Genomic DNA, 57714 nt, shown 5'->3' with positions numbered 1-57714 from the left:
AGAAAAATAATAAAAACCGTTAAAATCAAGGCTCTAGTGTGAGATTTTCAAAATCTAAAGATCTGATGGTCAGAGTAGTGATTTCAAGACTACTTTGAGAAAAAACAGTCTCCGAAAACTCCTATAAAAATTTGAGCATGATCCAACAGTCAGATCAAAAGTTATGACTCTTTTAAGTTGTTATTTTGATCTAGCGCGACCAAACCTTCTCTTAAACCTAAACTTGTCCTACTGATTCATAAATATTTATGTTAGATTATTCATGTAATTTATTTAGAATAGATTTTTATTTAGTTGTAGTAAATTCATAACTCACTATTCAGAATCACCCGTTGAAAGAAGCATGATTACATCAATGCTTTGTAATTGTAACTAGTGCAAGTTATGTTTTTTCCCTTCTGTCACGCATTTACAGGCTTAGATCTGAAAACTATACTGATAAGTGTTTGAAGACGTCACATTTAACACGTTAGGATAATTATTTTTATTATCTTTCTATGGCAGCCCATTAATTCTGGAAATACTCTCGGTAACGCTATACTGTAAATGATATTACACATGCCCTAAGGCTAGAAGTATACAGGTTATACAATTGGAGGTGCATGAAAAGATTTCTGATAGCAGACAGTTTTCTTTGAACTTGATTCTATTGCCTCTCCTTCGCTTTTTTATTTTTTATTTTTTTACTGATTATCTTGAACGAAAAGGAACCTCGAATAAGGGTAAATGGATAAGGCCTAAAAGAAAGAAAGGCCAGTCTCTTCCACCAGAACAAAACAGCTCTTAAATTTTATTCTGTCTATAACCTTCTTGGTTAAATGTTTATCCATTTACATAGCGTATGATAAGTTGAAACTTTCGAAAGTATTCTTGTCCTTGATAAAAAGCTTTTTTGTACACCAGGATACTAAGATTTATTGATATATTCTTTCAGATTTTCACCAAATTCAGAAAAGTATCAGCAATAATTCTTAAAATAGTTCAAAATATAATAATATATACCAGTTTTGAGATCAAGCTAGCTAAATGGCTAGTAACTGACTCTCTAAAATCGGAACCAAAACCATCCCTGAAAATAAGAAATAGATAAAAAGCTTAACATGTGTTGAGCTAGTCTCAATGGATCAAAGTTCTTTGGAAGCTATTGTTCTCTACTCTTCTTTCTGTGGTCTCTGCATACACATACTCCAAAAACGTCCTTTGGAAAGAGGCCAATATGAAGCATTGACTGGCCAAAATACATTCGAAATCTCTGATTCTGATTGGTGAAAGGAGGCCAGTATGAGGCATGACTTCCCTTTGTAGCTAACTGCCACTGATCCTTGTGGTCATTTAATCAGGGGATCAAAATGACAGGATTGACATTTTTACGAGCTTCATTTTGGTTGATAAGAGTTTTACATATGTTTATTCTGGAGAAAGAATGAATTGGAAGTTTATTGATTATGATTTATTACAGGTGTCCAAGAAATATGCTTGCTTACAGCAGCATCCTTTCAGAAGTGGATGCTAAGGCTCTTCGCACCATGAAAACTTTGGCATTGTAGGAATATCGAATTTCCGTCAGCGTTTCTTGAAAAACTTCCAGGCAACCTCTGTTAGTTCGTAAAAATAAACCTTTGGGATATTAAGTGGCTATTGGGAAAAAAGACAATCTGTGGCACGAGACGGCCTCCAGTCACTTGTGCAACTCGAGTTTCCTTGCGAAGTTAACGAATGACGTGCATATTCAACAAAAATAAATAAATAAAGCAAAACCAGGTGAGTTCAATCGACAACCCACTGACAAACTGGGGATGGTGATCATCCTGATAAACAACAGTTTTTCATCATATTGAGATGCATTGAACTAGCATTCGTACTGACAAGACTCGGTACGTCAACAAAGAAATGAAATTCATATCTGCTTATAAGTAGTATCAAAGTCTAGTTACCAAGCTCTGTTCAACCAAAAAAAGAAGAAGAAATGGAAGCAAAAAGAAAGGAGAAAACCTAAATGCTTATATGTGTTTGGAGAAGCAATTATCAATTGTGCTTGCTTCTGTATCTGATCACTGCGTCTTATGTAATATCTTCTTACATCTAAGACTAGCAATATTTTGTGCAACTGACCTTGCTTGGTGTGGTTCTATTGTCATTTTATTCTGGAGCATTTCCTGGAACCCTAATATTTCATATTGAAAGTTTGCTCAACAAATTTTATGGCCCTTTTCTATGCATGAGACTGTACAACACAGTGATTATCAGGATGTAGCTCCTGTTAATTCTCTGAAAATGCTCCAAGATTTAAAAAAAAAAAAAAACATCAACTTGCAGTAGTAAATTTGCAATGGCACTTGGAATGGGAGTAGCTCGCAATTTGAATTGTCAAGTCAGTATTGGAACCATAAAAATACAGGTTGAAGAACATTCAATGTGAAAACACAGGTTTCTATCCCTCGAATGCAATGCCCATATGCATCGAGATGATCGAGTTACTTAGAATCATTAAAATATGATCGAGTAACTTAGAACCATAAGAATATCAGTAAGAAAGAATGAAAAAATTACGCCCTCGAATGCAATGCCCATATGCATCGAGATGATCGACTTAGAACCATTAAAATATGATCGAGTAACTTAGAACCATAAGAATATCAGTAAGAAAGAATGAAAAAATTACGCCCTCGAATGCAATGCCCATATGCATCGAGATGATCGAGTTACTTAGAACCATTAAAATATGATCGAGTAACTTAGAACCACAAGAATATCAGTAAGAAAGAATGAAAAAATTACGGTATTAACTCAATGAATATTTTTACAAGCATGGGAAATCTCGACAAGCCCCAACCATCTCAACCTCGGCACAAAATAAATAATAAATGACAGAATCAAAGCCAAATTGCAAAATTGTCAAATTAAAAAAACCCAAACAAGAGAGAAAACCCAATCAAGATAAGCCAGACAATATGAATCAAAAGAAGTGCTTGACCGGGAAGAGAAGCGCTGCCACCACTTCCAACCTCGCAAGCCCCTAATTTAGCAACACGAGTGCCACTGCACATAGCGTCAGCGCACCCACACCAGTAAGTAACACCATCAAAACCACACACAGGATCCGCACGGAAACAATTGATTGGGCATGAAGCGGGTGCTTTTAACCCTGCGCATGCTTCACCCTTTCCATCCTTGTTCGTGACTTCTTGAATTAATATTGCAGCGTCAGGCTCCGATCGCGCGATCTGGAAGCAGAGGCTGGATAAGAAAATGGCGATGCATAAGGTGGAAATTAATGAAAGTTTCGACATGGATTAATTTGTTTAGGATTTAGGGATCGGTGGGTCTAACCATAACCCTAACCCTAAAATATGGGAAAATACGGATACGGAGGCAAGGGGTAATGGGTTCTTGTTACAGACTATTGAATTTTGAAAGCAGAGGAATTCGTGGAAGAGAGGGAATTGGGCGATGCGATTGGTATGGTGAACAACAAGAAAAGGTATGCCTAGAGGAATGGAAAAGGAACAAAACAACGACAACGGTCTTGAGAGTCTTGACGCCATCCTGCCCATGGCCAGCTGGGGGTTCGGGTAGGGTAGGGTAGGTGACCGGCTTCAATTTGTGAGGAACTGTTAACGGGTGTCAATTAATAAATGTGACCGGCTCCAATTATATGTCTATTCATATTTTTAAAACTCGACCCGGATTGACCCGGATAGTGTCCGGATCCTGAGTTTTATCTGGGTTATATTAAATCACCCGGATTAATAACTAATTAAAGCTATTATGTGGAAAAAAAAAAAGGAAAGTTGAAACCAAACAGAAATTGAAAACCATACTTTGCTGTGTTTTCTTTTTCTCTTTCTACTTTTTTTTTTATTTTTATCAACAGTATACCCGTTTTCTTTCTTTTATCATCGTCAAAAGTTTAAAACCCCATTATATCAAAAAAGAAAAAAAAAACTCCGACACTTACGATCAAGATTGAATTATTTTTGAGTTTTATAAATTTTAGAATTATTAAAAATTTATATAATTATAAATTTTAAAATTTATAAAATTAATCAAAATACATGTAAACACAAACTTTTTTTAAAAAAAATTAAATTATTTCATTTCACCTGCAACACCACGTACCCCAAATCTCAAACAAAATCATCACCCAGGTTTCAAAGACACCATGACCTACAAATGCACAGGAAAAGTGATGAGTTCGTTGTCAAAGCACGTTAGCAATACAAAAAGTTCGTATTCTCTCCCGTTGAGAATTCTACAATCAATGTAATTTGATAAAATGTTTTGTATCCTATCTATCATAACTATAGATTATAAATAAACATAGAATTTAACAACTCACGAATTCAGTATTGAAATGAAAGACACGTCCTAAAACAAACTAATTAAAATAACAAAATAATAAATAATAAATAGTAAATAGATTAGAAAGTATTCAAGTCTCCTATTACTCATTTTTTGAAACCTTCCATGACTTGCACTCAAATTGCCTTATTTTCACGACTTGCACAACCTAAATACATAGGATTCTTCGGTCAGATCTTCGTGGCCTATGAAATTGATGCAAGGTGTTATGGAACTTATTGAGAAAAGATGAAGAAGTGTTTTTTTTATTATATTTTTTAAAAAAGATTTGGGTCTCACCTAGGTTACATGGAGGCATCTGGATTTTGAATTAACTTTATAAGTTATCTAAGTTTGATCGAGCCAATTAAAATTATATTTTTTTATCATATAAAACCCAACTAAAATCTCTGATCAACATAGTTTTAGGTTAATTTATCAGGTTTAGTTAGGTTTTAAAATATTAATGATAATAATTATTATATTATTGAACTTAAAAATAAAATATTAATTAATAAGTTTGAGAGAAAAAACTTGGGTATTGGAAACATGAATAAATTTTTTTATTACGTTTCATATATTTATATTGTTTCAATCTCAAAACTCTCGATAGATTTTCTAAAATTACGTAAAAATAACATCTTTATTTATTCGTCCATTCGGCCTTCGATTATTACACGATTACAAACACTGTTAACGATGGCAAAACCCCAGCTTCCACCTGAATCCCTTACAATAGAAAATGAAAGAAAACACAACACCAGTGAACTGAAAGAAATGAAATGGAAGGAGCCATGGAGCAGGTGCCGGCAGAGGCACATGGACCGAGAGAAGGGAAATATCGACCACCGATATGTGGGCACTTAACAAGCCCCTAACTTAACAACACGAACACGGGCACAGGCAGCCTCTGGACAACCACACCCGTAAGTGACCCCATTAGCGCCACAGACAGGGTCCGCGCGGAAGCAGTTGATTGGGCCGGTGCATGTCCCTCGAGAAGCGGATCCTGGACACAGATTAACACTACCACGCCGCGCTTGCACCATAGTTAAGCAAAGGCCCAGAACCAGGACCATAACGATACATAACTGGGCTACTCTTATGGATGTGGCCATGTTAGTAGGTTGGTTTCTTGCTGAAGTTCTGGCGGAGGAGGACGTCCGTGGTGACTTGTAGAGGAGGATGTTTAAATAAGAGAGGGAGAGGGAGAGGGAGAGAGTCCTCCAAATCCGATAGCAATATTTTTACATATTATGGATAGTCAAAGGATAAGGAAGGAACCCACAGAGTAGTGGATGTAGCGGTGGAAGCAGCAGAGTTAAAAATCTATTAGACCTGGATTCAAAGTTCGTGGACCGTCAATCAAATCGAGTAAGGTTGGGTTTTAATATTTATATTGTATTTATTTAGTGTTTTGAGATAGAATCAATAGATATAAAAAAATAAAAAATTATTTGATTGAAGAGATAAATATCAAATAAATTGTTTTCCTAATGTTTTTAAAAAATTCTTCTTTATTGAGTTTTAATTTTTAGATTGTATTTATTTAGTATTCTGGAATAGAATTGACAAATATAAAAATAATAAAAATTTATTTAATTAAAGAGATATAACCATCTTATAAATTTTCCAATTACTTTTTATATTTTCAAAATTCACCCATTTGTTTCTATTATCTCCATTTCCTTTATTTAGAAAAAGTAAACAATCGTTAGTTTAATTACATTTGACGGCATCCACATGTCTGTGGATCTGAGCGAAGGTCTAATTAATTGTCGTCGAAACAAAAAGTCAAATGATGAAAAAAGAGAGTCGCATTTATTGAACGGCACACATGTCCAATAGTCAACGGGGTTATGAGTTGTAGGCATGGACTCCCTTATTACAGTTACGAGGCAAAATTTTATTCTTTTTTAAAGTATTTTTTATTTAAAAATATATTAAAATAATATTCTTTATTTTTTAAAATTATTTTTAACATAACACATCAAAATAATATAAAAATACTAAAAAATATTAATTTTAAATAAAAAATAAAATTTTAAATTTTAAATTTTTAAAATAAAAAAATAAATAGATATTATTAGAATTGGAGAGTCACCACGCATGTTTTCATTTACTTATAAGCACAACTCAACCTTATAATTTAGTGTTTTTTTCTATTTTTAAATTTAGTTTTCCTCTCTTATCTAAAGTATCCGTTAATATTATTAAGAGATATTTGAGATTTGTGTTATCTGGTTTCAATATCTTATTTAAAAATACATTTAAACTAAGATGATATTGTTGGAATATTAAGAAACATATTGCAAACATTGTAGTTGTACAAATAAGAAACAATGAAGCCTTGAAAATAAATAATTTATCATTGACAATAACAAAAAATACATTACTTTAAATTGCTTCAACAAATAAGTATTTTTTTTAAATTTAAACATACATACAATTTTTTTATTACTAGTATACATGCTAGAACTTTAAATTAATATTATTACAAATTTAATTATATGCTTAGTATATATATTATAATTATTTTTATTATATTTATATTGAAAGCACATATTAGAAATATTATCTGAAAATGATATTTTTTTTATTTTTAAAAATAAAAATTATCCTTACAAAAGATTTTTAAAAAAATATAGATGAATAAGAAAAACTCTTAAAATTTAAATACATAACTAAAAAAATTATTATTAATTAAAATAGACTAACCAAACAAAATGGAAGAGAAAATGAATACTAATTTAAATATAAATTAAAACATTTAGAGAAAAATCATAAAAAGAATCATTAATTTAAAAAAAATTAGAAAGAAAAAAAAAGCAAAGGTAATGCAATTTTGTCAAGCCTCGTGATTGGACTACCTTGACAGGCCCACACTGAACTCTTTTTGTTTGTTAAGTTTTTCTTGGTAAGTTTAAATTTATATTCAATAAAATTTAATTTAGACTTTATTTTTAATAAGATTATTTTTTATCTTCAATTTTAATTGTTCATTTTCTTGTGAATTTTTATTTTTAGTATTGAATAATTGAATGAACGATAAATTCTTTAAAAAATTATTATATCCAAGCAAGTTATGTAATTCAAATCATAAATTTTATGGATTAACTAGGCTACTCGTTTCAATCCAGAAAATGCTATTCTTGATATTTTTAAAAAATAAGGTGGAATGACATTGTCTTGAAATATTTTGTTTAAGTTAAGGCAAGCCTTGAAATTATTTAATTGAAATTCATTTTAAGAAATTAATGAAAAATATATTTGGGATATAATTTAATAAAAATAAATCAATTTTTACTTTTTCTAAGTGAGATTATAACATATTTTTGTAATATTAACAAGCATTTCTTGTACAATCTTCATGTGATATATTTTTCTTTTTTAAAACATGTTTGAAACCTTCTAAATTAAAATTTTATTCAATCATTTTTATTTATGTATCTATTTTTGCTATCTATCATACAATTAAACAAAAATTTAATTTTAAAACATAAAATTATTAGATCCAACCGGGTCTATAATCCATGTGACTAATTCAAAAAGTTAATTCAAATTATTATATAATTAAATAAAAAAAATTTAATTAAAAAAAATTATTAATTCTAATTAAATCGTGCTTAACCCGGATCAATAAAAAAAAATGATGTTAAAACAAGGCGGCTTGAAATATTTATAAGATTAAAAAAAGAAAACCTTAGCAATGCGTACGTATTCCATTCTTTGACGTTAAAACTAATTTTTGATCTGGCCCCGCAGTAGTTCCTTTTTTCAGACATGATTGAGATTTCTTCCCACGTTCTTGCAGTCGAGGTTTGTCCCCCATGATCAACTGATCACAAAAGATCGATGGCCTGCATGTATAATCAATCACACGTATCCATTGCACTCCCTAGCAATCAATCACCACCTTCAAGATGTTAAGAGCTTTCATGAACAACATATCCCATCTTTATTCATCAATTTTAATTGTACTAATTAACACAACTGAATCTTATTCGGTACTTGCATAAAAGCATGGCACGACTAATGCCAAACTAACAACAACAGACAACCGATCCAAACTGCTTGGAATGATTTCAAGTAGTACTAAAACACGTTATTACTGAACTCTAGAAGACAACGGAGGCGGACGATGGGGCGGACATTAACACTTCATGGACACAAATGTACAGGCCTAGCATTTCCCTTTCTTGACAACATCAACACCATTGCAGAAAGCGTCTTTGCAACCACAAGTGTAGGTGACACCGTCAGTCCCACAAACATAGTCAGGAACGCTGCATCTAACTGCGCATCGAGGTGCTTCAGGATCGAATCCTTCACACACACCATAACTTTGAGATTTAACCATTGACAAGCAAAGACCGAAAACGAGGACCATCAAACATAAGGGTGCTAAGATCTTGGAGGTGGCCATTGGGCTGATATGCAGGAGAAAGATATATATACTAAAGCTGCTGGTTTTGTTAAACTCTGCAAGGTAAAGAGAAGAATTGGATGTGGGGTGTTGGATGATAGGAAGAGGGACTATATATATATAATGTGGGGTGTTGGATGATAGGAAGAGGGAATATATATATATATATATATATATATATATATATATATATATATATATAAGGGAAGCTACGTTAGGAAAGAGATGAAGCACATAGCTACAAGCAACTCGTGGATCGCAAAGTCAAAGAAGCCAAATATATAATGTGGTTTTCTTGACGAAAAGTCATCTTCAACAATTGAGGTTGAAAAGAAGAAGATGATAACAAAAGCCTATCAGCATTCTCGCTGTGGCTGCTCTATATATCTACCAGGACATGGTTATTGAGCCCATCTCCAAAGGAAGTACCTACTACCTAGCTGTTAGCCATCATTCAACTAAACAAAGTTAATCTACATTACTATCATTTCCACAGGCTAGCTGCTCCCATATTAATTAACAAATCAAAATATTTAATTGACAATGTGTTTCAGTCTTCCGTATCAAAGTTTGTTACATGGAAGAAGCAGGGAGGGAATTTAATAACATTAATATCTAGTTTCATTATCAAATTTCACATTAATTCGCTTCAAATTATTAATGAATGGACCGAACACTTTCATATGCTAATTCAGATATGTTTCCTTAAACATCTTAAGACCAAACAGGATATATACTAACTTTTTAGTTTTTTTTTTAAATTACCGTCGATGATTCCTCATCCATAACATAATACATCACATCATCATCTAAACAAAACTTGATAATTACCACAACCCTCGCTTCCAGCTCCGGTTAATATACATCATTCATTCCTTCACGATGCTTTTTATATAACGCCTTTACCATGCCCTGCTACACTAACATATCATTCACCTTACTCTATCATAATCCAAAATTATCAAATTCATTAAGCTTGACCATGTTAAATTTTGTAGAAAAAATCCCTGACATTGTAGTTAGGTTTAGATACCTACAAACAATAATGATGAATATTGCCAAAACAATAAATTAAGAAAGAAAACAGATGTGTTTAAGGTGGTTTGACAATGTATCTCCGTCCACGTAAACAAGGAGTTATATTTCATTATATATTAAATTAGAGTTATATAATGTGTATTCATAGTAAACTATCGTGATACAAGAGGTATTAGTAATTTTGCTCCCCTCACTGGCTCCTCTCCGCTCTACTCCCGCATCGATCTCTCTATTAACCATATACTACAACAATATGGTATCTCTCTATTCGGCATTGCTTGTTGATTCTGGTTCTTCTGTGGTGCAGAAGTCTCACGTCCTAACAACCGCAAGCAACTGATGAGTACTATTCAGATATCCTCGTAAGACTTGTTAGTGGTCAATAATGGAAGCATGGACCAGGTAAATTTTTCCATTTATTTAATTTCTCAAGTAAAATTTAACCTTGAGCTTTTTCAAAAGTCCAGTCATCTGCTCATAAATTCCTGGGGCTCAAATCGGATTCACAGGGGTGATTGCGGCTGAATATATTTGGTCTAACCCAGAAAGTTAAATAATCAGTTCATTCTCTAAACAGATGGCGTTATTTAATCTTTAGCTAGAAATGCTAATGCTGTATTCAATTTTTTCACGTTGTAGTCTTTGGCCTGTTAATTTGACCTTGGAAATCCTGCAAATGGGAAACGTTTCCTATGAATGCTACTGCGCATTCCCAAGATGAGTAAATAATTATTTAATCTATGTGTTTCTAGATAAATAATTAGTCAATGCCTTTGATTAAAAAAAATAAAAAATGAATCTCTATATTTTCATCATTGCTTATAATTTATTCCTTTTTCCATAACAATTTAATCATTTTTTTTATTAAAATACTCTTCATTTCTAACCAGTTTTTATCATAAATTAAATTTAAAATGCATTTGAAAAGAATAATTTCAAAATTCTTTATCGATGTATGCTCGTTACGTTTCGATGGAGTTCATTCTAGGATTCAAAGATGTCTTCTTAGCTGAAGATAAAGCCCGTACGTAGCATTCCAACATGACGGGATAGTTTTATTATCAACTTTTAATATTTTTCTAATTGAGTATATGATTTTTTTTTCTAATTAAGCGTGACAACTTTTAACAACAGCCAATCAAGTATTTTTCATTCAGCTTTTATTAATTGTTTTGTTATTTAAAAACAGCCAATCAAATAAATTTTGATGGGGAAATTTTATTATAAATTTTATTATCAACTCTTAATATTTTTCTAATTGAGAATGAGCAAGAAAAGGATGATAATGATAAAGATGAACCAAATGAAGATAACCAGGAGACTAATAATAAATCATCATAACGATAATGATACTAATATGAATTAATAAAAAAAATATATTCCATCAACGGATTTTGCATTATTGATAAATCAATAGTCATAAATCTATAAATGATATTTTTTATTTTTATTTTTATTTCCAACGACTTAAATAGGCGCTAATTATTTTAGTTTTTAGTGGTGATATATATTGATTTGTATGCACATAACGATTGAGTTTGGAATTTTAAAAGGATCCATTTGTTCCCATTTTTGTTGCGGCATCCTGTCGAGGATTGGATCACCTTGCACATGTATTTTAATTATATATTAATGTGCCGTTTTGAAAGTATAGTTGGATTGTATTTTTTTTTAGATTTATATTAATATATTTTTTAAAATAAAAAATATTTTTAAAAAACAAATTAAAAAATATCATGGATAACAATATAGACGAGAACAAAGTGCAAGTATGCACAGGATTTGATTTGCTCAAGATAGAGCTTGATTTTTGATACTTTAATTCATAAAAGACTGGACCAGAAGTATTTTTTTTCTTTTTCAATGATTTCCATCAATTAATTTGACAAATCGGGTGCACAAATACTTATAATTCCTATTTTCGGACATGATTGAGTTTTCTTCCCACATTCTTGCAGTTGGGGCTTGTCCCCATGAACTGATCACAAAAGATCGATGACCTGCATGTATATATAATCAATCACCACCTTCAAAATGTTAATTAAAAGTTTTCATGAACAACATATCCCATCTTTATTCATCAATTTTAATTGTACTAATTAACACAACTGAATCTTATTCGGTACTTCCATAAAAGCATGGCACGACTAATGCCAAACCAACAACAACAGACAACTGATCCAAACAGCTTGAAATGATTTCAAGTAGTGCTAAAACACGTTATTACTGAACTTTAGAAGACAACTGAGACGGACGATGTGGCGGACATTAACACTTCATGGACACAAGTGTCTAGGCCTAGCACTCCCCTTTCTTGACAACTTCAACACCATGGCAGAAAGCGTCATAGCAACCACAAGTGTAGGTGACACCGTCAGTCCCACAAACAGGGTCAGCAACCAAACAGTTAATTGTGCATGGAATTGTTTCTGGATCGGGGCGTGCGGCTCCTGTACACACACCGTAACTTTGAGATTTAACCATTGACAAGGAAAGACAGAAAACGAGGACCATCAAGCATAAGGGTGCTACGATTTTGGAGGTGGCCATTGGGGCTGGTATGTCGGAGAAAGATATATATATATATATATATATATATACTAAGCAGATGGTTAACTTTGTTAAACTCTGCAGGCTGAAGAGAGAATTGGATGTGGGGTGTTGGGTGAGAGGAAGATGGACGAATATATATATATATAAGGGAAGCTGCGTTAGGAAAGAGATGAAGCACATAGTAGTGGAACGCAGAGTCAAAGAAGGCCAATTATATAATGTGGTTTTCTTGACGAATTCATCTTGATCAACAAGGAAGCTGCAGTCCATTGTAAATATCCTGAATCCTGATCAAGATCAAAATTTGATTGAGGTTGGAAAGAAGAAGACGATAACAAAAGCCTAATTAACAGCGTTCGCTGCGTTCCCACTGTGGCTGCTCTATTTACAATTACATGGTTATCGAGTCCATCTAAAAAGGAAGATACCTGGCTCGTAACCATCATTCAACTAAACGAAGATAATCTATATTACTAGCATTTCCATAGGCATACTGCTATATTAATTGGCAAATCAAAATATTTGATCATATGTTTTCCATATTATGATCAATATGGTATCATCTTCTCTGTTAATCAGTTTTGAATTCTTACAGGCCGCAGCCCGTCAGCATTGCTTGTTGATTTTGGGGCTCCCGTGGTTACCAAGTCTCACATACTAACAAGCGCAAGCAACTGATGAGTATTCAATTAATATCCTCGTAAGCCTTGTTATTGGTCAAATATAGAAGCAAGGACCCGGGAAAATTCTCAATTTGTTTTCTTAATTAAAATCTAATCTTAGACTTTTTCCAAATTCTCATCATGAATTCTTGGGGGCCAAATCGAATTCATGTTAGCTGAACCTTTCTTGTTAATTGGTTTTCAAATTGTTATGTATTCACCCAATTTTATTTTATTTTTAAATGAACATCTCATGTTCGGGAATCAGAAATCTCACTATTTATATCAAATTTAATTATTTAATTGTTTATATTATATGAGAAGGAAAATATTAACTTTTTTTTGTTTTAACACCAACTATTATAAATGAAAGAAAAAAGTGAGCACGTACTCCATTTCACTTTAAAGTTAATGTTAAAGTGCAACAATAAAATATTCATTTACTTTGAATTTATTTAGACGGATTTAATAAGTATGATTAAATAAACATACATGATCTTAATCCTTAACTTTTCGTACATAATGTCATATTGATCTTAGGCTATGTCATTTATTCATTATTAAGCCCTTTTGTTTTAAATGCATAATTAAGTTATAAATACTATCAACATCCTAAACAAATAACATAGTCACGGGTTTCCCTAGCTATTCAAAAACGTTTTCTCACATGGAATGTTTTATATCTTTCCTTACTCTAGACATTTTTTTTTAAGTCTAGATTACTCTATGGTTTTCTTTTACATATTTAAATTTTTTTTCAAATATGATTCACATAACTACACATGCTCTTTTATAAGTTACCCAAAAGTTTTTACCCCTTTTTCTCATGTAAAAAAATTGAACAAATTTACTGTAACAAACAATTTTACAAGTTTTTTTTGGGACTCATGCAGGTCTCTTAATATTTTATATTGATCTAATGCATATTATTTTGAATGAAATACAACTTAAAATATCACATTAATTTATAGGGGTGCAATGATTCTTCAATCTCTCCTCTCCATAAAAGGACAAGACTCATGGGTTATAAATACTCCATGAATCTACCAAATTTAAGATTCACAATCTGTTTATTCTTAATATTTTTAGCACATATATTTTTAGGATTTATCTTTATAAAATATATATGTATTTTCTCTCTTTACAAAGTTATTGACTTAAGCATCTGATAGTTCTCACACTCATTAAAGAATATCTTTTGCAAGTACTTGACTTCTCATATCATGCTAATAAAGTTATCTTGACTTCTCATATTAAGCTAGCTATAAGTTACTAGTCATCTTTGTTAAGAAAAACAAATAAAAAATTAAAAATAAAATAATTATTCAATACATAAATCTTATTTCTAAATTACTTGAATTTCTTGGGTATCATTAAAGGTCAAGGTGCAACATACATATCCGGTCCAATTCATCTGTTGATTGGGTAGCCAATTTTACCTTAACCAGAAATCCTTTTCAAAAAAATCATGACTTTTATAGACTATCCAGTACATTTGTATACAATCTTATATTAGATCTTAATATAATTTTTGTGCCTCAGCCCCGATTATTACCAAAAAAAAAAAAAGAATCGATTGTACTAGGAGTCAACTCTACAACCTTTACAATATTAAATGCTTTCATGAATCATACTCATCCAACCTTTAATTCATCAATATTGTACTAATTAATAATACTGCTGCGTCCTTATTCCGTTACATAAATTTAGAATGGAAAAAATATTATTGCCAAAACTAATAACAACATATACAACTGATATTCCAAACAGCTTGAAATGATTTCAAGGAATACACATTATTACAGAATTTTAGAAGACAACCGGGAAGGACATGGGGCGGACATTAACATTTGATGGACACAAGCGCGTATGTCTTGGCCTAGCACTCCCCTTCCTTGACGACATCAACGCCATGGCAGAAAGCGTCCAGGCAACCACAACTATATGTGACACCGTCTGTTCCACAAACAGGGTCAGGAACAAAACAGTTAATTGTGCATGGAATTGTCTCTGGATCGGGGCGTTCGACTCCTGCACACACATCTTGAGATTGAGCCCTTGGCGAGCAAAGGCCGAAGACGAGAACCATCAAGCATAAGGGTGCTACTATCTTGGAGGTGGCCATTGGGCTGATATGTAGGAGAAGATGATGAAGCGGAGTGTTTGGCCAAGTTTAACCTAATTAAGAGAGAATTGGATGCGATGTGTTGGATCGATGATAGGAAGACGGCCGAATTTAAATAGAGGAAGGCAGGAAGAGATTAAGCACAAAGCAACACGTACGGAATTGGAACGCAGAGTCAACAAGGAGCAGGTTATATAATGTGGTTTTCTTGACCGAGTCGTGTTCAACGAGGCAGCTAGCTAGCATGCGGCCCTCTTTTTAATCATCCTGATGAAGATCAAATCTTGGCTGGGGTTGGAAAGGAGAAGGTGATGCCAAGAGCGATCCTAACAGCGTTCCCACTCTGGCTGCACAAGGTTCTAGCATACCCGTTTTTCTGTATATTTATTGCAACCGAAGTTGAATGCTTAATTAAAACTATCACAAGTCTTAGTTGAATCGTGTCAAACTATATATGTTATACTTGTTTTTGTGTTTTAAAGTTAATATTTTTTTAATATTTTTAAATTATTTTAATGCGTTGATATTAAAAATATTTTAAAAAAAATAAAAAAAATATTATTTTGATATATTTTTAAATAAAAAACACTTTTAAAAATAAGTACAACCACACTTCTAAACATATTCTAATAAATTATAGATAAAAAAATAGTTCCGTTCTCATTCCCTGCCCCTGTGAATTAAATTAAAAAAAAATTGTTGTGCATAAAAATATATTGGTATTGTTATTTTTTTTTGGCTGGCTTTAATCAGCCCGAATTGGATAAAATATAAAGAGAGTTATAAAAAGATTAAACATGAAATTTAAAACATGAAAAATTAATTTTACCTCTAACATCCTATAATTTAATTAAAATTGCACATATCAATCAAGTTCAAAAAAACATATAGTAAACTTTCGTTCCTACGTCACACTAACTTTACTTTCTGGACTTTCACACCCAAATAAACTCAATAAAAATTATTTAATTATTTATAAATTTACTATTGTTTTTTATTTAAATAATAAACTAATCATGAATCAAAAAATAATAAAAATAGTACTTATTTTTATTTTCTTCAAATAAAAACCAAAGTCAAAAACCAATTATTATTAAATTTATGGCTTTGAAAATCCCTCAAAAAAATTATTTTAAATTAATATTTTTTTAGTGATATGTTAATATTAAAAATAATTTTTAAAAAATAAAAAAATAATTTAAAAAACTACAGTTACTCCCGAACACCCATTCTTACTCCCAAACACTAATTCCCAAACACTAATTGTTTGACTTTCTCAGCTAGGGATTCATTTGTTACAGACAAAGAAGCATTTGTTAATAATTAATCCAAAAAAAAGTGGATTCGTCTTTATCTTTGATGACAGAACAAGTTGCACCTCACAACAAAGACCAAGCGTTTTTCTATTCTTTGTCGTCTCCTCCTTCCTCTTATCCATCAAGAACCAAACTCCAAGTCAAAAACGGCCCAACATCGTCATCATTCTCATCAGCTCTGTTTGGAGACACCACCACCACCACCACCACCACCTCTCCAGTACTTGAGCAATCTGAAAGTGAAAGCTTCCATTGTTGGGAGAACTACAGTATTGAAATCTTGAAATCAATTTTTTTTTCTCCATTAAATTGGCAAAGATTAAAAAATTAGGGTTCTTCATGAGTTTTAATTTGAAATTTTATCACCAGAGCTTTGCGGGAAGAGATAAATTCACATAAAAACTATTTGAATGAGAGAAAAATTAAAAACAATAATTTTTTTTGGATTGATTTTGGGTTTTGAAAGAGAGAAATATCGGGATAAGAGAGAAGCTGTCGGTAGAAGAGATGGAGGGGTTAGATATGTTGTTTGGAACGATTTTCATTATATATATATATAAAGATATTTTGGTTTTTTTTATCATATTTGAAATTTTCATTTGATTTGGAATGCAAACTTTAATTTTTCAAGACTCGGTAGAAAAGTAAGTGTAATTTTAATTAAATTATAGAATAGTTAAGATATTTCTTTTAAAAAAATATATCTTATTGTATTAACTAAGAGTTAACATGAAAAATTTATAATTTTAATCATGGATACAACTATAATAAAATAATATGGTTGAGCAATATACCTTTCTCTTTTCTCAACTTTTATTTTCTTTTAAAATAGGGTTTAGTTGAATAAGATAACTTTTAAAAATATAATTTAATTAACAAAATTTAAAATAATAATTTTTTTTGTAAATATTGAAACAAATATATATATATTGAGTCAATTTAGATCAATTCAGCTTAACTTGTCAAATAAATAACCCGGATTATAGGACTAAGATAACCCATAGAAAATAAATAAAAAAATAAAACACAATTCTCAATTAACTTACTGTTGACTGATGAAATTGAAAAAAATATTAAAAAAATAAGATAAAATAAATAAATAATTTGAGTCAACTTGGGTTAACCTGTCAAACCCACAACCCGAGTCATGTGTGACTAGGATAATTTTATAGAAATCAAATCAAAATAAATTATAAAGTTTAATTTTCAATCAACTGAATGTTAAAAGATGAAATTGAAAAACAAATCAATTAAAATAATACAAAAAAATAACTCGAGTCAACTTAAATTTTAATTTTTTTATGAAAAAAATCCAACTCTTAGAAAAGAAAACATTATTTAGCTAATTTTCATCATTAGTGATGACTTATCTAAAAAGCATTCTTTGTTAAAAAGAATTATATAAATTATATTTTAAGATTTTATTTAAAAATTTAAATTATTAGATGAGATGGTTATATTAATATGATATTAGAGTTTTATTGACCAAACTGTCATGAATTTGAATCTCATCACCCTTATTTTATTTGATAAAAATTAAAAATAAAATAATATATATTTGTGTAAATTTCAAACTAAAAAATCTTTCACTTCAAAAAATATGTTCATAAAATTATATAAATGATATCTTAAAAATCGTTATTTAAAAGCATAAGCCATAGCCAGTCAGCAATTGCTGGCTTGATAAGCCTCGCAAAATAGAGTGTGAACTTATCCTTTTGTTCTTGGTCAGTAATAGAAGCAAGGACCATGGATATTTCCTCCATTTAAATACTTAACTTTAGAATTCCATGCCCGAAACGTAGTCATCCACTCGTCAATAATTCAAACCGGATTCACAGTGGGAATTGCGTCTGAATTCAAACCCAGAAAGTTTGTTCATGATTTCATTTTCGAAACAGTTGACATTATATCATTCCTTGGCAGACAAGTTTATTTGTTTCAAAATCCGACGTGTAAAACGATGTGTTGCAAGTCTTGTGCACTTAGATATAATAAATTGATATGCGTTAGTTTTTGTAATATTTAATAAATATTTTATTTGAATTACAAGTTACAGGATTGTGAACTGTGTTTTTAAGTGGCGCAAGTTAAATGGTGTGTATATGATAGAGTTGCATGTATCGCTAAGGTGGCTTCTCCACCGAAGACATTTAGTCTTTTGATACCTTTTCCTTGACAATTTCCACACGATTCATAACATTTTCTATAGCATTTTTAATACATTCTAGAAAAACCTTGACATATTCCTCATGATTTATGATTGGATATCGCGGAAAAAGGACTGAATATTGCACATCTGCATGACTGCCTGTTTGAGCAGGATGACAGAATTTCAGCCATCCCTGTCGTGATACCTTCAATTTCGTTTTCAGTCAGAGGCATTGAAAAACTCCCACATCAGTAATGAAGAAACAATCCAAAAGCTCCATGATCCTTTGATTCCCAGATTCTTATGTGTGTCCAGCAGCTTACGTTATTCTGTTTGTTAAGAACCAAATACAAGATGCTCATTACATTTCGATTAATAAGTTGACTCCAGGACGGCAGGACTCAATATGTTGTTTGGTGTAATCAACCATATTGACTCAAGATACAGCCTGTTGGATCACAACATGCCAGATGCAATTGCACTCAACATCTCAGTGTGCAAGATACAGGCTATCGTATCTAGTAATCATATTTCCACAGACCATTAAATATTACATTTTATGATCAAATTCGTGAACCTTCCTCAAGCATGATTATCCATTTATTGCCTTTTGTAATTACCTCTTCCTTTTCATTTACTTCAAGGACATGTATATCAAAATCTATGAATAACGTAACAAAATATGTGAAACATTCCCACTTAAATTGATTCAAAACTTACTTCCTCGTGGTAAGCCATCTCATGTGCTCATCACTCAGCATCACCAACCTGCTTCTTTCTACGTACTCCTGTTCAAGCAAATGAAAAAATAGTAAACAAAGGGGGGAAGACATGAATCAGAATACAGGAATGCACCAGCTCCTACCCAATAAGAACATATGCAACAGTTACTGACACCTGAGAAACACAAAGCAACTGATGTAGAAGGAAGTTCCATAACTGGTGAAAAGGTGCCTCACTTTGGTAAGAAAGGAGATAGACTGGGGGAAACCTTGTTACAGGGATATACCTTTTCATAATCAAGTGAAAGGCCAAAAAGACAATGAAGCATGGTTTTTTTTCTTTTTGCAACATAAAGCAAAAGTGAACAACCTAGCACCACAGGCATTGCTAATGTCTTGTCTACTTTATTGCTAAACTACGAAACATCTGAAACAAAAGAAACAATTGTACGATTCATCGCAGGAAATGGATTAGGTAATGTAGACAGGTAATTGCAGCCTGAACTTTCAATGGGCGTCATTATATCTTTTCTTATGAAAGATTTTATATTGATGAGAATGTAGATCATGGTCATATCTAACTATGCTAAATTTTCTGTATTGATGAGCATGTAAATCATGGTAGTGACGATTAACTGCACAGTGCAATATGACAATTCAAGGATAGGAAGATGAAACTAATTAATATCAATTGAAAACTGGCAAGTGAATGAAGAACTTTTCAATAAAAAGATGAACACAAATTAGTATCGGCCAGCAGTACAAGTCATTGATCTTTAAGTAAATAAACTGGTTAATATTATTTGCCAGAACACAAGCAAGAAAGCACAAGGCACCAATATGCCAATATGCCAACATACAAAGACAAAACTTGCAATTTCTGTTTCCAGTATATTGCATTTCCTAATAGTTATTAGTCACATGCTCCACAACGATGCCCTTGAGAGACACTATCCGTTTGTCTGTCTTGTACAGTTTCAACATGTGCAAATGATTAATTAAGGGTTGTTAAGTAAGAACTTACCTGCACGACTCTTGCTCCAAAGGACCTGACCATCTATAGCAGTAAGGTGTTCATCATCAAGGCGCTTCCATGTTTTGATAGACTTGACAGCTCCCCAACCTCCTTTCTCTGTCTTTTCCAAGGATGCTACCACCACCCTTGCCCTCCTTGACCACCCCGCCTTCCCGTAGGCATGGTATCCAAAACCCCCAGCATAACAAAGTTGTATACCAGTAAGCTCACCACAGAAGTCATTGAGATGATCATGTCCTGTGAAAACAGCTTTCACGTCCCCAGCTTCTACCATGGTTGTGAAGAAACCCGAGTTCACAGAAGCAGAGCTGATGCCTTCTTGTCTCACCCCTGTGACGTTTGATGAATCAAAACTTGCAAATTCAGGCAATGGGATGTGAAAGTACACCAGCCCAGGTGCAGGTCCTTTTTGAGCCTCTGGCTGTCTCATGTAGGCTCTCTGAAGAGAAAAGGGAAAAATGGCTATTCAACAGATCACAATTAAGCTATTGCACTCATTTCAAGTTGAAACTATCTGCGTAATGTCTATTCTATTTGTGTGTAGACAAAGTAGTGGTCCTTTTTACTAATAAATGATAAAAGTAGCTCATAGAATGACCTACTGATTACTTCGACTGTAAAAAATAGTGGTAATTATTACCCGAAGCTTTGCAGAAGTGCGTTGGAACCAAAGCTGCTGAGAGGGCTTGATCCAACCATAGCCAGGGATTGCCGGAACGGTGGAATAGTCTCCGCTATCAAGGAAATAAAGATTAAGAGCTGATTTGTTTTCAAAACATGAATCTTTAACCCCGCCAATCTCCAGGTTATAGTTCCCAAAACCATCAATGATGTGAGCCCCAGCAGGGTTGACTTGAGAGAGAGTATTCTTAAGGCCAACAACATGTTTCATGACTCCTTCCCTTGACAAAGTAGAATCTTGATCATGGTTCCCCAAAACAGCAGCCCATGGGATGTTCGATTCAATTGCTGGCCAAAAGGCAGCATTCAGTGATTTTGCAGCATCGGTGGCATCAAAGCCAAAGATGTTATCCCCTATTGGCCACAGTGCAAATAATACTTCCATTAGCTTAGATTGTGAAAGGAACATACTTGTTAAAGCTTAGCCACTAAATGCCATATACTGTTAGCAAATTAGGAAACTTGCTGATGTAAACAAATTAACAACCGGGTTTTCTCCAAATTTCAAAATGAAATCATACATAGACAAAAAGAATCAGAACCAATAATATAAATTTGGAATCAGAAATAAAAAAAGTTACAGAGTGCAGATGGAAGTGTACCAGTGAAAACAATAAAATCGGGTTTCTCAGCTTGAATCATGCGCTCAACGAAGGCAGTAGTGTTGAGGTCGGAGCAAGAAGGCATTTGATTTGGGAACACGTCAAGGCAAGGCGTGGTCTTGCCATCTGCAAAGTGCATATCTGCCACTTGCAGTATTTTGAACTCACCATTTTTTCCAAAACGTAGCTCATGTTTCACACCCAAAACGGATTTTGGAACGAAGAAGAGAGAAAAAACCACTACCCCAACAAAGTGAGAAAGCGAAAGACTTGGTTTGTTCTTCTTCGCCATTGTTGTTCTCTACTCAGTCTGGTTTGCAAACCCCGATGCCCTTTTGCAGTTGCTTGCTGCTAGATACAGAGCGTGAGCCTAGCTTGGCTTATAGCCTAGAGCTGAGCTGATGTGCGCAAGTCAGAATCGCAATCAAGACAAACAAAGCTGAATTCGGATACTCATCACATGTCACAGGATGAATAAACAGAGATACAGAAAAGGTAGAAATTTATTTGATCATCAAAGATAATTTTTCTTTTTTTAATTCTTTTTATTTATAATGTTAACATATTAAGAATTTCTTAGAAATATCATTAAAATCATTAAGAAAATATTAATTTAATATTTCTTAAAATAATTATAATTTGAAAACGAATATAAAAATAAAAGAATCTATTCGCCATGTATCTCTCTCAAGGCACTTTTTGTCACGGTTTCTCATTGATTGCTGAAAGCAGTGCGACAGACAATCTTGGAATACATTATTTACATAAGAATATATATGCCCTCTGCGCCCCATCTCTATAACATAAGGTTTCATTTTCGTTTCCTTTGTCCCGATTTTAACAGCATCATCATCATTCATCATCCTTCAACAATCAACGTGATGCCCTTTTTCTTTTCTTTTTTTTTTAAACTCTAAGCCCTCTCTAAAAACAACAGATTGCTTCAACATCTAATGATTTTTTTAGCATTAATTACGATTTCAAATATAAATTCATTTCTTAATTGACATTTCCGAAATGGATTTTTAGTAATCACCTAGTACATCTAAAAAAAAGTTCGGAGTCAACTCATCTCTTTTATTATTGTTATTATTATTATTATTATTAACAGTGAAGGATGTCAGCTAGCTTCTTGTTTTCTTTTTCTTTTTTTTTTGTCATTTTCACTTTTTTTTTCTTTCATCTCTATCATTGTTTTTAAATTTTTTATTATTATAGTCTCAAATAAATACTCTAACATTTGATTTATACTCAATTTTAAAAGTGTTTATTTTATTACTGTGGAGTTCATTACTCAAATCATGAATTTAACAGTTAGGTCATTAAATAAAGATTTATCCAATATGTAATGTCTTAATATTAAAAAAAATTATCTTGAGTTATTTTTTTTAAATTCATACTATGATTTTTACTGGTTGTTCATATTACTTCTAGACTTATCAAGTCGACTGAGTCATGTTATGAAAACTTTTTTATAATTTAATTTTAAATCTAAATTAAGTAATGAGTTATATCATAAGATTTTAATATTGATTCATTTGATCAAGTTTAATAATAATATCAAATAATTTCTTATAATATGAATATTTTTTTATATTTAATTTTTTTTTATTTAAGTCACAAAATAACAGAATCTCGTAAATAAACTATCGACATACAATGTGATTTTAGTTGCATTTAGGGGACAAATGCCAAATACATTAAAAAAATAAGAGGCATTATTCATTTATTATGGCATGAGAGCTTTCACTATGGATTATGGATTCACACAGTGAAAGCTTTTTTTGTTTTTTTTTTGTCCCATGATTTTGCTTCTTTAATGTTGCTTTGATCTTAAATTGATTTTTATGATTTATTTTTATGATTTTGTTTAAGAAACTCTCGGTGTTGAGGAATGTTTATTATTTGATTGATGCTTAGTTTGACCAAATCAAATTCAATCTATTGATTTTAAAGATTTAGAGATTAAGGAACCGAAATTGAAGATAAAACAGATGTTTAGTCTCTTTTATTTGTTACTCAAACTTTTTTATTTAAGTCCTTTCAATACTTTAGGTGCTGAATTACGGATCCACTTCAATTTTCCAAGTACAAAACACAGGAAAGAGAAGACAAACATGAAGTTGGTGGTTCAGCTCTGAGGGGCAAAATCCGTTGCACTGACAATATCACATGAACTTGAAGGCTCTATCTCTTCACTCTTGATTTTCGTGCTGGAAATATTTACTTTTCGAATCAGATTTAAAACAGACCATTTATCCCTGAACTAGTATACCCACAGGAAACCGCGTGATATCCTTTAGAATTCAAAAACTGGATGATGATACGAGGGAGGAGACCGTTTACCGGCAGGATAAGCCTCCAAGGGTCTTTAAGGTTATACCAACAACAACACTATAGGACTCATAGCATTGGTGTGCCTTCGAGTAACACGACCAGACCTATCCAAATAGTTTCGGAACTAGAATGCTTCACAGAGATGACAATTGATAGACAGAACTAAAGAAAAGAGGAAAGACAGCTAAGTAATGTTTGTTATCTTCCTTGATAAAATCAAGTGTCTGCAATGCACAATTGAATGTCGTGCTCAAGAACATTTAAAAGGAAGGAGATAGCTGGTTGGCTTGGGCTGGAGGCTGGAGGTCGAATGTCTTATGGTTTGGTATGATTTAGCTCCGAAGTTTCATGGGCGGATAATAGCATGAGGATTTCTACCCCAAGACATCGTATAGCATTCCTTTGCTCCTGCGGCAATACTTTTTTATGCCATAAAATGTAGAAGGATACGATATCTCATTGGAAGGATGACCGCCATTTCTATTGAAGAAACACAATCCTGTCAGTTTCGATATAGAAATCTAATCTTTAAAGGGACTCAGCATACCGTGAAGCAATACCCAGGTTCAAAATTGTGCTAGTTGCCCATCACCCATCCTCGCGTTACAGCATTATAGAGATTCATCCATCAGGACCATCGCCATCCAAACCTCTGTCCTGTTGTGTTCCGATGCTGCATATTAGTTTCATTAATGAGGTACATGATAGGTTCACTGGCTCAAAATGTACATGGTAGGTTCACGGGTTTTAATTGAGTGGACCACAATTTTTGCAGGGTTTGACACGGCTCAAGCTCTTCATCATCTTCTCACAAAGCATTCAAACTCAGGCCACACCTAGTACCAGGCTATGTTGCCATAATAATGCGAGTCTCACACAGTACAGAACAGACTACACTTAGAGCAACAGCACCTTGTTTAAGAAGTCGGAAAGCTACTCTCCACAGTAATGGCATGTTAGAATAAAACAGCAAAAGAAATCATGAAAGCTCTAGAAGTAAAAGACAATATTTCAACATGTAATCCTTAAAAAAACAGAATATATAGGCCAAGAGCATTAACCTCTTCATAAATGACAATACCTGATCCATACCTTCATTCTAATGGATCCAAAACTCGTTATATCTCAACTTGAAGCCATCTACTTCTGTTCAGCCATTCTTCCATCAAATTGTCGGAACCGACAGTGATGAGCTCACAATTGATAAGGATAAGCACCAGCAAGCTTTCTGAATCATCTAACCCCTAAGGGTTCCAATATAACACAATTCTAGTCCATTGAAACAAATTCATGAGTTGATCTATAAAACATTCCCTTTTACATACGATGTGATCTGTTCATTGTCATATTTTCAAAATTTATCTGGCCTTCAATTCTATATCATAATTTATTTGGAAACCCTTAATTTAATGTTTGCTGAGTGAGACATCCACTCCTCTTGTTGACAGGTTCATGGAATAAAGCTTTTTATCCTATCAAACTAAAATGGTATCCAATACTCACGTTTCTGTTAATCCTATACGAAGTTCATTGTAGCAGCATCCCTACGTCCCAGGATTCAAAGGTTAAACCATCTCATGCTGTAGAATCAGGATCTCTTCTAATGTTTAATACATGACCTGCAAAACCACATCCACAGAAATCATCCAGAAACTTTGCTGGTTCCTAACATATGATCTTGAAGGATAGCCCCCCAAGCTAGAAGCAGAAAGATTTTTATGGAATGCTAATGAAAGAGCTGCTTGGTATTTCTGGTTGCAGGAATAGAGCTAGTGGCTTCATTGGGGTATGTTGAGGAGCAAGCAGCTCTTCTGACCGGGCTAAAGACGAGTAAACTTATTTGCACAGGGAGCTAACAATATAACATTCATGTTAGCTCTAGTTTCTTCTTCTTCCCTCTCATGAGGAATGCTTGTGCATACTGGCAAGCAATGGCATTCTCCTTAACGGCTCTATAGAGAGTATCTGCTTACTCTTATTATTTTGATACAACGTGTTTCATGACTTTACGGAAGAACCCAAAACACCTAATGGCCAAGGTTCACAATGACGCTAGAAGAACATCCAACATAAGTTAAGACAGTAGACACTTGAGACATTGTTAACAAACTTCAACAGCTCAGATGTGACAGTGACATAGGTGATCTGCACCAGCACAGCCCTTAGGAGGAAAAAAATTCTGAGCAGGCCAGTATTCATTTTCAGTTGAGACACCACTATAATAAAGCTAGATTTCTGCCCAATACATTTAAGAGCTACAATGGCATTGCAGCCAAATTTTGCTTCACCATTCACGTCATACAACAAACTACTGTGTTCAATTTTTTGCGAGAAGGAACCTGATGACAAAACGGGTAGCATGGGAAATCCAGAACTCAACATTCAGCATATGCTCAAAATTTCAGATGACATGGCAAACTTCAAAGAAAATGCAACGATAATTTATACATTTCCATACAGTGATCTATTAGCTACACAGACAATTTGAAATCAACAACAGAGAACATGAACAATTGCTGAAGAACAACAGATTATAAAGAACTACAGAAGCTGGGTACTGGGACCTGTATCAGTTCAAGTGTCCTTATCTTTTCTAGCAAAAGCAGATGACCTGAACCAAGGGATCCACACTGAAGTTGTCTTCTGATAAAGCCTGTATGCTTCAGCTCTGTACTCCTGTTTCAGCATCCGCTGTTCTACAAGCACGGTAACATATGCCAAGCACATACTATTAACAAAGGCCCCAACGAAAGCCCATCCATGTCCCAGGTTCCATGCAAATATCACCAGTCCCCACCACCACAGCTGCTCCCCAAAATAATTTGGATGCCGTGAGTAACCCCACAAGCCCCTATCAAGATTTGGCACCGTTGGTTTTCCAAGCTCTTTTAATTTGTCGTTTCTTGTCACAAATTCATGAAGTTGCGTATCAGCAAAGTATGCAATCACAATTCCACACAAGCATACAGCGACAGCAACAAAATCCCAGACATTCAATGGCTTATCAACTGAGTGAACAATATAGAATGGGAGACATATACCAACCAGAAACATCTGCAATATTAGAGATCACCAAATAAGAAAAGAATCTCCATTAAAGAGCTTGTGGCTGAGAAATTTCAACTTTCTGCAACAATTCATGGCAGACTAAACACACAAGACATCAACATAACAAGTAAAGCCAAAATACTTTGAAAAGCTTCCAGCTAGTGAAATCTCATTGTGGCAATTCGTCAAGCAGTTTTAACCAAATTTAGATCAGTCAATTATCCTCAATTAAGAACCAAATTATCAATAGAAATAAGCAAAGATACAATCATACATTACCTGCTGAGAGGCATAGACAGAAAAGAAGGAAATCCACCACCAATGCTTGCCATACTGGCCACGCATATCAGTGAACCTCCAATCCTCTCTGACACCCCATTGCCACTTTTCCCGCCTAAAGTAGTTGTGGGTAAGTCTCAAACTCCAAATCCATGTCAATGCTATCACAATTCTCGACCTCCACAAGTTATATTGGGCCAAAGGGTATGTTGCATAGTAATAAACGAGCAACATTGGTATCACAGTCCAATACAAATCTATCATCTGCAGCACCCACAAAACAAAATTCAATAAACGAATCCAAGAAAACGAAAGGAAACAAAACTTGATTGGAAAATGTAAAACTAATAATACGGTAACATACCCAGTGGCTCTTTTGGATTTGACTGATGATCCAGAAGAGAACATTGACATTGAAGAAAAAGAGGGCGTTGACCAATAGAAGAGGGTGGTCGACGCACCATGACCAGAAAGGAGAGAGTGTAGTGCCATCTACGGTGCTTGTTTTGTAATGGTTAATGAAGTAGAGATAGAAGAGAATTGAAGGAAGTGGAACCAAGAAAGAAACAGCTGCGTGCTTCAAATTACTAGCAGTGCCCATGATGTGTTTTATGCTCTGCTCTGGATACCTACCTATGTTAACACAGGAGGCCTAAATTTATAGCTATTTGTTCCGAAAGGTTCCAAGAGGAAAAGTGCTAGCTAGCTAGCATGGCATGGTGTTTTTTAGATTACTATTTCTATTTAAGATACCAGATTTGATTCTCTTTTATGCATGGTGGTGGCTGTGGTTTCCCACACTCAATCAAGCACTGGTGGCTGTTAATCATGATTATGCCCTACCTTCTGTTAAATGCCTGTTGCCAATTTGATGCATATTACGATGAGAATTTAATTATATCGTGTTTAAGATAGTTATATAAATGCTTTTTTAAATATTGTTTATTTAAAAATATATTCAAATAATTATATATATATATTTGTTATTAACACATCAAAATAGTAATAATAATGATGATAATAAAAAAAAACATTAATTTGAATTCTTTTTTAAAAAATTAAAAATTTTAAAAAATACAATCCACTCCCAAATAATATTTTAGTCATTAGTTAAAAAATTTCAGTACTAATGACATTTTCATCATAATTTCATCTATATCTATTCAAATTAAGAGTGGATGTTTTTATATATATAATTATTTTATTTGATAATTTATGAATATAGTATCAATATTAAATCCGATTCAAAATTAATCTGATATATATATACTCTCACACACACAGTTCAAGTATGTAAATTATTATTTTATTTTAAAATAAGTAACAAGTAATATCTAGATGACAAATACACATGCATATCCAAAACCCGATAACCTAAATGAAATATGCAAAGGATATAATAGAAACTCAGTACGTGGATACTCCATTACCATTCCTATTTGGGATCCGACTTTGGCCTAATTTTTCAGCATAAAAGTGATGCAAGTTTTTAATGATAGACTTAAACCACTAATTTGTCATGAGGGGTAAGAAAAAGGTAGTTCCACGTTATAAAATTGGCTGGCCATCTCCGATGAAGGACCTAGTGGGAGCGCCTTTCAATATTTTATCCGCGAATTGGGAGCCTTGGAGGTTGGAATGGACCTGATGGAAAGGATTGTGTAATTCTACAGCCATTTTGGATAAAAAGAGAAGGAGAAAAAAAAAAGATTGCCACTTGTTGTTTACTATTAAAATTGCCCGTTTATCCTTCGAACTAACCACTTCAGTATGAGGTTAGGACAGTAGACATTTTGGACTTGTCCCCATGTCAAACACAGGGCAAGTGTTGCTCATCTTTTTAGGAGAAGATCTGATTGTTTGTATGGATCATGTAATGGTGCAGACCGTCGATTGCATGCCTGGCATTACCCATGAACCGTAACATGATAAAAGTCCCAGCTAATCCAACCACAAGACAACTGCGCCTGTCGCCCTTCCAGCACGCTTGACACCAAATCACCGATTGCCAAGGGGCATCAGGCACACCGAAAAACTGCAACATAATCAGACCTCCAGCAATGGTGAGAATCCAAAAAGGTGACCGGGAGTATATATTTTGACTAGTTTTTGGCCGATTAAGAAGCCAGCAATGATTGTGAGGCGTGCAATGCAAATTCATGTGACACATAATATATATAATTATGAGATTTTTACTATGATTGTGGTGTCTTTAATGATGTTTACAGGCTATGGTGGTATGCTTTAATGATGGCATCCATTTTATAAAAACCTTCCCTGCTCTGGTCCCCCACTTCCGATCCTTTGGTTCCGCCTCCATCCATGAGTTCTTGCAAATACCCGCAATCTCCGCAGAAAGATGGCAAACAGCTTTAACTGTTGGCTGACACGCCGGGAGTGAAATAAACATAATCACAAGGTCGCGCCCAGTAGAAATTGCTCAAAACACTTTAATAGAACTTAAAGCAAACTACAGGGACCACATTTTAAAGAGGTAGTTTTAGTCTTAGCCCTGCATAGGTCGGCGAAATCGGATTCTCCTAGCATGTAGAGGTTGGTAGAGAGTAGCATCCGAGACCATGCTAACTCATTTGTGCTCACCGCACTATCGCCGCAAGGAATCAAAATGAGCAAAAGATAAAGAAACATATATAACCGATGCGCAATAACTTCGGCACCTCCACTTGCAAAGAAAGGGCACCCGAATACCTCTCTCTTCACAGGTAAACTCTATCATCTAAACGTGTAAAGGATAGAGGGAAATTTTTAAGTACTAAAAAGAACCAAATTAAATGGAAAAATTCATGAATGAAATTCAAATAAAAAATGCGGGGAAAAAATACATAAAACTGGAAAAGAAGACACTTAATTGAAGAGCAAGAGCCTCCTTTCACTCATATTCTGTCCCTAAAAAATGAACTCACAACACAAACACACAGGTACAGATTGACTAGATATTCAGAAATAGTGAAGATGCAAGGACATAAAAGGAAATGAATAGAAAAAGGTGGAGAAAGAAGGAAGAAGAGGCCATTAAAGAGCCACATAAGATCTTGCACCTGACTTGAGGGCAACCTAACAGTACTCAAATATACTTCCCCCCGTTCACAATATCTTTTTTTATTTCTCGTTGAATCCATTTCACAAGAAGCCACTGCAAGATTAAAAAACAGCAATGAATAACATCGATCATATGCACCAGTTCTACCACAAATAGAATACTTGATTTAGGTAAATTTTTACCTGGACCCCCAAGATAAGAGGAATAAATATCTTTCCCCTGTCATTTGACTCGGATCCATTAACTAACTTCTCGTCAACTAAAAGAGATTTCTTCCCATTTGTTGCAACCCCAACAATCTCTTTTACCAAGCTCGGAATCCAAGCATCCCCATTTGGGAGAATCTGCAACTCAAAATTATAAGGAATTTGCAACAAATCTTTTAAATGAATGAATAAATTATCAAAAATTCAGAGCATAAAGAGTAAACCTTTTCATCATTCTCATTTTTGTTGCATCTCCCACTGTTTTCAACCAAACCAACTGGAACAGCAGAGTCCTAGACACATCAAAAGCATGCAAATGATTGATTACATAAACAGAACACTAAGAACAAAAAAAAATTATCTTCCCTGTTTACAGATACCATAGAGATGGATGTGCATTTTACATCATTGTAGATAATCTTCAAATACAATTACAGGACACCAATATCCCATGAAGAACTGGAAAGCTAATTTAGTTTCTATTAACGCGTCCTCAAAACTATAGCAAAGATAATTCTCAAAAAGAAAGAAAAACGTTGAAGATGGTGGTTCTGCATTTTCATCGCTATAGTCGATTTCCAAATATGAATCCAGGGCATCATTCTCATCCCATGAAGAATCCCATTCACTAATGAACCACAAAATTAGTTTGGTTTCTGTAACACCCTCTCCAACTTCCAAGTTAATTAGCTGCTTAGACACCAAATGAGCATATCTCAATCTCATGCATCCAACACTGGAAAATACATTTTTTGATTATCCCATTTTTTTATTATCCCATGAAGAACTGAAGAGCTAATTTAGTTTCTACTAACGCCTCCTCAAAACTATAGCAAAGATAATTCTAAAAAGAAAGATAAAGGTTGAAGATGGTTCTGCATTTTCATCACTATAGTAGATTTCCAAATATGAATCCAGGGCATTATTCTCATCCCATGAAGAATCCCGTTCACTCATGAACCACAAAATTAGTTTAGTTTCTGTGAGACCCTCTCCAACTTCTAGGTTAATTAGCTGCTTGGACACCAAATATGCATATCTCAATCTCATGCATCCAACACTGGAAAATACATTTTTTGAAGTAAGAAATTTCCAATCAATTCACAGAACTCTGAAATAGAGATTATAAAACATCACAATATTTCAAGCACACTTTATAGCTTGAGTAGCATGACCCTTCCTTACAGACATCATAAATGATCTTCATTTACAAACTTCAGATCCAGGACGAGGGAATTATTTGAAAAGGCAAAGTCTTCCCTTCCCACTGATAATAACAGCGCATCTAATTTTCTAAACAGAAAAGTATTTTTTTTCTTTAAGTAATATCATACAGAAAATTTTTTCCTTTCCAACACAAATCTTTAATATTTGCCCAAACTCCACTGTAACTTGTGAAATGCCAAGTTTCAAACTTGAAAATATTTTGACAATTCAACAGATAAAGCTATGCAAAGCAATAAAAGGAAAAACTTTTCACCCTCAGGATATCTCATGATAATATTTTTAAAGCATTGCTTTTGAAGGATGCAGTGGAACTCCATAGACAATTGGGATGAAATTAAAGAAGACAAATCTGGACAGAGTAAAAAAGAAAGAAAGAAAGTCGAGAATTGCTTTGTGAATAAAAGGGAACAAGTAGTCATGGCATATCTGGCTCAAAAGGATACAAGAAATTGGGATGATTGGCAAGCGCTCCCAGACTGCACTATCGTGCTTTACCTTTTTCTAGTGGTCAAGGCAAAGAGCTCCAACCGACTTCCACAGTGACAATACAGAAATAAAGGGGGAAAGGGCTAAATTAACTGCATTACATAAGCCACCATCATGCCACTCTCCTTCCCACTAGTCGTGAACTTGATATTCATCTGAGATTCTCAATTTCCCTAGGAACCTCACCTCTTCCTTTGCTTTTAAAGCACCAGATAAAATTTATTTTGAACTCTCCATGATTTCCTCAAGCTACCGAATTAAATTGCCTTGTATACCAGCATAAGACATTCTACAACATCCAAGTAATCATATATGAGAAATTATTAGTAATCATCCTTACTTAGGAAGCCTATATCCCCAATGCTCTAGCTTCCTGGATTCTATCTTCCCCCAGAGGAAGTAGAATTGTTCTTGCTAAAGCATATCAAGAGACCACTTAGATGTAGTCACTTGTGACTTTTGTCAACAGGAACTAAGGTTGATTACTGCTTAAAATAAAGATATCATCTCCTTTCCTTTAACATCACGATCAAGAGCACTAGCATCAACATTTAACAGCCTCCTTTCTCTAATGCCTCATCCAGTCCTCTGTAATATGTACCAACTTCACCTACCATGGTAATCCTCAACATCCAGAATGAACATGGATGTCATGGTTGAAGAAAAAGAACTTGAAATTATTTTCTAAACAATTCACATGTTCGATATTAATGAGAATTGAAAATGGAAGATACTTTGAAAACATACTCAATAACTTAAAGATTATTTTACCATTTTGTTTATTCCTCTGATAATAAATGTTCATTTAAAGTATCTAAACCACATTTGTGGGTGTGCATGTTGCTAGAAGCAGTAAATAATTGGCAATGCAGGAAAAAGAATGAATTGGCTGAAGCAAAACAACAAATCTCCAACTTTAGCATTCCTTTGCATTTGTCAACAACCAAACATGTACATTTGAACTGGAGAAAGTTGCAAAGAACCTTGGTATAAGTTTTTAGTATCTTAGTGGATAGAAAAATGAAGGTATGATTCTCCATTAATTTTCTAACAAATGCAAGTAGAAATCTCTTGAACCATGGCATCACGAACCTCAAGTTTCTTAGAAGGTTATAAGATCTCGCACTTACTCACCAGCTAAGTAATTAATCACATTGCATGTCCTTTTTTTCCATGTTGAAAAAAAATGACAGCGAAAGAAAATGAAATGGTGGCTCCATCTATAGCATTGATCATTAGCGTAAGATGGTCTAATGCGCACCCATGAATACATGCATATGGGTCTCTGGGAGAGGGTGCGTATTTATTTTAGGAGAAATAGTGTATGGTAAGTAAAAAAAAACCAGCTCACTCTGCTAGTTGCAGTTTGCAACAGATTATCAACATGCATATGCAGCAAATTATGCACTTATCATTTGGAAACAAGTCAGCATATTGTTGCTTATCCGGAGTGCCAATGAGAAGCTGTTGCCCACTAAATTTAAAAAAAGAAAAAGAAAAGAAAGAACAAAAACAAGAGAAGTGGGTTTATAGACATTAAGAAAAACATGCACCTCAAAATCTCGTTTCCTAATCTGTGCTCCCATCCGAATAGTCTTCAAAACAGCCTCTGATCTTCGACCACAAAAGACATCATAACTGAGATCGTCTGGTGGGCAAAGCTGAGCATGAGTGAGGACAAGCAAACTTTTGTTCCATATTTCTTTTCCAAAACTATCAGTTATAGCACTAATAATCTGCTTATCCAAGTCATCCACTCTATACGCATCCAAGCGGTCAACATAGAGCAAAACATTTATAGTCTTATTCAATAGGAACCTACATAAGCAGACACATCAACACCCAAAGTAAAATCAATGTACGGTCACTACATCTTTAATCCAGGAATGTTAAAAAAAGGAACAACAGAAGTAATAATTTGGTAGGAATCCAAGTGAGCTCAAAACATAAGATTCTAGTAATACTAACCGTTTAATCAACTCCAGAGCTTGGTAGTTGACATAACCACCTTCCACAAGGCCTGGGGTGTCAATGATGTTCAACGTGAATCCAGCCCGGTCACGTGAGACCATGACTGGTCTGAATCCCTCTGACTGCAACGCAAGCATTGTTATTATCAACGATATACAAATATATAGAGCATGCAAAGACCACTAGCTGCCAAAATCACAGGAAATTGGCTACCTGGAAGGAGCTCACATTGACCACTCGCTCTCCGAGAAGAGAATTGACAGTGGACGACTTCCCAACTCCACCTTTGCCCATAACAAGTATGGTCATTTTATTAACACCCTGCAAAAACATATAGTCCACGACAATAAATAATTATGAAAACTGAAACAATTAATGAAGAAGTTGAACAAATAATTTGAATTAAGAGACTGATAAATGGAACCTCTTCCTTTAATTTGGCAAACAATTCAACAAGTTTGGACTGTGTGGCAGCAGGGAATTGGTGGAACCCTTGCCAGTCACGAAGTATAGACCCCATTGATGCCTACAAACGAAACACAACAACCCGATTAAAAGATGAAATTATTGTCAACGCTAACAGCTAAGGAACAGAAAAAGGAAACAAATTTGTGGAATAAACCCTAAACCCTAGAGAGTAATAATAAAAAGAAAGCAATGCAAGTCAAAACAAACGAATTAGAGAGAGTGAGAGAGTATGATGGCTACCGAGCTCTTGATAGCGTCGCTAAACTGCGCAGAGGCGGGAGAGAAGGGAAAGACGGAAAGACTTGAGGGGGATTGGGTTTTGCCTTTGCTCTGTATTTGGTGCAGTGTAATGGATTGATTACCTTATCAAGCCGAAGCCTTTTCTTTTTTCTTTTTTATTTTTTCTTTTTTCTTTTTTTTTTTGGGTTTGGTGCAGTGTATCTCCTTGGCTTTATGTTTGACTCAAGGTATACGATTCACCGCCCTAAAAAATGACGCACCTATTCCATGCAATGCAAAGTCTCTCTAATTCTATTTTTTTTTTTTTACATAGAAAAAGGAAAATTGTTTCAATAAATAAATAATTAATATCTTAAATAAATAATTAATATCTTATATGTGATACATATACTCTCGTAATATTGCAACATTATAAAACTTGCATTGGAGAAACAAATATTAATAGTTTAAAAAATACTTGTTCAATAAATTTTAATTATTAAAAAAAATGCTACAGGGAGGCTTGATGCTCGTAAAACGAGGGGGGGGGGATCATATGTCCTATTCCACACACTAAAACCAAGCCTAATAAGATTTACATACCAGGAATTATATATATTTTTTTAAGCTACAGACACTGGGTTTATGGTAATTATATGGATATGATTATTATTTATTATTTCAATTTCAAACTAATTATATTTTTTCTCAGTGCTTCTCAACTTTGGGCTTAATGCCACGAGTCTACGAAATACTAATTAGTGAAGAAAAAGAAGAGTCCAGGTCCAAGCTGAGCCCAAATAGAACAAGAGAAGGTGCTTGGGGCTAAAGCCTAAAACCAATGGACCATTTTAGGCAAGGATCCAGAGACTCCTAATCGAGCAATATCGTCGTCTCCACCACCCTTATTACGCCTCTAGGAGGAAGAGAGCAATCCCAATCCCTATTGTCTTCCAGGAGATTGTTCTTTCAGGTCCGAAACACAGGAAATCCAATCAGATTCTCTGATTTTTTTCAGAAGCAAAAAAAGTTAGACAGAATGTCAGTTAGGTTATTGAAGAAAGTCCTGAAAGAACAAGAACTACAACAGCAACAGCAACAGCATCATGATGAGTCTGAGGAGGAAGAAGGTGAATCTCCTTATTCGGGAACTCGCCCTGCAATAAACCCATTTGACCTTCTCAATGATGATGACGTTGATCAGGTTTTATTCACCAATCCTAGCGCCTATTGTACAACAATTTTAACTGATCAAAACCAGAAAGTAACCTATTGCTTCATGACTATCTTTATTGCTCTGTTGTTTATATTCTTGTTTTTATGTTGTTTATGATGTCTTAATAATGGGTATTCAGTGTATGGAAAGGTGCCCAGTATGTGTGTTACCTATTGTTTATGTATGTAGTTTTCCCTTTTAAGTTTCAACGTGGGCATCCAATACCTTCCTATGATGTATTGTTGTGTAAAACCTGCCCCTTTGTAAAATTGTGATTAATCTCTTATGAAATTGAGAGTCTCTTTTGAGGTTTTAAAGCATAAACTGTAGTAGGGCAACACCCAGAGGCACTATGTTTTGATAAACCATGAGCCTTGTAGCTAGCAGAAAAACTGAAACTGAAAAAAGATGCTCATGCCTTTTCATTACAGGACGTCCAATGCAGTTGACCCATTTCTTTTGCAATATGTTTAGTTTGCATGGTATCCTTTACATCCAATCCAGTTTTCATAGAATCCACTACAATCAGTTCAGTTTGTAGCATTCTTTACATTCGGTTCAGCTTTCATGCGGTTTCCTGTGGCTATGTATTTTTGCCTGCTTATGAAGGGCTATTACAATCTTCTTAAGCACGTGGTTCAGCTTTTATAGCATCATTTACAGTATTTTTCGACTGATCTTTTTATCTGATATGTTACACTCCCCATCTTGTGCTTTTGTTCACTGGCCAAATTGCTCTGGAGTGTGAAGACTTGGTTAAATATCAAGCATATTGATGCATTCATGTGAAATTTTGAAGGACATTTGACTTTGAGAAGATATGCTAACAGTGTATTTGCAAGTTTATCTGGGAAATTTGTTTGTGAAATTTTTGTTCCTCGTTTTACAATTGTTCTCAAGGATTACTGGTGGTTGTGAAAGGAAAGAGTGCAATATCTACTTTCCATTTACTTTCAGTTGCTAATGTTTGATTTCAGCTGCAGGAGAATGAGCCAGAAATTGATGATGAAATGTTAGTGGGAAACAATCACAAACAAGAATTGTCTGGGATGAAAAGCATGGCTGGTGCCATTTCAACATCCAATCAGAAATCTAAGAAAAAGAAGAAAAAGAAAAGCAAGACTGGTTTGTCTTCAGTTACAAATAAAGTCAAAGAACCTTTTGATGACATGTTAGATACTTTACCCTTGGATGTTAATTCTTCAAGACATCAACCTTGCCCTACCAAAACCAAACCAGAAACTTCCAAACTTTGTGCAGAATTTGTGAAACAGTGTGCACCTTCCGCCTTACAAGTGGATCCAAAATGTTTGAATCCTGAGAACGAGCTAAGGAGAATTTTTGGTTCTAAGGTGGTGAAATCATTTGAGAAAAGTAATCAAGCCAGCAGTTCTAGACAGGTTATTGGAGGCAGACGTGGAGCCCATCATACTAGAAGGACTATTTTAGTCTCGCCATCAGAACATTGGCCTCGGTGGGATGGATCTTTATCCATGGAGTTTTTGGAAACTAAGGATGGATACCACCATTTTAGGTGAAGAACTTGCTTTATTTCTATATTTCCCAGATTATGCATCTGTCGATATTATGATGTCCAATCATTACTGATAGTTTCTTCATTCTCTCTTACTGAATGTATATTCTTTATTCTTGTTTGCCTTTAGGGGACACTTTCTTATGAATGGTAGCATTCACTTTGGGAATTTTTCATTTTTAGTCATGGGTTTATCTTGGTTATCAAGAAACATGCTTTTGGTGTATTGCTAGGATTTTTTTCTTTATTGGGCTGGGGAGTGATCATAGTGGGGGGATGAAGCGATGATATTATGTCTTTAAAGTTTAACCTACCTGATGAGACTTTGAAAAGGTACAGTGATCTCTAAGACACTTTAACCAACAGTCTAGTTGCAAGCAGCCCTAGCATTTTGTCTTTTGCAATCTGGCTGCGGACAGAGCATTATCATTTGTGTTTGTGAACTTATTCCGAAATCTGTGTAAAGCATCTTACTTCTGCATAAGTTGTGTTCATTTTCTATATGGGCTACTAAATATGGTTTTTTTTCTATATATTTGTCATTTACATGGATTGCAACCATTTTTCTCATTTTTTTTTAGGAAATATTGCATCTCTGCCTATCATTGAAATTATCGATGGTTTAGTTCACATGTAAAAAATTCTAATATATTTATTTTCAAACTCATTGCTCATGCATGTCCCAATTCTGTATTGTTTTATTGACACAGGTATGTTCACTCATCTTCCTCTGATCAAGCGCAGAGGACATTTGAAGCTGCCAAGGCTATTCATGATCTGAATGGCATAGCAAGCATTCTGTTATACCACCCTTATCACTTGGATTCACTTGTAACAATGGCAGACTATTTTAAATTTGTGGGTGAGAATCAAATGTCAGCTGATTCTATTGCGAAGAGTTTATATGCCTTGGAATGTGCATGGCATCCCACATTCTCCCCCTTGCAGGCAAATTGCCAGTTGAAGATCTGCCATGAAACGAACAAGCCACTGTTTACAACACTTTTCACTCACATGAAAAACTTGGACAGACGTGGATGTCATCGTTCTGCTCTTGAGGTTTGCAAACTGTTGCTTTCATTGGATTTAGATGATCCAATGGGGGCCATGTTCTGTGTTGATTACTTTGCTTTGAGGGCTGAGGAGTATGCATGGTTGGAATGGTTTTCTGAAGACTATAAAAGTGATAACTCCTTATGGCTGTTTCCAAATTTCTCATACTCTCTTGCCATTTGCCGGTTTTATCTTGAGCAAGAGGAACCCGCAAAAGATGCCGATACTTGTGCTACAAAGTCTAACTCAGCTGATTTGATGAAGCAGGCTTTAATGCTTCACCCGTCAGTCCTTAAAAAGTTAGTGGCCAAGGTACCTTTGAAAGATCAGGCATGGACAAATATAATAAAGCATGTGTTTTTTCGATCAGAGAAAACAGGGTCTGCGTCCTTGGATCATCTGATTAACATATATGTAGAGAAAAGTTATATCATATGGAGGCTTCCAGACTTGCAAAAATTGCTTCGTGTCAGTGCTCTTCAAGTGATCGAAACTCTAGAACATAGTACCAGTGATGCCAAGGATTGGGCTTGTGTGAGAAAAGAGGCCTTTTCATCTGAGAACAATGAGTAAGTGTTTTGAATTATGGACTCAGTTCCTCTATTCTGCTCCAACCACCTATTTGTATTTGTTAACTATTGTTGTTGTTAATTGTTGTTTTGTCATAAGCAATGATGGTATTTATTGTTATTATAACTCATGTCCCTTGGATGACGGAATCAATTTTATGGTTGAGCGTCAATTTAGGGGTCTGGAGAATGTGATAGATCCATTGCATCCGGGTTTATTCAACTATTGGTATCATGTTTATCATGCATGTTTGAGCTGACATTTCTTTCTCTTTATAGGTACGGCCATTTGCTGGTTTCAGACTTTTCTGATACAGTTCCAACACTTCCACCTGAGAACTTGCAAAACTTCATGGTTGATCCAAGGATGAGGGAGCCTGAGCGAAATGGGGGACAAATTGCCAACCCACTTGATGGTGGCCCTGCTCCACGTGATGTTGCGAATCGCAATGCATTGGCTGTCTTGTTTGAATCCATGTTGCCATGGGTTAATTATGGGGGTAGAGGGGATGAAGGAGGCAATGAGGAGAACCAAGTTAATGAACATGAGTGAGATGACGAATGAATTAGCAATGTGCTTACTTTAAAAGGTAGAAATCGGAGAAGATAACTGAGATCATTGGTCTGAAATGCAGATATTTTTGGTTCGGGTCAGCAAATGAATTGCTGCGGTTTGATGTGAATAGAAGAGCCAACCATTCTTAAAACATTACCGAGTATTGATGCATACCAATTCCCTTTGTACAACAGAAGTAGATTATTTTCCTCCGCCGAGAACAGGTATCATGTTTGCACTAATAAAAGTTGAGGGAAATTGTGGCCTGCTTTTTAGTTAGTCATCTTGTAGAAGGCGAGGTATTCATTTGGAGTACTGGAAAAGCAGTAGCTCATAACGTTTAAAATAGAAGTCGTTTTAATGGCAATAAACTCTGGGTTTTCTCTTTCTTTTCCTTTTTTAATTTAGCTGGACTGCCGTTTTAATGTCAGACCATAGCATCAGTTCTTGAATGAATCGTTCCTTTAGTTTTTCAAATCCGATTGATTATTAGGACGGCCATCCATGACAGGGCAGCTGCGTGATCACTAACTCATTACTTAGGAGTTAATTGTGATTTTAAGTGTCAGATGACCTTCGTGATCTTTTCTTCCCGCCAAGAGCTGGTCACGAAACAACGAGGTTCAGGCAGAGTCTAGCTGCATGCCTCTCTAATTCAGGGCTAAACACTGAGCCAGCTGAAAAGAATAATTAATTTTCAATGCAGAGATCAAAAGTTATCACATTTAGATAATGTTAATTTTGATATGTCGATATGCTTGACTTCAGTGCTGTAACTTGACAAGTCAACAAGAAAATATTTACAACTACATATGCATGCACATGCTGATCGTAAGCTCCGTGGCAGAATATAAGTTTGCAATGGGATTATCACGACGATGGGAACTTTCTTTTTGCACTATACTTCGATTTACACATCTTAGAAAGCATATACTACAGAGTAATTTTGTGGAAACCACAAAGAAAATTGATATTACTAGGAAGTACCTACTTTAGTCCATGAAGTGCTGTTTCAGGTTCCTTGTCCAAGGGCATATCTTTCAATCCCATTAATTTTATCTTCACAGTTTTCACACCTTCCCTAAAATCTTGATTTGATTCTTTTGGAATTGCAGACTTCAAATCAGCAGCTGCTGTTAGTGACTTGCCAAAGTTTAATGAGTTGGCCTTAGTTACAACTTTCCTTCGCTTGTACGTCAATGGCAGTAACTTTTTATCCTTAAATGCCTCCGAGACAATGGATTTACTCGATAGCTTCTCCAATTTTCTGATGCTGACATCACTCTCACCATTCTTTTGGTGTGAAGAAGAACCCATTAACGTTTCTTGCTTACCATTGCCAACATCTGAAATTGTGGGAACCACTTCTGGAATTCTTGGATGGATAGTGAGATGCTCTTCTTTTAAGGGTGTCATGTGCTGCTCCCCTCCCTGATATTGGATACGAAATGGGAATGATTCCAAGGATCTCAGGGAAGAGCCATTAAATTCTCTGCCCAAATTTGCCCTCGGATTTTCACTACCAAAGGCATACGGCATTGCACCCACTGTCTCCAAGGATGACTTGCATTCCTTATTCAGAAACCTTCCCATATCAACTCCAAACAATTTGTGTTTTCCTAAAACAGAATTGTCATCTAAAGATGAAGGTGTTTCCAGTTTCACTTTTCTTGAGGAGCTTTCTGGGTGATTACTGGTTGCCCTAACACTTTCCTGTGGATCCATTAGAAACTGAGGTTGGTCCAGAGGAGAATAAACTCTGCTACCATCAGCCTTTTGCCTTAGAAATGGATATTCATGCAGGCTACCTGCATTCTGAGAGCATAGAGAAGTTGGTAAAGGAGAAAACTTAAAATCCCGTATGCCATGAGTCCCAGAAGGAAAGTTTGATTGCACTCCTGTTGGCACAATGCCTGATTGTTCCAGGTGAACTGAAGGAACTTTAGGTACTATTTTCAACAGTCCTTTGGGCAATGATCGATAGTGTTCTGAGAAGTCAGCCACAACCATCTTTGAATTGTAATTATGGAATGAATCACTGCCGGATGCCTTCTTCTTTAGAACCCCCTTTGGTCTGCAGTATGGAGCTGCAAATTTTGGCCTGTTGGCAGACAGAAAGGGTGGCCTGTCCTTGGCTGAATTCTCACTCTCCACTAGCTTCGTTGCCTTCAATTCCAAGTTGACCTTCTCACTTAACAGATGATCGTCATCAGGAGATTCATTTAGATCAAGCGTGTTGGTGCTCTTTTGTTTTCTCCTGTTTTTCCAAGTGAAAATATTTTCCTCAATACCAGGACTCATTTCACGCTGATCCCATAACCTTCTCATGTCTATAAACTTTTGTATCATCCTGTCATGGTAAGCTCTAAGCGAATGATAATATTGTTTCCTTTGTAAAAACTGCAAGCCTTCTCTGAAGCACGCCACCTTTGGAGGGTAGAATCCAGCTTTCAATTTTTTGAAGAATTTATCCAACGGATTCCCAAAATATATTTCACTACCATCAAAAAGTTCCTTCATAGTCAAGCAAAACGTCTCTTGGTCCATGTCTGGAAGGTAAGCTGACAGATGGAACCTTTCTTCCTCTGTTAAACACAAATTCCATGTGTCTAGAGATAATATTTCCCTCAAATCTGGAAGATCATAGAGCTCATATGGTATGCAGCACCACTGGCCTTCCACCATGCCAAGCTCACAGTTCAATTCAGCAAGTTCACAATCATCTGAATCATTCCCTGAGTCTGCTCCCAGGACTGGGTTATCTCTCATCAGCTTGACTTCACCATTGAAGACACAAGAAACTTTATCAGAACTTGAACTCCGATGGCAAATCTTCTGTATGCCCATTGATACAGAAAGTAGTGTGAAGACAATCCTTAAGTTACATGAACATATCGAATCCCAGATCTGAAACTTAATCACCAGAACTAATTAAGGTGCCTGAAGAGAAGATGACCATAGTCATCAAAATCAGCACAATTTAAATGAGAATTCCTTAGATTTTAAACCCCTTATGACAACACCAAAGAAACAATTCATCAAAACAAAAGCGAATGAATATTCTAAATTTAGGAGTTGAAAATGCAAGTAAATTGGTGTTCTCAGCCATTGAAAAAAAAAAGTGGCTGAAAAAAATGCAAAAATTGATCAACCAGCTCCAAATGAAATGCCTAGAATTACTATTAGCGATGGCAATATGAAGCATCTCGCGATACCTTCTACATTTCTTGCTGCTATAGTTGATATTTCAGTCCATGATTGCTGTACTAGAATCACATTCCTATATATTCTCGTATATCCAAAAACTCACAATACATGTACACAAGTAGATACTTCTTCACATCTCAATGTACAGTTGATCTCCAGCGTGTTACCAGTTCGGGTCCAACCCAGATCATTTGCAACACAAATTTTGGAAGACTCTAATCTTCAGAAACCGGCAAAGAAAGAAAAGATTAAAACCAAGTAACCAGAGAGAAAATGCCTCTGCTATATATATATAAACTTGCAAAATAGGATGGATCAAACCCAACATTCAAATAGCAACCTTTCCAGCTAATTACCCAAAACCATCAACTGATCATGGTTCCTAAACCATAACAGAGACCAGATGAATGGAAAAAGAAAAATCACAGTGAGAGAGTAGAGAATCAAACCTTGGAAGGGAAAAACAGAGAAGAGGCGAAGCTTATGAATTGGAGCTGAAAATGGGGGTTTTTCTCTTCTACAGTAGTTGAAAACAGAGACCAGAAGTGGACAAGAGTGCCATTTTTTGGGGGGGATAGGAATTAGGATAGTAGCTTTACATCTTTCTCTTTCTCTCGTACCTGTCTGTGCCGAACTTATTCCTTCTTTTGGCTTCGGATTTTTTCTTTTTCTTTTTTGGCTTCTTGGCCCTTCTACTGTACCGCAGTGAGCTTGCGGAATACCATCACCATAATTATCTGAAACAGTAAAGTCACTCTCAAATTTTTAATTAATTAAATTGCTTTCGAATACTGCTAATTGTGAGTGGCTCGTAATGGGTCAATGGTCGGAGGCCCAGGCCCACCCTGATGAGTGGCAATTTTAAGGGCGTGCTTTGTAATAAAAAACATTAAATGGTTAAATGTCGAATATGCATCGTATTTATTAAAAAAAATTAATTTTTATTTTTTATTATTTTAATGTGTTAGTGAGAAAATAAAAAATATATTTTATTGTATTTCTAAATAAACCATTTTTATCACAATTTCAAAAGCACTAAGAAAACTTGTATTGTGCACATAATATGGGACTTTCATGTGAAGATCTACCTTGTATTATTTAAAAGCATTGACTACTAGTATATAATATAATTTTTATCTTCAATAACTCTGTTTTTATGTCCATGCATGTATAAGGATTATTAGATTTAAATTTAAATTTAGCTGTTCAATTTTGAATAATTAATCATTATTATTATATAAAAAAAATTAACTCACAATCAACCTAAATAATAAATGATAAAGTTAAAAAAACATAATTGATTGCAAAAAAATACTAAGTCAATTGAGTTAACTTGCAGAACTTGTGACTCAAGTTACGAGAATTAGATAATTTTATAAAAAATAAATCAAGATAAATTATGATATTCAATTTTTAATAAATCTAAATAAAATTAAAAAAAATATAAAGTGTTATTCAATGTAAGGAGGGGAATAATAATTTTTCCTACTCTTAACTATACGCTTAGCCTATCAAGTCAATTGAGTAATATGTTGGCATCGAGTCTAATTATATCAAGTTTTATCATGAATTAATTTAAAATTTGACATGAGAAAACTTAAATAAAACTCAACCTAGATAATTTAAAAGAAAATTATAAAAAAACAATATTGTTCTATAAAAAAAATTTAGATGATAATATTTTAAAATTTACCCATTAAATCTACATCCGAATCTCGGAATCATGCTCTCAAGTCGTATAATCTTGGGATGTTTTTTCTCTCCTTTTTTATCATTCATTTTTCTACGCTCCCTAATTGCACTTGAATGCTTTCTCACCACAAAGCTTAAACAAACTGAATGCTTTTCTCTAATCACATAAAATATCAACTCAATTAAAATAAATTTAAAATAAAATATGCACTAAATTAAAATTTTATGAATGAATGTTGATCTAGCAATTAAAATATTATTATATTTCTATAAAAATAATAATACAAGTTTAATCTTTAAAAAATACACTTATTAAAAAAAACAGTTATAAACCCCAAACAGTAATATTCTCACACACTTTAAAAGATATAAAGATACTCATAAAAAAAATTAAAATAAATTTCGTATATGATTCCGTGTATAAATTCTCTGACACTTGCAACTTAAATACAATATCCCCCACAAAATCAATGTAATCACTCAAATTCCATTCCATTCCATTCCACTCCACAACCAAAGCAAATGGCATTTTATTTTGAAATCTGTTGAAATTGTCTTGCATGCATCAAACGATGTGAAGGCATCCTTTTAATAAAACGAATATTAATCTCTGTAGATAAACAGGCTGCTCCGAAAACACCACCTTCGAATAAATAAATAAATAAATAAATCGGCCGATTTGGGCGGTTACCACGGGGAATAATAGCGGGGAGCTAAAATCCAAGTGACGTTTGGGCGGTGGAGGAAAAGTGAGTCTCCTGTCTTGCTGCCGTATAACTTGCACAACTCTGCATCCCCGACGCAATACAGTGAACCTCAATCTCCATCCTCAACACAACATGGACCACAATAACAACAATCCTTACCTCCAGTTCGCGCCTGTTCCTCCCGCTACTAGTAATGGACATGGGACGAATGGTAACAGTGAGTCAGATCTTTTGACTTTTGAGCTCATGAGTGCCTTTCGTGGTGTTTGTTTTTAATTAGAATCCAAATTGTTAATTATCGCTCTACTTCTATCAGGATCGATGGGGAAGATATGTGATGCTCTGAATCGATGCGGGAAAAGGGTCGAAGTGGCCACTAGGAAAGCAGAAGTCTATGCTGATAACATCTGGCATCACTGTGAGTTGTTCTTTTCCCTTCCCTCTTCATGCTACCATCAATCAAGAGTCAGGACCAAGTAAATTCTTCTTGCCTGCCCTTAATATGCACAATCATTAAATTTAATGCCACTGCAATGTCGAGTGGAAAAACCTTGCATCGCCTCTTTTTACTTGGCTTATTGGGTTTATCTTTTCATCTTTAAGAAAATGAAGTCTCATAGAAAGGTGCCATCCAGCATTGCCTACGAACTTGCCTCGTATAAACATATAAAAGTAGGAGAAAGTCCCTTTGGTCCCCCCTCCCCTATCTGCTTAAATTTAAACACCGTGACTGATTGGGGATCACCTTGATTCACCAGCTTTTTTAGTTATGATCAAATACAAACTGAACCAACAAAATGGCTTGTTTTTTATTGCAAAGTCGAAGATGCTTATCTGGCCTTTGTTGAGAAACCAAGTGAAGGAACACTCTTCTTGACCTTTTCATAATTATTTTCAAGTAAATTTGGGATCTATGAGAATGGATGAATGTGGAGGCATGTCTTCATAGAATGGATACGAGGAAAGACACAGGTTAATAGGGGGAAAAAAAGAAGGTATAAACAGAGGGAATAGATTCATTGCCTTGGCTTTGAGAACCATTTCAGGAATACAAAAGCCAGATATTATTATTCTCCTCTAAAGGATGTTTTACAACCTTGAGGAGTTCATTGTTTCCGGACTTCAAGAAGGGAAGTGATCTTTGTAGAACTGATGCGGTACAAAAGAGATCTAAGAGAATTAAAAAGGGGAGAAAGAAAGAAGCTGAGAAGTAGAAGAAAAGGAGACGAAAAAGAGAAGAGAAAAGAAAAGAGATAGGAGGAGGTAAAGTTTGCAACTACGTAGGTTTTATTAATTCATCAAAAACTTTCCTCAAAATGTAAGAAGATTGCTTATGAATAGCAAACCCTTCCTGATCAATAACTAAGTCAGAACCCCAAGAAAAATAAACTAAAGTCTAATATAGAATTACATCAAATCCAGTAACAAAACCCAAATAAAAGTCCAAATAAATTAAACCCAATAACATAGGCTAAAACCCAATCTCCTAATCAAAGAACAACAGGTTAGGCTACCCTCCATCGTCTATGACCAAACACGGGTGTGAATTGTGTCTCGGGCCTATTGTCCCATCAAGAACATTGAGTTAATGATTTTTAGGAATGACACAAAGCAACCACTTTGTTTTGTGAGTTAAACCTGTACTTTTGGAAATTAGGAAGCCAATTTTTTGTTTTCGTTCTTTTGTTCATGTAATGCAAATTACTTAGTTTTAATTCTCAAATATGGATGCGATCATTTAGTTTCTCGTGTGTAATTTTGTGTTTTGAGAACAATAGTCAAGGTTAGTCCTAGTCTCACCGATGCGGCAATGGCAAGGATTTCTCAAGGGACAAAGGTACTTACTGAAGGAGGATATGATAAGGTATTCCAGCAGACATTTGAGGTCTTGCCTGGAGAGAAGTTCTTGAATGCATATGCTTGCTATATATCAACTTCCACAGGACCTGTCATTGGGACACTTTATATATCCTCCAAAAAGGTGGCCTTTTGCAGTGAGCATCCCTTCTGCTATTATTCTCCCACAGGACAGCAGCAATGGATGTATTACAAGGTTATAATCTTCTACTACATTTCTTGGCGATGCACTCGCCATCAATCTCTCATTTCTGTTAATCTAAGCTGGATAACACATGCTTTTCAATGTTCTATTTCTTGAATAGAAAGTTCTTTAACAGTTTTCAAACAAATTTTGCACATTGCAATTAGAAATCATTACAAGTTTCATTGACCTGAAAGCGAGAAATGATTGATGTGAACTCGTGCAATAACTATTTCTTTACAAGGCCCGTTTATTGTGTTACCTATTTCTAATAATTTTGCTTAAAACTTTTAGCAGGCAACTGATAAGGTTTCCTTTTACTTTCCAGATAGCATTTTCCGTTGTTTAACTCCCTCGATATATGTATATATAGGTCGTGGTGCAGCCTGATAGGTTGAGAGCAGTAAATCCTTCTTCAAACAGAATGAACCCTTCTGATAAGTACATCCAAGTTGTGACAACGGATGGTCATGAATTCTGGTTCATGGGGTTTATATCATACGACAAGGCACTGAAGCAATTATGTGAGACTTTACAGCAGTCTCGTGACTCTTCTGGGGTCCCTGTGGCACACAGTGCATGATCATGCTCCCTCCCGGTGGCATGCTTAACTTATGGAACAGAATATTGTGACGGTAATGTTTTATAAGCAGAATAATTTAGGTTGATCGTCAATGGACAATGAATGTTAAACAGGAATATTTGTGTTGACAGTTTGATTAGAAACCCACTGGTTACCTGATATATATATATATATAGATGCTGACTCTGAATGTATTGTTTCTTATGGTTTCTAACTTTCTTTGTCTAGAAGCTTATCCACCCAGCAATGCACCTACGAAGAGGGAGAATTATCATGAACTGAGCGCTTTCTTTCCGTCTCCCTAGGTCTTTATGAAAAACATACTTTTTATCTTGCAAGGCCAGCCTGAAATCAATTGAATTAACACAAACTATTGGCGTGTGTGGCTGTGGATATGTTTGTTACACCCAAGGATAGAAAATTCTTTTTCTCATGTGGCCACCAATTGTTGGCATAGATGATAAGTGGATTTAGATTCCTTCTGATATGACCTTTTATTTTAATCATAATTTGAAGGTTGTTTTTATAAGTACTTTATGAGAAAAATGAATTTAAATTAAAAATATATTTAATAAAAATGGCTTAAATAATTTTTTTTAAGAAAAAATATGCTACGAGTTAGAATTCATAAGTTAGAAGTAAAGAATATTATTTTAATGTATTTTTAAATAAAAAATATTTTAAAAACAATTAATATGACAATATTAAACAGATTTTAAAGAGGAAATGCTTGAAAGTTAATATACTTCCAGGAAAAAAAATAGTAAAGGGAGGTATTGAATTTACAAATCTAAAAAAAATCCCTTTGAAAACATACCTTCTTAATATTATTTAAATATCTTGATTAATCTTATAACTCCTCCCTCAGTTGATAAATACTTAATTCAATAAATAAAAAATAAGTCTAAACTTTCAATTTTATTTTTTTAACAAAATTTAACTAGCCTATTCCATCCTTGTGATTCCACTTTATGAGGTTGTTTGGAAGCATATGTAATTGTGATTTTTAAAAATTTTAATTTTTTTTAAAATTAATTTTTTATATTTGTTTTATTATTTTGATATGTTAATATCAAAAATAATTTTTAAAACATGAAAAATAATATTATTTTAATGTCTTTTTAAGTAAAAAAAACACTTTGAAAAATAATATGTATCGCTATCCTAAACACCTCGTTAAGTTCTGAAATACTTTTTTTTTAATAAATTCAAATAATCATTTTGTGTTATATATATCATAGTTATTAAATTTGATTTGAGGATTAATCTGACCATGGGAGGGTTGACCTAGCCATAGGGTCAGGACCCAGGTCAACCTAGAAAAAATAAAAAAAAATATTTAATTTTTTAATATTTCACATGAAAATGTTAAAAAAACATTTCACGTGAATGTAAGTTATACATAGCTATTCCACATAGAAAAATTAAGAAATATCTCATGTGTTATGCGGTGTGTGTTTATGTATATATATATTTAATGTGAATGAAAGATAGCTATATATATCTAAAAATTAAGAAACATTTCATATAAATTAAGATTATATATATAGCAATCCAAGATGGAAAAAATTGAAAAATATTCAACATAGATATAGGCTATAAACATAATTATTTCACATTAAAAAATTAAAAAATATATTTTAAAAGGATACAAGCTATAAAAAATTATGAGTTCAAATATTCACAAATTAATTTTACATGTTTTAGAGTTGATTAAAAAAATATAAAAAAAATAAAGATTAAGTCTCACATGAGTTATACTGGTCACCCGGTTTTGACCATTTAAAACCGGTCTAAAATCCCTAGATCACTCGGTCTGGATAAACCCACTGGGCTGGGCCAGGTTATATATATATATAAATAATCAAAGATAGGATCAGGGTGGGATGTCCTCCGCAGTGAGCCACGAGGGTCGTAACAGATGATGTCTCCATTATGATACGTGGGAAGCGAGAGCAAACCCAAAAAAGACAATGGGCTCTGCCATCACTGTTGACATAAGCCTGCACAAAAAGAAAAAGTCAAGAAAGTCTCCTTCCTTCTCCAGTTTGATTTACTTCCCTCACCTCCTTTCTTCTGTAGTGTAAACTCTCCTCTTTCCTCGTTTGTCACCTACTTCCTGGATATTTCCATTTTCTTCCCTTCTCCAGCAAGCAGGCAATGGCAAATCCTTTGTATTTTCCCACTCTTCTCTTACTCCTTGCTGCTATCTCTCAGGTAAATTGCTTTCCAGTTGCAATCTCTATCTATTTATTCTAAAAAATCCGATCGTTACCTCTCAGTTTTTTGTGTTCTAGTGGAGAGATATCAATGCCTGTTCGAATTTCCCCCCCAAATCTGGCGGTTGATTTTGCAATCAAAATTTAATTGCATTTGTTCGGGTTTAATTCTATTCAATTAAAAATACGAGAGTATTCTAATTCGTTGTAATAAATAATTTAATATAATCACTAAATAAATCGCATGTAGCTAGAATAAAATTTAAGCTTGTAAAAAAAATAAAAAATAAACAAGCATATAAACACATGCAAAATTAAACTAATCAAGTCTTGTTTCTTAAACATGCCTGTAAAGAAAGCATTATATTAGTCAGATTATGTAGTCCATTTGTTGAAACATCTAGATGCAGATTACGTTGCTATAATTGCATACTTTGGCAGTTTTATTGTTCGTACGCAAATGGATTGATTGTAATCAGTGTCTTGTAATTTCAAGAACACTACTACTAAACAAAATCCATGAACTAGGAAAACATTCTAAAATATCTCTCTAAAAATAACCTGAACCTAGCTCTAGAATGACTAGATGAAAAAAAAGTAGAAACGTTGGGAAAGGCAGAGGAGAGAAGGCTGAAGAGCTACTGTTTTGTGTGTGCAGAACATCTTTCACTCAACTCTTTTTTATATTGATTTTTTTGAACTAAAACTAATGGAGAATTAATCCTGGTAATTAACATAATTAATTCTCTTAACTAACCGTCATAAAAAAATAAAAACCTACAGTTTTGCCTTAAAATTAGATGTTTTTACTTTGAAAATAAAATTGTTTTGGTAGATGATGTTTATTGTTTAGATTGGCAAAAAAAATAATTCTTTATGGGTCTAAAAATGCTCACATGTGACTGAACTTTTAAGCTCAAAGTCCATTTGGTCTAGGGTTTTTGTTCTTTTAAAAGTTCTAGTGCTTTACAGGTTAAATTTAAACTCTTCAACTTCATACTAATAAAATATAAGAAAATCTTGCAATATTTCAATGCAAGATTGATAGTTCTTGGGTTTGCAAAACATGCTAATAAGAGTTTTTTTATATCAATTTCTTATTCACCCATAATTTGTTTTAATTAATGGTAGATGTTTGATTCCACTTTTAATTTGACTCAAATATAGCTATTAAATATAGTTATTGTTTTCTACTTGAGTTTTTTTTTATTTTTTTATGGAGCTTAATTAGTACTTATGCAAAAACATCTTTAAAGTAGGAATTAATTCATAAATATGACCTCGTGAATACAAATCAGTTGGAGGTCGTTATGTCGGTCTGCTGGTCAGTCTTATCTTTAATTAATTTCCATTCTTGGATTTTTTTTCCCTATCTGTTTTGATTCTTGAATGGTTACTTTTCTAAATTTGAGGTTATTGAATGTTATGTGGTCAACAGGCTACTGCGGAGGAACCAGTCTCCAAGCTCAAACTCAACTCTAGGATCCTTCAGGTATTTTATTTAGCAGATCCCCTTTTTTTTTTGTATGAATTTGTTGCATTGCAAATTATTTATTTTTCTTCTTCTTTCACTATGATTGTACAGGATTCAATAGTTCAAAAGGTCAATGAAAATCCCAAAGCTGGATGGGAAGCTACAATGAACCCTCAATTTTCCAATTATTCTGTGAGTGCTCGACTGGGCAGACCTTGTTCATTGGAGATTTAGAGACTGGGATTGTTTTAAGTACCTTTTTGTCTTGTTTCATTAACTCATGTAGAGGCTGGCTCTAGTCTTTTATTCCATATAGCTAACATTTCCAGTTTCTTTATTGCATAGGTTGGAGAATTTAAGTACCTTCTTGGAGTCAAACAAACACCCAGAAAGGAACTAAGAGGCGTTCCTCTTTTAAGGCATCCAAAATCCATGAAATTGCCAATAGAATTTGATGCGAGAACTGCTTGGCCACATTGTAGCACCATCGGAAGAATTCTAGGTCACTTTCTACCTGCTTGCATTGCATGGTTCTCTGTTTTTTTTTTCTAATTAATTTTCAAGGTCCTGATGCTTTTCTGCTTTATTTGGCAAATCGTGGGTCAAATTTGAAATCATAGATCAGGTAAAAAAATTTGTTTTTATTTCTTTCTCAAGGATTTGTCTAAACAAACCTTGCCATTTCTCGACACATTTCAATTTTGATAATCCAGGGTCACTGTGGATCCTGTTGGGCATTTGGTGCTGTTGAATCACTATCTGATCGTTTTTGCATCCATTATGGCATGGTAACTGAATCTTGTAATTCAAGTTGATTGTTTATATTTGAACAAAAGAAGATGGCTATTTATGTTGTTCCAGTATAATCATATACGTCCTTTTATTGCAGAACCTCTCTCTATCTGTCAATGATCTCTTAGCTTGCTGTGGCTGGATGTGCGGCGCTGGTTGCGATGGGGGTAGTCCAATTGATGCATGGAGATACTTTGTCCAATCTGGTGTTGTCACTGAGGAGGTACAAGTTTCTGGCCTTTCCTATTACTTTGACCCTTGAGATCTCTCTTAGTTTAGATTGGTTACTGAGAAAATGAGAGACATTACATTTTGATCTTGCCCAATCTGTTCTACAATCATGATGTTCCTTAACAAAATTTTCATGTTACAGGATTTTGCTCATTATAAATCAGGAGTTTACAAGCACATAACAGGTGATGCCATGGGAGGCCATGCTGTTAAGCTTATTGGATGGGGGACTTCTGAAGATGGGGAGGATTATTGGGTATGTGTGAATACTGGTCATTTTTTATAGTTTTCATTGTAAGTAACTTCAATATGCCTTAGCATATAAAAGCAGTGGCAAATTATTAGGATATTCACCTCCCGCCCATGACCGATGAGTGTTAAAGCCATTGTCCAGAAAAATTAAAGATGTCAAGAATAAAAAGTCTTCTAATCCATGCCAAACTCTAGGGTTATTGTGTGGATAGAAGACACAAGACTTTTCATTTACTTCTCTTTTGGCTAGATTATGAATCCTTTATATATAATCTAATTTTTTCACCTCCATTCATCATAGATATGCTTGATCCACTACTATAGTTCAATAGGCTCCAAGTCTTGATTGTCACTTGGTTTAAAATCTACATGACATATGGGCCACCTTAAGGATATTTTTCTAACATTCATGGCCTTTGTTTTCTCATGTTATTAACACTAGTATTACTCTTTGTTTCAGCTTCTTGCTAATCAGTGGAATAGAGGCTGGGGTGATGTAGGTTCTTTTGATCAGAATTTGCTCCCTGTTGAATCACTGTCGTAAAAGGTATTCTCAATTGCTGACATGCAATTTCATTTTGAATGACAGGATGGTTACTTTAAGATTAAAAGAGGAACAAATGAGTGCGGCATTGAAGGGGCTGTTGTTGCTGGTTTGCCTTCCCCCAGGAACCTCGTTAGAGAAGTTGCCAGCATCGATGGCCATGAGCACGCTACGGCTTGATGGTGGATTATCGTATTCAAATGTGATGTAATTCATGTATAAACCGTGTTTTAGCGATAAGTTATGCATGGAGAGAGTTGTTGAATATGATCTCAGCTACATTAGGATGCTTTTGTTAAAAAGGATAAGATTGAATTTTAAAAAACAAATTCAAATATTAAGTTAAGGTTTAAAAATTATAAGACCATTAATTCTCTATCCCCCTCGTTACCCTCCAAATGTGGAGAATCAAAGGATTGGTGGAATTGGGGATTGGAGAATGGCATCAGGAAACGAAAAAGAAGAAGGAATCACTATTCCCACAGCCTTTATCATTCTTATTATTATTATTAATTATTCGATCTTAAGAATTCCTTAATGAAAAATATACATGCGCATGCACACGCAACATGTAAAATTAAGAATTTATAAATAAAAAAAATCTCAAGGGATTAGATATTGAATTTGTTCATCAATGATTACGAGTTCGAGTTTCTTCAAGGTTATTGAAAATCTATATGGTCGTTAACTATAGACTCGTGAAATTAATCGAGATACACATAAGTTGACCTGTACACTCTCATTAATAAAAAAAAAATATAAATAAAATGTATTTGTTGAAATATTTTTAGTATGATATAGTTTTTACTGATTCTTTTATATCTTAAGAGTATAATAATAGAATTTAAATAAATATTATATAGTTGTTTAAAATATTTATAAACATAATTCAATAACCAATTACCAAATGTTGTTTTTATTTCATAACACAACACAATAGCAATATCCCAGCAATATCAAATAAACCTTTAATTTACGTGTGTTCAAGAAGATAATATATCATTAATTTTTAAATAATAAATTTTGTAGGAAAATTATTTTGCTTTGCCGCGATAATTTAGAAGAAACACTCTTCAATTACATAAAAAAAAAAGGATGGTGTGATTCTCATTATATAAATTATTGATCCCACTCCGTGTTTATTATAGTTTTTATAAACATATTACATTACCCCCCTTGTCTTTAATATAACTAAGTATCTTATTTTGACATGAATAAATTTTATTAAAATATTACTTTAAATTATTCAAAATCAAATAATACACAACAAGTATATATAAAAAAACAAAGTTTTAGCAATTTCAATTATTCTAGTATATACTCTAAATAAATATTTTATAAGTTAAAAATATTAAAAAATAATATAAATTATATCTTGAAATCTATGTAATAATTTAAATTATTAGGATAAGATAATTTTTTAATAAAATAATTTTATATATTTTTAAATAAAAATATTATAAAAAAACAATTATCATCACTCATAAAAAAACTATGATAGTAGCCTTTTTCAACAACGTACCCAAATAGCATGTCAAAGCTTGATTTTTAAACTAACCAGCTATTACCATCATTCTGCTGTAGGGGCACAAATCAGCTACCAGAATACTCACTCCTGAACATATCTTCTCCGGCGATTATAAACAAATACCTCAACCGGTTTTCTTTTCTAGTCAGTGCGTTATTGTCGGCGACTTTAATTTCTCTTGCCACACCGTGTCTACACCAAAAACCATGTGCATATTTTAATAGTCCTCCATTGATGTGATTTATCCAGCAGGGACCACGGTGGTTTGTCGCTTTATCTACTTTCTGGCAGACTGGGTTGGATTAGACCGGATTGGATTTGTGGTTTTCAATGTGGGGATATGGAAAAACCTGACCCATCAGTTCCTTCTCCTCGAAACAACATCCTCCACACACACACACAGGATCTTTTTGAAAATCGAAAAATAGCATATTTCAGTAAGAAAAACGTTGCGCTAAAATAACACATGTTATAAAAATATTTAAAAAATAACATGATTTTTAACATAATTACGAATCTAAATATTAATTTTGTAACATTTATTATTGGAAATATTGGTTTTTGTAACAACCACGAATAAGGTTTGTTTATTCAAAAATTATATGTAAATATCTTATACAAATTAATTAACATATAGAAAAATCAACATAAAATTTTATAAAAATCCAATTGCTCAGATATGATATTCAAGAAGATTTAATGGTCATTGAATAAAAAGGGAAGATAAACTGAAATGGCATAAAAAAGAAATAAGGAGAAAAAATTAGTTCACTAGATATATATATATATTGAAGCTTTGCTTTTTATATATTTAATATTGTTAGAAAAATTTTGATGAGATGATTTTAATTTTATCATGAAATATCACCAAACAATATTGTAATTGGTTGCTGGTTTTAATTTGATTTAATTACATTAACTCAAAACAAAATCATCAATCAATTACAAATTTATTTGATAATCTTTTATGATATAGTTACAATTATCTGATTGAGATTTTTATAATAATATCAAGTTTGTAAAAAATACAATATCAGCATACCCCCGACCTCCTATTTTTTTTCTTTCTCGATTTCTCCCTCAGCTTATTTTCCTTTTATTCATTGACTATCGAGTATCAAGTTTTATATCTTAACAATTAAAGTCTTTATAGAATTTTATGTTGATTTTTTAACATGAATTGCCGCCAGCCGTGCCTTCGCTGCAAGATCGGTGGATTCTTCTTTTCTTGTCTAAAGAAGAAAACGATGCGAATTGCTTTGTTGTTCCAAGACTGGATTATAATTCTATTTTTTTTTTCTTAATGTTGGCGAGGGCTAATCAAATTCATATTGAATTATATCATGGAATTTCCCTGGGTTTACACGCAAAACAATTGGATTAGACTGGCATGTGATTAATTAGTGGTTGTTGGGGTTCCTAATTATGTGCATTTGACCCTTTTAAGCAATGACCTTGCTCATCCTTGACCCGTTTTTCACGCCAATTAAATATAGTTAAAAAGTCTTTTTAAAAAAATAAAAAGACTTGAATAAAATAAAAAGTCTGATAATAAAATTAAAAAATAAATCTTTCTTAATCTACAATTTTGTTTGTTTTGTTCTTTTTACACGTGCACTTTTGCACATGTGAATCAATTTTGTTCCAATTTTTTTTTTTTAATCTTCAACACTCCTGTCAGAATGTGTTAAGATGTTAAATTAAATACCCTCACACATGGTAGTCTTAAAGTAGACAAACTTTTGTCAACTTGCTGGAGGTGTAATCTATAGATCAGACAGTTAGCCGTCCAATGGTGATGCAACTGTCCTTTTCTTGTTCATCAGAAGACTTGATGGAAGTGTTCACAGGAAATTAACACACGTGCTCGATAGTCTTAAAAAAACAACATGACACTAGTTATCGAGGGGAAAAAAAAGTAAATTAACTCAGAGTAAGTGTTAATGACGTTGCCTTGACGACTGGCTATTTTCCATGCATGTTCTTGGGGAGGACATGAAGTAGAAATAGCATTATCTTTCTACTTTATGTTTTAACTATTTTTTTTTTTGAAGTAGAAATAGATTTTATAGCCACTAGTTTTCCATGATAATGTAATTACTCTCCTTGTGCAGCTTCTTGCTAATTAATCAGTACTGGAGTAGAGGCTGGGGCGATGCAAGTTCCTGTCAAAATTCTCTCCATGTTAGATAAATAAACACAGTGTTTCTTCTCAGACGTTGATTCTTCAAGATTAGAAGAGGCTGTGGTTGCTGGTCTGCCCTCAGCCAGGAAACTTGTTAGAGAGGTTGCGAGCATGCACAGATGCTCTTGAGGATGCCTCGTCTTAATTGTTATATTTCAAAGTGCTGTATTTTATGTATCAATCATTGGTTCTTGTGATTAAAAAAAAAAGGGCTTGTGTGCTGTATACAAGGGACGAGACAAGGTATATGCATCCATGTACGTAAAGAGTTGTCTTTCTCAGCTGAAATTTGCTGTTCGTGTGAGGAGCAAACAGGGTGTAGATATTGTCGTGCTTAATATTTACTGATAATAACAGATTCACCTTCTTGGTGCA

The 57714-nt window shown here is 34.0% G+C and overlaps 8 protein-coding genes across 14 annotated transcripts; 3 read left to right on the top strand and 5 right to left on the bottom strand.

Annotated features, from left to right (window-relative positions):
• Window positions 1-2756: 2756 nt before the first annotated feature.
• Window positions 2757-3615, bottom strand: LOC133682011 (uncharacterized). The gene has a single exon (XM_062105238.1). It carries the CDS (start codon window positions 3288-3290, stop codon window positions 2901-2903), a length of 390 nt encoding a protein of 129 aa, XP_061961222.1. The 5' UTR covers window positions 3291-3615; the 3' UTR covers window positions 2757-2900.
• Window positions 3616-18534: 14919 nt separating this feature from the next.
• LOC133682019 (probable inactive purple acid phosphatase 29) lies at window positions 18535-22197 on the bottom strand. Of its 2 annotated transcripts, XM_062105254.1 has the most exons (5): window positions 21655-22197; window positions 21012-21406; window positions 20360-20810; window positions 19334-19401; window positions 18535-18942 (listed from the first exon to the last, which is right to left on the bottom strand). In XM_062105254.1, exons 1-4 carry the CDS (start codon window positions 21944-21946, stop codon window positions 19364-19366), a joined length of 1176 nt encoding a protein of 391 aa, XP_061961238.1. In that variant the 5' UTR covers window positions 21947-22197; the 3' UTR covers window positions 18535-18942; window positions 19334-19363. The 2 variants fall into 2 exon arrangements, with proteins under 2 accessions (XP_061961238.1, XP_061961237.1); XM_062105253.1 differs by lacking the exon at window positions 18535-18942 and having other exon boundaries at window positions 19013-19401.
• A 4213-nt stretch (window positions 22198-26410) lies between these two features.
• On the bottom strand, window positions 26411-28058 carry LOC133681510 (uncharacterized protein C594.04c). Its single transcript, XM_062104561.1, has 3 exons — window positions 27683-28058; window positions 27319-27582; window positions 26411-27045 (listed from the first exon to the last, which is right to left on the bottom strand). Exons 1-3 carry the CDS (start codon window positions 27917-27919, stop codon window positions 26566-26568), a joined length of 981 nt encoding a protein of 326 aa, XP_061960545.1. The 5' UTR covers window positions 27920-28058; the 3' UTR covers window positions 26411-26565.
• A 2048-nt stretch (window positions 28059-30106) lies between these two features.
• LOC133683176 (translocase of chloroplast 33, chloroplastic) lies at window positions 30107-35158 on the bottom strand. Its single transcript, XM_062106718.1, has 8 exons — window positions 34978-35158; window positions 34694-34795; window positions 34483-34590; window positions 34267-34391; window positions 33852-34116; window positions 30810-30878; window positions 30562-30723; window positions 30107-30472 (listed from the first exon to the last, which is right to left on the bottom strand). Exons 2-8 carry the CDS (start codon window positions 34787-34789, stop codon window positions 30404-30406), a joined length of 894 nt encoding a protein of 297 aa, XP_061962702.1. The 5' UTR covers window positions 34790-34795; window positions 34978-35158; the 3' UTR covers window positions 30107-30403.
• A 650-nt stretch (window positions 35159-35808) lies between these two features.
• LOC133683171 (uncharacterized) lies at window positions 35809-40273 on the top strand. Of its 2 annotated transcripts, none has more exons than XM_062106711.1 (4): window positions 35809-36160; window positions 37156-37706; window positions 38417-39328; window positions 39608-40273. In XM_062106711.1, exons 1-4 carry the CDS (start codon window positions 35996-35998, stop codon window positions 39879-39881), a joined length of 1902 nt encoding a protein of 633 aa, XP_061962695.1. In that variant the 5' UTR covers window positions 35809-35995; the 3' UTR covers window positions 39882-40273. The 2 variants fall into 2 exon arrangements, with proteins under 2 accessions (XP_061962695.1, XP_061962694.1); XM_062106710.1 differs by having other exon boundaries at window positions 37150-37706.
• Window positions 40274-40751: 478 nt separating this feature from the next.
• On the bottom strand, window positions 40752-43835 carry LOC133683172 (uncharacterized). Of its 4 annotated transcripts, none has more exons than XM_062106714.1 (2): window positions 43100-43835; window positions 40752-42824 (listed from the first exon to the last, which is right to left on the bottom strand). In XM_062106714.1, the coding sequence occupies exon 2, from the start codon at window positions 42729-42731 to the stop codon at window positions 40872-40874; it is 1860 nt and encodes a 619-aa protein (XP_061962698.1). In that variant the 5' UTR covers window positions 42732-42824; window positions 43100-43835; the 3' UTR covers window positions 40752-40871. The 4 variants fall into 4 exon arrangements, with proteins under 4 accessions (XP_061962698.1, XP_061962697.1, XP_061962699.1 ...); XM_062106713.1 differs by having other exon boundaries at window positions 40752-43311; window positions 43541-43835; XM_062106715.1 differs by having other exon boundaries at window positions 40752-42791; window positions 43541-43835.
• A 1461-nt stretch (window positions 43836-45296) lies between these two features.
• LOC133681526 (GEM-like protein 1) lies at window positions 45297-48257 on the top strand. Of its 2 annotated transcripts, none has more exons than XM_062104588.1 (4): window positions 45297-45701; window positions 45807-45908; window positions 47269-47543; window positions 47905-48257. In XM_062104588.1, exons 1-4 carry the CDS (start codon window positions 45623-45625, stop codon window positions 48112-48114), a joined length of 666 nt encoding a protein of 221 aa, XP_061960572.1. In that variant the 5' UTR covers window positions 45297-45622; the 3' UTR covers window positions 48115-48257. The 2 variants fall into 2 exon arrangements, with proteins under 2 accessions (XP_061960572.1, XP_061960571.1); XM_062104587.1 differs by having other exon boundaries at window positions 45301-45707.
• Window positions 48258-49994: 1737 nt separating this feature from the next.
• On the top strand, window positions 49995-53982 carry LOC133682985 (cathepsin B-like protease 3). Its single transcript, XM_062106508.1, has 9 exons — window positions 49995-50331; window positions 51772-51825; window positions 51919-51999; window positions 52153-52356; window positions 52521-52595; window positions 52697-52858; window positions 52973-53086; window positions 53543-53578; window positions 53672-53982. Exons 1-9 carry the CDS (start codon window positions 50275-50277, stop codon window positions 53804-53806), a joined length of 918 nt encoding a protein of 305 aa, XP_061962492.1. The 5' UTR covers window positions 49995-50274; the 3' UTR covers window positions 53807-53982.
• The last annotated feature ends 3732 nt before the right edge of the window (window positions 53983-57714 follow it).

This window comes from Populus nigra, chromosome 2, assembly GCF_951802175.1.
Source record: "Populus nigra chromosome 2, ddPopNigr1.1, whole genome shotgun sequence".
Taxonomy (NCBI): domain Eukaryota; kingdom Viridiplantae; phylum Streptophyta; class Magnoliopsida; order Malpighiales; family Salicaceae; genus Populus; species Populus nigra.
This window is presented reverse-complemented; position numbering and strand designations above follow the sequence as displayed.

Excerpts from the sequence above, each read along its gene's own strand:
- LOC133682011 (XM_062105238.1), bottom strand. The coding sequence starts at position 3,290 with ATGTCGAAACTTTCATTAATTTCCACCTTATGCATCGCCATTTTCTTA.
- LOC133681526 (XM_062104587.1), top strand. The coding sequence starts at position 45,623 with ATGGACCACAATAACAACAATCCTTACCTCCAGTTCGCGCCTGTTCCT. Across the intron at positions 45,909-47,268 it reads TGATAACATCTGGCATCACT|TCAAGGTTAGTCCTAGTCTC; the intron begins GTGAGTTGTTCT and ends TGAGAACAATAG. Across the intron at positions 47,544-47,904 it reads AGCAATGGATGTATTACAAG|GTCGTGGTGCAGCCTGATAG; the intron begins GTTATAATCTTC and ends ATGTATATATAG.
- LOC133681510 (XM_062104561.1), bottom strand. The coding sequence starts at position 27,919 with ATGGGCACTGCTAGTAATTTGAAGCACGCAGCTGTTTCTTTCTTGGTT. Across the intron at positions 27,583-27,682 it reads AAATCCAAAAGAGCCACTGG|ATGATAGATTTGTATTGGAC; the intron begins GTATGTTACCGT and ends TGGGTGCTGCAG. Across the intron at positions 27,046-27,318 it reads CTGTCTATGCCTCTCAGCAG|ATGTTTCTGGTTGGTATATG; the intron begins GTAATGTATGAT and ends CTAATATTGCAG.
- LOC133683172 (XM_062106714.1), bottom strand. The coding sequence starts at position 42,731 with ATGGGCATACAGAAGATTTGCCATCGGAGTTCAAGTTCTGATAAAGTT.
- LOC133682019 (XM_062105254.1), bottom strand. The coding sequence starts at position 21,946 with ATGGCGAAGAAGAACAAACCAAGTCTTTCGCTTTCTCACTTTGTTGGG. Across the intron at positions 21,407-21,654 it reads CGATTTTATTGTTTTCACTG|GGGATAACATCTTTGGCTTT; the intron begins GTACACTTCCAT and ends TGTGGCCAATAG. Across the intron at positions 20,811-21,011 it reads GCACTTCTGCAAAGCTTCGG|AGAGCCTACATGAGACAGCC; the intron begins GTAATAATTACC and ends TTTTCTCTTCAG.
- LOC133683176 (XM_062106718.1), bottom strand. The coding sequence starts at position 34,789 with ATGGGGTCTATACTTCGTGACTGGCAAGGGTTCCACCAATTCCCTGCT. Across the intron at positions 34,392-34,482 it reads TCAATGTGAGCTCCTTCCAG|TCAGAGGGATTCAGACCAGT; the intron begins GTAGCCAATTTC and ends CTTGCGTTGCAG. Across the intron at positions 30,473-30,561 it reads CTCTTATCTTGGGGGTCCAG|TGGCTTCTTGTGAAATGGAT; the intron begins GTAAAAATTTAC and ends TTAATCTTGCAG.
- LOC133683171 (XM_062106710.1), top strand. The coding sequence starts at position 35,996 with ATGTCAGTTAGGTTATTGAAGAAAGTCCTGAAAGAACAAGAACTACAA. Across the intron at positions 36,161-37,149 it reads ATGATGATGACGTTGATCAG|CTGCAGGAGAATGAGCCAGA; the intron begins GTTTTATTCACC and ends GTTTGATTTCAG. Across the intron at positions 37,707-38,416 it reads GATGGATACCACCATTTTAG|GTATGTTCACTCATCTTCCT; the intron begins GTGAAGAACTTG and ends TTATTGACACAG.
- LOC133682985 (XM_062106508.1), top strand. The coding sequence starts at position 50,275 with ATGGCAAATCCTTTGTATTTTCCCACTCTTCTCTTACTCCTTGCTGCT. Across the intron at positions 52,596-52,696 it reads TTTGCATCCATTATGGCATG|AACCTCTCTCTATCTGTCAA; the intron begins GTAACTGAATCT and ends CTTTTATTGCAG. Across the intron at positions 53,579-53,671 it reads GGAATAGAGGCTGGGGTGAT|GATGGTTACTTTAAGATTAA; the intron begins GTAGGTTCTTTT and ends TTTGAATGACAG.